This window comes from Culex quinquefasciatus, chromosome 2, assembly GCF_015732765.1.
Source record: "Culex quinquefasciatus strain JHB chromosome 2, VPISU_Cqui_1.0_pri_paternal, whole genome shotgun sequence".
In the NCBI taxonomy this organism is placed as follows: domain Eukaryota; kingdom Metazoa; phylum Arthropoda; class Insecta; order Diptera; family Culicidae; genus Culex; species Culex quinquefasciatus.
In genome coordinates this window covers 8201364-8273452 of record NC_051862.1, presented here as the reverse complement: position 1 = coordinate 8273452, position 72089 = coordinate 8201364, and the positions used below count along the sequence as shown (strand labels likewise).

Genomic DNA, 72089 nt, shown 5'->3' with positions numbered 1-72089 from the left:
CTCCCCGCTGGGTTTGGCGCTTGGAGAGCGCGATTAAGGCGATATTATCGTGCGAGCAATCTTATCGCGTGTGGGGAGGTGCCCTGGGGAGGGAATTGATGTGACATGAACCCATGTGGAGCCGCAATTTGTCAACGGGTGTGAAAATTGGAAGAATGTTTCCTGATTCGAGCAAATGGTTTATCTTTTTGACGTTTCACCTGAAATAGTCCTCCTCTTTCACCTTAACCAAAGTGACGTTGCGCGCAGCTGACAGTTGTCACCAATACATCCATATTTTCGACGCGTCGCTATCAGCGACTGCAAGGGGGGGGGACAGTTTAAACAAGAAGCAAACCTTTCCAAGAAACGTGATCGTAAGTCTTTCAAAATCATGCTCTGAATTAAAGTCCGCATGAATATGATGAATGGTCCCAAACTTCCTCAATTAATTCAATCGTACGACCGATCCCCAATGAATATTCAATCGGCCCCAACCATTGACAAACAACAACACAATTTGACTGTGAAATTGCCGCCACAAGATTTGAACTTTCATCCTTGTGCGGTTTCTGGTTTCCAAGGCCTGAAGATGTCGAAATCTGAACACGCGCTGAGATCAGGAAAAAAAACGCGACCAAGATAGTATAATTGTAAGGTAGCTACGCTGAGATTAATCAGCTCTCCCCCTCAATTACATTGTACTCGCTGCAATTAATTGATCAATCGCGGCTCGATCGATTCTCGTTTTTTTTTCGCTCTGCAGAACTTGTGCACGTTTTATTGCCGCAACCGCAAACCTCAAAAGTGAAATTCTATAGCCAATTTTACCTTCATTAGGAACACCTAATTGATCGCTTTATTGGCTCATAATTGACACAATAATAAAAACGGTGGTGGTGCAGGCAGGCAGGCACACTTGAATTTCCTAACAATTGTGATTGACGGTGTGTTGGTGAAAAAGAATAGAAACGCACACGCGAAACGAAAATTTGGAATGAAATTTGCACACTTACACACCCATCGAAGCGTGCCATGAGGCACGCAAAAACATGCCAAAAATCGTAAATCACGTCGCGCTTTTTTGTGTGTTTACAAAAATTTTGCAATAAAAGTAGTGCTTCACGATCACGAAACGAGTTGATTGGTTATTGTCGTCTAAAAGCCATATGTCAAATTTAATGGCTTGACAGCTTTTCGGGGGTGCGCCATAATGGCGTCTGCTATAAATGTGACGATTATGGCGCAACTGACAGGTGCGCTTGATCATGCGCGATCGAAATCTGTGCCGAAGCGATGTAAACAATTCGTTTTTTGTGACAGCGTGTGCCGCGTTTACTTGACTGCGGCGTCAAAACAAAGAATGCACACATTTTGGCGTAAGAAAAACAAAGTAAACAAACGTGCGGTGCGTGATTTTTCCGCAACTGGGTTCGATTCCCACCAGTTGTGGCGAATCGAAGCAGCCTTTGTTTTGTTGCACACACACACTCGGTAGCTAGTAACGAGAGTGTGCTTATGTCACACAGTTAACCGCAAGCAGAGTCCCTCAGTAGGCCATGCGCGCCACGACTCTGGCGAAGACGACAACGGCTCATGAATGAGCTGAAGGAATGGTCACGTAGCGTAGTAGCGTACTAGCAGGCCGTGCTGCAGCTGCCAGCTGCACCGGCAGGGCTTGCTGCGATTGGCACTGCACTGAAGTAGCAGATCTTCCAGGTTCATGGAATTCACGACAATCCTCAAGCAAGTACATGACCAGTTGTACGGAGTCATTTGAATGTAACATAGTAGGCTGGACACGTGTACGCATTCGTAAATCTTTTCATCAAACTTGTCACCACAATCACCGCCTCCAGCGCCACGGTTTCGATTAGTCATAAAAATTCTGAAATAACTCAACCGCGATATTTTTATCTCAATCTCGTTGGGGGAAGAGAACGGTTCTTGGGCCGTTCCGTCAATAACGTTCAATCATTGACCAATTAAGACACAACATCGACGACGAATTGTGCCAGGCCCCGATTCCACAGCGCCAATTAGCCGTTAAATGTGGTTTATGGCCGTTTTCGATTACGACCAATATAAAGTCTCGCGGGCCTTGTCCAAGCGCGCATCTGATTTTACATTGGTTACTTTGTCTGATTAGTCTGTGTCATCGGGCACCCACATAGAAAAATGGGCGGAAAACGGCCAGAAAGCGGGGACGTTTTGCCTAAAAGCGGGCCCGATTTTCAGCACGCTTTTTCCCCTCGTTGTGGCCCATTGCGTGCCAGAATGCAACATTTAGGCGGGCGTTACGCATTTTGGCCGAGCTGTTACGCCCGTCTGTGGCACGCTTCTGGGCACATTTTGACCACGATAACGGGCAAAAAAGCGATGGCGGAACGGGGCGCATTTTGGGGGTGCTTCTTCTTCTTATTTAGTATTTCCGGATCCAGTTTAGAGCGGTTAGGGTGATCAATACAAATAGGGTGACAAAAAAACAAAACAGATGAAAATATTTATTCAAAGAGTTTCTAAAATTACAATAAAAGCCACTTAACCTATTTAAAACTAGCCTGTATGAATAAAAGTTGAATTAATATATTTAACTTAATTTAAAATGGTCCTATTGGTTTAAATAACTGAATTTGATAAAATTAGTTTACTAAACTAACCAAAATAGTTTCAATAACTTTAAATTAGTAGTAATTATTAAAATTTAGTTGAATTTAGGTAAATTCTGATAAATTAAGGTTAATTTAGAATAATTGAGTTAAATGTCAAGTTTAGTTTAATTTAGTTAATTAAGTTAAATAAAGTTTAATTAAGTTATATCAGGTTAATTTAAGTTAAATGAAGTTAAATTAAGTTGAAGAAAATCAGATGAATTCATATATAAGTAAAAATAAGTTAAATTTAGTGAAATTTAGAAAAAAAATATATTTATTAAAATTTAGTTATGTTTCGATTAAAATTTGTTAAATACAGTAAAATTTGGTAAAATTTATTAAAATTTAGTAAAATTTAGTAAAGTTTAGTAAAATTTAGTAAAATTCAGTAAAAATTTAGTATAATTTAGTAAAATTTTCTAAAGTTTAGTAAAACTAAGTAAAAATTCAGTAAAATTTATTAAAATTTAGTAAAATTTAGTAAAATTTAGTAAAATTTAGCAAAATTAAGAAAAAAATAGTAAAATTTAGTAAAATTTAGTAAAAAAATTAGTATAATTTAGTGAAGTTTAGTAAAATTTAGTAAAGTTTAGTAAAATTTAGTAAAATTTTCTAAAGTTTAGTAAAACTAAGTAAAAATTCAGTAAAATTTAGAAAAATTTAGTAAAATTTAGTAAAATTTAGTAAAATTTAGCAAAACTAAGAAAAAATTAGTAAAATTTATTAAAATTTAGTAAAATTTAGTAAAAATTTAGCATAATTTAGCAAAATTTATTAAAATTTAGTAAAATTTAGAAATAAATAGTAAAATTAGGTAAAATTTAGTTAATCTAGTAAAATTAAATAAATATAAGTTAAATTAAGTTAAATTTAGTTACGTTTAGTAAAAGTTAGTAACATTTAGTAAAATTTAGTAAAATTGAGCAGACTTTACTTAAATTTAGTTGAATTTATTAAAATTTTGTTAAATTTAGTTAAATTTAGCAAACTTTAGATAAATTTAGTTAAATTTAGTTAAATTTAGTGAAATTTAGGGAAATTTAGTGAAATTTAGTTAAATTTAGTTAAGTTAAATTTAATAAAATTTAGTAAAATTTAGTTAAATTTAGTAAACTTTAGTTAAATTAAGTTAAATTAGGTTAAATTTAGTTCAATTTAGTCAAGTTTAGTAAAATTTAATAAAATTCCGTAAAATTCAGTAAAATTTAGTAAAATTTAGTAAAATTAACAAAAATCTAGTAAAATTTGGTGAAATTTAGTAAAATTTAGTAAAATTTAGTAAAATTTAGTAAAATTTAGTAAAATGTAGTAAAATTTAGTAAAATTTAGCAAAATTTAGTAAAATTTAGTTAAATTTAAAATAAAATAGTAAAATTTAGTAAAATTTGGTAAAATTTGGTAAAATTTAGTTAATCTAGTGAAATTTTGTAAAGTTCAGTAAAATTTAGTAAAATTTGTAAAATTTAGTGAAATTTAGCTATATTAAGTTAAATTTAGTTCAATAGTTCAGTTTAGTTAAATTTTGGTAAATTAAATTAAATTGATTTAAGTTAAGATCAGTTAAAATAAGTTTAATTCAGTTAAACTAAGATAAATTCTATTAAATTTAGTAAAATTTGGCTGAATAAGGTTAAATGTTTTTAAATTTTGTTCAATTAAGTTGAATTCAGTAAAATTTAGTTAAATAAAATAAAATTAAGTTAAATGTAGTTACAATAAGTTAAATTCAGCAAAATTTAGCTAAATAAAGTTAAACCAAGTAAATTTGAGTTAAATTAAGTTAAATCTAGAAAAAAATAGTTAAACTTAGTTAATATCAGTTACATTTAGTTTAATTTATTAAAATTTAGTTTATTTCAATTAAGTTTAGTAAGAATCAGTTGACTTTAAGTTTAGTAAAAATCAGTTGACTTTAAATTTAGTGAAATTTAGTTAAAATAAGTTAAATTTAGATAAATTAAATTAAATTTCACTAAATTAAACTAAATAAAGTTAAATTGGGTTTGCTAAGTAAAGTTGAATATAGTGAATTTAGTTAAATTAAGTTAAATAAAGATATGATTTTAAGATTGACATAAAATTTTGTAAAATTCAGTTAAAGTTAAATTCAGTTAAAGCTACAATTTAATTAAGTTTAATTGAATTTAAATGAATTTAGTAATTTTTTTGTAAAATTAAGTTCAATTAAAATACATTAAAAATAAAATTAGGTAAAATAAGGATGAATTCAGTTAAATTTAGTTAAGTTTGATTGATTTTAGAAAAATTTTTGTTAAATAGAGTTAAATTTAGTAAAATTAAGTTGATCACGATAGTTAAGATAAATTAATTTAAATTGAGATAAATTAAGTTAACTAAAGATTAATTGAAATCTATTAAGGTAAATTAAGTAAAATAAAGATAAATAAAGCAAAATTTAGTTCAGAATAGATTAATAAGGTTAAATTTTGTTAAATTGAGTTTAATTAAGTTATATAAAGATAAATGTAGCCAAATAAGGGTATTTCAGTAAAATAAAGATTAATTAATTGAAATAAAGCTTAATTTAAATAACCTAAGCTAAATTAAGCTATTTGAAGTCAAATTATGTTCAATAAACTAAGTTTATCTAAGTTTCTTTTTAAGCTAAATTTTAAGCAGTTTAACTTATTTTAACTTAATTCAACTTTATTTTACTTAATTTAAATAAATTTAATTCTATTTAAAAAAATAACTAAATTCAACAAAACTGAATCAAACTAAACTTAACTTAACTCTATTAAACTTAATTAAACGTAAATTAACGTTATTTAACGTAATTTGATGTAATTTAGCTTCATTCAACAGAACTTAACATAATATAACATAATGTAACTAAATTTAACATAAGTTAACAAAATTATGCTAAATTTAACTCAATTTAATTATGTTCAATCAATTTAAATTAAGTTAATTTATGTTAAACTTAGTTAAGTTTGATTGCATTTAGTTTAATTTAGTTTATTTTTTAAATAGAAGTAAATTTAGTTAAAATCTTTAAAATTAAGTAGAATTAATTTAAATAAAGATAAATTCTTATGAACAAAGTAAAATAAAGGTAATTAAGGTTGAATAAAAATAAATAAGGTTAAATAAATTTTGAAAAAAAATTGTTAAGTTAAATTTAGTTAAATATAGTTTAATTGATTCAAATAAAGTTAAATTTAGTCAAATGATGTTAGTTTTAGTTAAATAAAGTTAAATTAAGTTGAATTTAGTTAAATAAAGATAAATTTATTTGAATTAAGTTAAATTAAGCTGAATCAAGTTAAAATAAGTTGAATTAAGTTAAATAAATTTTTATTAAGTTAAATTCATTTAAATTAATTAAAATAAATTAGGTTTTATTAAGTTTAATTAGTTAAATTAAGTTGAATTAATAAAATTAAATTTAATTAAGTAAAATTAAGTTTAATTAAGTTAAACTAAGTAAAGTTAAATGAAGTTAAATTAATTTAAATTAAGTTAAATTAATATAAATAAAATTAAGTTAAATTATTTAAATTACGTAAATTAAGTTGAATGAAGTAAATTAATTAAAATTTAGCTAAAGCAAGTTAAATTCATTTAAATTAAATTAAATTCAGTTAAATTAAGTTAAATTAGTTAAATTGAGTTGAATTAAGTTAAATTTAATAAAATTAAGTTTGATTAAGTTAAATTAAAATAAATTAAGTTAAATGAAGTTGAATTAATTTAAATTAAGTTAAATTACTTAAAATTAAATTTTGTAAAATTATTTAAATTAAGTTATATTTCGTTAATTTAAATTAAGTTGAATTTACTTAAATTCAGCTAACCTATGTTGAGTTTGATTGGATTTAGTTCAATTCAGTTATTTTTTAGATAGAATTCAATTTATTAAAATTAAGTTGAATTACGTTAATTTAGTTAAATTAATTTAAATTAAGATACATAAAGAGACTTTAAAATAAACTATGTAAAATTAAAATTAATTAAGTTCAACAAAGATAAATTAGGTAAAATAAATTACTAGAAAAATAAATCAAGTTGAGTTAAATTAAGTTTGATTAAGTTGATTTAACTTAAATTAAGTTAAATCAAGTTTAATTAAATTAATTTAAGTTAAATTAAGTTAAAGATAAATTGAGTTGAATTAAGTTAAATTAAGTTAACTCAAGATAAATTAAGTAAAATGAAGTTGAATAAATAAGGTAAATTTAGTAAAATAAAGATAAATTAAGTAAAATTAAGTTCAGAATAGATTTATCAAATTAAATTTTGTGTAATTGAGTAAAATTTAGTATAATTAATTTAAATAAAGGTAAATTAAGCCAAATTAATGTAATTTAAGTTAAATAAAGATAAATTAAGTTAAATAAAGCATAACTTAAATAACCCAAGTTCAATTCAGTTATTTGAAGTTAAATTGTGTTCAACTACCTAAGTCTATCTGAGTTTCTTTATTTTTGGATAAATTTAAGGTAATTCAACTTCATTTAACTTAATTCAACGTAATTCAACTTAATTTTGCTAAATTCAATTAAATTTAATTCTATGTAACAAAATTAACTAAATATAACTAGACTTGAATAACGTTAACACAAGTTAATTTTAGTTAAGCTTAGTTATGTTTGATTAAATTTAGTTTAATTTGGTCATTTTATTTTTAAACAGAATTAAATTTAGTTAGATTTGGTAAAAATAACTTGAATTACGTTAATTAAGTTAAATTATTTTAAACTAAGATAAATAAAGATAAATTAAAATAAACTAAGTAAAATTAAGGTAAATCAGGTTCAACAAAGATAAATTAGGTAAAATAATTTTTGAAAAAAATCTTTTAAATTAAGTTAAATTTAGTTAAATAGAGTTCCATTGAGTTGAATTGAGCTAAATTTAGTTATATATTGATAAACTAAGTTAAATTTTGATAAACTTGTTTTAAGCATGAGCATGAGAGACCACCCAGAATTTTTATAAACTTGTATTAAGTTAAATTAAGTTTAATAACGTTGAATTAAGTCAAATAATGTTGAATTTCGTTAAATTTAGTTGAATTAAGTTAAGTTAAGATTCTGGTGAAATTTAGATAAATTTTGTAGAGTTAAGTTAAATTAAAATAAATTAAAATTAAGTTTAATTAGATCAAATCAAGTTAAGCTTTGTTGAATTTGGTAGAATTCAGTTAGTTTATATTGAATTGTGTTTAATTTAGTTAAATTTAGTAATGTTAAGTTGAATTATGTTGAACTAAGTTAAAATTAATTAAGTTTAATATAATATTAGTAAATTTGACTGAGTTTACTTAATTTTTGTAGAATTTAGTTTAATTTTGTAAAATTAAGTTACATTAAAATAAATTTAATCAAGTTAAATTAGGTAGTTGACTTTCATTGAAATTAGTTATTTTTGGTAAATTGTATTGAATTTCGTTAAATTTAGTAAAATTTAGTTAAGTTTAATTGAAATCAGTTTCAACAAGTCAAAATAAGTAAACATGAGTTTAAAAAATAAGCTTAAATTGAGTATTAATTAGTTTTTGAATTTCAAATTAGTTAAAATAAGTTTAATCCATTGATGATATTAGGTCAATTTAGTTAAAATAAGCTAAAATAGCTCAAAATAAGGGAATAGAACTTAAATCTAAGCAAATTTTAGTTTTAATTACTTAACTATGCCAAAAATTGGTTTTAATAAGTAAGATTCAGTTAAATGAAGTAAAGTTTAGGAACATTTATTAAAATTTTTTGCAATTTACTTAAAACGAGTTAAATTCAGTTTAAATTGATTAAAACTATAAATATTTCAAATATTGCACAGATAAGTACAAATTAGTTCAAGTTTGTAAATCTTTGCAAGAACAAGTTAAAAATTAGTTAAAATTCAGTATAATATTAGAAAAAAATAATAACATATAATTAGTTGAATTTAGTTACACTAATTCAATTTAAATTAATTATGGTTGATGAAAACAAAGAAAATTTAGTATAATTGGATTCAATTTTTTTACTACAATTTAATTCAATTTCGGTAAATATAGTTTAAATTTGTCAAATCAATTTTGGTAAATTAAGCAAAATTTAGTTGAAAGTAGTAAAATTTAGGTAAAATTGCATTTAGGCAATTTTTATAACTTTAAGTTGTAAAAATAGCGAGGAACGGAACACAGGTAAGAATCCATCGAAAAAGGATTGTTTTGAGATGAAATTCAAACTAAATAAATAAAAATGAACTTTGAATTGTTACAGAAAAGCTGCTTACAACGCTAATCAAATGAGTTTACAACTGACGAAACTCTTGCCGAAGCGACCTCGGCCGGCCCCGTCGGCGTGGCGTCCCTGAAGTAGTGAAAGGTTGAATCTGCTGCAACGAGATGGACTGCTTGGTCGCGGTTGATCCGCCGGGAAACAATGTGTTGGCCACAGACTGCTGCAGTTGCCACTGAATCAACTTCCGCTGGAAGATCTTGTTGCTTCGAGTCAGTTTGGTCTTGCGAAGGCGAGGTTCCCGCAGGGATTCCTTCAGCGATTTCGTGGCCTCCGGGCTGGTCGCTTCCACGGTAGTCGCCTCAAGTGCAAAACAGCCGGCCCCGGTTGCGTGACGTCACTGAAGTTGCTAGAGGTTGAATCTGCTGCAGCGAGTTGGACTGCTCGGTCGTAGTTGATCTCCCGGGGAACAATGAGTTGGCCACAGACTGCTACGGTGGCAGCGCAGAGAATTGTTTTTCTCCGGCGACCGTTTGGCTCAGCACCGACATACTGCGCAGGATGTTGGGGCAGGACGGACTGAACAAACTGCTGGACGGCCGGATTGGTATCTTGCGCTGCAGCGAGTTGACCAGCTCGACGGCGGTTGATCCGTCGGGGAACATTGAGTTGGCCGAGGCGACGGCGCGGAGAATCAGTTCGCTCTTGCAGCCTAGAAAAACTGCCTGCCGGATTGACAGTGGCCGGTTCGACGACCTGAGGTAGCGCGTTCAGCATGATACGGATTGGGCGCCAATATTGCCGGGAGTTGGGTCAGGCCACGGTGGCCGTTTTGGTCGTCGGAGAAGCTGTGCGCCGCTTGGAAGAGGTGGCGGAGGAGCAAGCTGCCAACTCGTCCCGGTGTTCCACAGGCTGGAAAATCATCATATCTGTTGCCGGGGAAAGAAGCGCGTCATGTAATTATGTGTAATGTGATTAATCAATATGAAAACTTACCTTCAATTTCGCAAGCAAATCGATTACAGTTAAACCTCGTATAAGAGCGCCTCGCATATGCAACTTTGCATATACGAGTCATTCCACCTGATTCGGTTTTGTCGCAAGAGTTGCATATGCGAGGTACAGGGCTTATGGGATTTTGGCTATATGGGAGACATGGGCTATATTTTTATAAAAAAATCAACTAAACTATACAAATTTATAGTGTTTTGGAATCGTTACGAAGTCAGCTTTACAGCTACACCAAATTTACATGGTTTACGATGTTCTAGATCATCCGAAACTTCGTCAAGTTAAGGCCTATGTGTTCAACGCCGTACAAGTATGAGGTAGGCGATTTGACTGTGGTTTTTGACCAAAGATCATATCCGGATAGCCTCAGGGAGGTTCAGGGACTAGTCTACCGATATGTGGTGATGTTCTGGGTCTTCTGTAGAGTCCCGGGAGGTACGTCCGATGGGTCTACCGCCGTAACACGGCAGAGGTCGGTAGTTTTAAACTTCAGATCATATCCGGATAGCCTCAGGGAGGTTCAGGGACTAGTCTACCGATATGTGGTGATGTTCTGGGTCTTCTGTAGAGTCCCGGGAGGTACGACCGATGGGTCTACCGCCGTAACACGGCAGAGGTCGGTGTTTTTTGACCTCAGATCATATCCAGATAGCCTCAGGGAGGTTCAGGGACTAGTCTACCGATATGTGGTGATGTTCTGGGTCTTCTGTAGAGTCCCGGGAGGTACGACCGATGGGTCTACCGCCGTAACACGGCAGAGGTCGGTGTTTTTTGACCTCAGATCATATCCGGATAGCCTCAGGGAGGTTCAGGGACTAGTCTACCGATATGTGGAAATGTTCTGGGTAAATCGAAAAAAAGCGCACTAACTTTTTTATAAACACGTTTGGAAAAACAAACAAAAATGTTTGACAGCTTGGGCGTTACGATAACTGAGGCAGTGTGCGTGCTGGCGAGTGCGAGTGGTATTTGTGTGAGTGAGCAACACAAAAATTTAAATTTTTAAGGTGTGTGTCTTTGCTTAAGCGTCTTAACTGGCACTGGCGAAGCACGACAATCGCCCGCTCCCCCCCCAAAAGTTAAAGTGGGCACTTGACATTTCGAACCCAAGCGTCGAGCTGTTTCCTTGTTGATGTCGGTTCTACAAGCTGGAATCTTTCGCATTTCTTAGGGGGTTGGCTACCAACAGAATATTCTTCATGAAATAAGGGACAATCACCCTGCTCCTGCGTCACCGATGTGACCAATCCGGTCCCGCCGTAATGTCAGGTAACGCGTTCGTTTTCGTTCGCGTTGCCACTCCGACCAACCGGTCCAGTCGGTCCGGTTCGCGTGAAGAGATTTTTCTGTCAGGCTCAAAGATATGAGACAACAGTGCACCATCAACGAGACGTCAACTGTAGCTCGTTAGGGTGGTTCACAAAGATTGAAATTCTTCATCCTATCAAGTAACAAAACAAACCACTTTTCAGCCACCCTATTTAAATTTGATATATTGTAACAAAGAGAGCTGCCTGTCCGAGGCGTGGTCCAAAATGGTCGCTGGTGTTAATAGATGCACATTTTACAGCACCACACTGACTGATGACTGACACACTGTTTGACAGGTGGGTTTGGTTTTGGAGCTACTGTTTTTTTCGGGGAACCCGTTTTTTTTCTTTGGAAAGGTCTATCGATTTGATTGATGTTGATTGTGGAGCTTAAGTGGTTCAGAGGTTTGATCATTTGTTACACACTTGATTACCTTTAGCCTAAAGCTTTATTTTTAGGGAATGTTATAAAATAACCAGATTTTTCTTGTGGTTTGGTTGAGCGTTTTAGCAGAATGCATTACTGTGAATACAAAGAGACGAGTTGTTCCTTTTAATTCCGCTATATATTTTTAATATCTTGACAGATACGTATTTCGTCTACTACTTGCAGACTTCATCAGTGTTCTGTTCTCGACTGAAGGTTCATCGCTGGTGTATCCGTATTTGTAGTTACTGTAGGTACTACCTCCTCGTTCTTCTTTTGTGCCTGTATAGGTAACAGCTTAAACAGCCACGTTGAGCCGTTACCTGAATCCTTGTTGAGTAAACGTTTGTTGCCTGCCTTGAAGATTTCCAAACTTTCGGAGACAGCCAGCTTCGATGGGTTTGTGATGTGTCTTAAGATGACCGCGTCGCTAGTTGTGATGTTATGTTTTTCCTCGATGATGTGTTCGGTTACTGCTGACTTGAAATGGGGGACAAATCCTTTCCGTATTTCCTCCTTGGCAATTCTGACATATGAGATTTTTCTAATTTTTTCTTGATATTAGGCCGTTGCAAATATTTTTCAAAGTTTATGTCGCCCCCCCTTCCAAATTTGTTCCGAAAAATCAGGGGGCTAAAAAATATTTTTTCAAAAAAAATATCAAAATTTCAATGGAAATAGAAGTCTAATCAACTGAGAACAATCTAAATCGCCTTTTTCTACATTGATAATCATATTTAACATGTTTGGACTCGTTTAAAAATATTTTGAACTTTTATGAAATTAAAATGTACAGCACCGCAAAAACTCTTTTTTCTCGCCAAAATAAAATTTTCGACAGTACTTAGAAATTTTGGAAATCAATGATTGTAAAACAACTGGACAGGTGTATGATGCATTTTAAACCGCTTTTTTCATTCAAATGTTGACACCGCCCCCCCCTCCCCCCCCTCCCCCCCGACTTTAATCAGAGTCGAGAGACATAAACTTAAAAAAAATATTTGCAACGGCCTTATTTATCAAAAATAAAATTGCAGTACTTTTTAATTCTTCTCATTATTTTTTTTTATTATGAATCTTGAACCAGCTTTTTATTTAGATAAATTTAGATTATTAATTGCTTTATTGTGTTTCTTGAATTTCTTTATGAAAAAATGTTTTCTGATTTTGTTTGAAAATTAAGTATTTTTTTGGATATGTTGTTTTGGTTTCACGAAACTGAAGTTTTATTAGAGGGTAAATTTGCGTGATGAATTTAGACTTATTCTAAGCCCGGTTATTATCATTTTCTTAACAGTTATTGTCCCTCGGGCCTGGTCGAGAACGAAAAGCATATTTTTTAAACAAGAAAGATCACAAATTGCTTTACCACTTGAATCTTAAAAAATGTTAAATAATTCTAAAAAATCATGTCTTTTTTATTCTGTGGTCTCAAAAATAAAATCAAAATTAGTAATAAGTCTTAGAAAAGCCATATTTTTTATATCAATTTTGCATGTTTTTTCCTGATCCTTTATTTGGAAAAATTTTGAAGGGAGCAAAAACTTCAAATAAAATTTGAATTGGCTATATTGGGATCTGAGCAGAATTTAAATCCAATCAATTTATTTTAATTGCTGAAATTTAGTATTTCAAAAACCCCGAAGGTGTTTTTATTGGTCTAATTGATCTTATTTTTAGTGCATTTTTTGCTGTTTTCAATGCAGTTGAGACCGAGAATTTTTTTTAAATTTTCAATATTTCAAACTTTTGCAACGAATGAAAACATAATTGAATAATTAATAAATCATGGCTTCTCTTTCATTTTATGTCGAATTGGACCTTAAAAAAATTACAGATGTTTTAAAATGTTTGGAATAAAATTTAAATTAATAATATAAATCTTAAAAAATGCTACGTCATTTCTGGTTGGCGCTCAATCAAATAAAATAAAACTTTTTTTAAAGTTTTGCAAAAAATTTTGATATTTTTTGGACTCCCTTTTGACCCCAGTCTGTGTTGAAAAAGCAATATATACCCAAGTAACCATCCAGCACTAAAAGTAATCATAAATAGACTGTAAACCAGCATTCAACAGCTAATCTGCAGTAAAACAGCTAATGTGAGAGCAAATCAGCATTAAAACAACTGCTCTAGCATTAGCTGAAATGCAGCTGATTTCATGCAGCTGCTAGCAACACTGCTTCATTTTTTTCCCATTTTACTGGCAACACAGTTGAGAAGTGAAAGAGAAAGAATGATGAAAATCAAAACAAAATATTTCTAGCTCGCTCATCCCTCTTCCAAACCAATCAGCAGAGCAAAAAACGGCATTCGGTCGCAGTCAAAGTCGCAGTTAAGATTTGATATTTGTCCTGATAAAAAATATGTTCATGCTGTTTAATTGCGGTGTAGCTGAAATTTTCTCGAAGGAAGTCAGTTTGGTATCCAACGCAAACGGCAATTGCCGATGTTTACTTATGGATTCCCCCGTGGGAATACGGTTCTTCATTGAGAAATGAGCGTGCTGTTCCGGGGTTGCAAACACATTAGAATAGGTCTAGACCGGAGCGGCCGAAGACCGTTGATAAATCTGTCTGAAACCGTCGTTTGGCTTTTTATTTATGATTAATTACCTAGCTCGAAAGAAGTTACACATTCCAGTACAAAATGCAACTTTTATAAGTTGTAAGTTTATATACTACTGAAACTGCGCCCGGATGCCACCGCTTATTTAGGCGTGACGGCAAAGCTGCATGATTCAACTAAAGAAACACATCAACAACCCGTTCCTGGCATCAAGTCTCCAACACCAAGCATTTCGTCAAATAAATTGTCCCCTTCCCCTTCTCAGCAATTTCCTCCCATCAAGCTGTATCGGTAAAGAAGTAAACAAACCCGAAAATAGAACTGGGGAAGGAGGACGCGAGCGAAAGAGATAACAACATTTTTGCATCTCATTTTTTTATTTGACGTTTTGCAGGGCCGGATCAAGAACAGTAGGGGCCCAGCTCTAAAACAGAAATATAAAGTCCAAAATCAGCTGCAAACCAGCTGTAAAAGCGCATTTCATGCAATTTCCAAAACATTTCAGCTGTTATTGATTGCATGTAAAGCGCTCTTAGTGCTGAACAATTACTACTTTTAGTGCTGATTGGTTACTTGGGTAGTATTTTCAAATATCAAAAAATGTTATTCCCAAGTTATTTCCGTCTGCTCGGAAAATTGGCATTTACCTAACATTATTAAGCATATTGGTATGTTTCTCCCTTACCTTAAAAATCGGCCCAGTCAATTGGGGGGCAAAACATATTTAAAAAAAAATAAAATTTGAAATGCATTTTCCTGCGTTGAAAATTAATTTTAAGCATGTATGCCCTTGTTAAAAAAAAATCTTGTGACATTACGATGAACTTTACCGAAAAAAAAGTTTTGATTTCGCGAAAAAAACATTTTCCATGCATTTTAAAACCCATTTTTATCAATTGAAGAAAAATATTGTAAAATGCATTTACATCTGTACAGTTGATATGCAATCATCAGTTTTCAAATAATCTAAGCTAGGACAAAAACTTTGTGCAGTTCTGTGCAACTTTTTTTCACAAAAATCAAAATATTTTCAAATTAATTGATTACCAACGCAGGAAAACGCATTTTAAATAGTTTTCAGTGAATTTCACGTCTATTACGCTTAAAATTATGATGTTTCTTGGAAAAATAATATTAAACCCTAATTTTCGAGCCAATATTGAAGGGAAGATAACATAAACATTGAATAGTATTTGAAATGGCCTAATTATTTTAAAAAAAGAAAATATAAAAAAAATCTTAAAATTTTATGCATATCCCAAGTAACCAATCAGCACTAAAAGTAGTAATTGTTCAGCACTAAGAGCGCTTTACATGCAATCAATAACAGCTGAAATGTTTTGGAAATTGCATGAAATGCGCTTTTACAGCTGGTTTGCAGCTGATTTTGGACTTTATATTTCTGTTTTAGAGCTGGGCCCCTACTGTTCTTGATCCGGCCCTGCAAAACGTCAAATAAAAAATGAGATGCAAAAATGTTGTTATCTCTTTCGCTCGCGTCCTCCTTCCCCAGTTCTATTTTCGGGTTTGTTTACTTCTTTACCGATACAGCTTGATGGGAGGAAATTGCTGAGAAGGGGAAGGGGACAATTTATTTGACGAAATGCTTGGTGTTGGAGACTTGATGCCAGGAACGGGTTGTTGATGTGTTTCTTTAGTTGAATCATGCAGCTTTGCCGTCACGCCTAAATAAGCGGTGGCATCCGGGCGCAGTTTCAGTAGTATATAAACTTACAACTTATAAAAGTTGCATTTTGTACTGGAATGTGTAACTTCTTTCGAGCTAGGTAATTAATCATAAATAAAAAGCCAAACGACGGTTTCAGACAGATTTATCAACGGTCTTCGGCCGCTCCGGTCTAGACCTATTCTAATGTGTTTGCAACCCCGGAACAGCACGCTCATTTCTCAATGAAGAACCGTATTCCCACGGGGGAATCCATAAGTAAACATCGGCAATTGCCGTTTGCGTTGGATACCAAACTGACTTCCTTCGAGAAAAATTTCAGCTACACCGCAATTAAACAGCATGAACATATTTTTTATCAGGACAAATATCAAATCTTAACTGCGACTTTGACTGCGACCGAATGCCGTTTTTTGCTCTGCTGATTGGTTTGGAAGAGGGATGAGCGAGCTAGAAATATTTTGTTTTGATTTTCATCATTCTTTCTCTTTCACTTCTCAACTGTGTTGCCAGTAAAATGGGAAAAAATGAAGCAGTGTTGCTAGCAGCTGCATGAAATCAGCTGCATTTCAGCTAATGCTAGAGCAGTTGTTTTAATGCTGATTTGCTCTCACATTAGCTGTTTTACTGCAGATTAGCTGTTGAATGCTGGTTTACAGTCTATTTATGATTACTTTTAGTGCTGGATGGTTACTTGGGTAGGCCAATATCATTTTATGTTATATATAACAAGATTTGTTATTGGATTGTTATTGTAATAACAGACTAATAACATTTTTAGTTATTTTTCGAGCAAATCTATGTTATTATTTTTTGTTATTTTAACAACTAATCCGATCATCCCAATAACAGTTGGAGGTATCCTTCCATAACAAAAAATGTTATTCCAAAGTTGTTTTGGCTTTCAACCAATATCAGACCAATAACAAATTTTGTTATAATAGCATAAACTGTGATTAAACCCTTATGCAAAAATGTTTTTTTCATGAAGATTTCATAACACTTTCTGTTATTTTATCAGTATTTGTTATTGAAATGGCATGAATTTTGTTATTATCGCCTGCCCGGGTTCATTTAAAGTTGTTGTCTCTTGTTCCTTCAAATTTTTCGCAAAAAAAAATTTGGGAGCAAAACATAGTTAATAGCTTATTATTTCCAATTATTCAATAACATTTTCGAAAAAAAAATTGAGGGATTTTAATTAATTTTGAATTTATTTTAAATCCTTATTTTTGCATTTTTTATAAAGTGGGACACTTTTATAATAATAACAAAATTTCAATTATAACAAAGATCACAGATTCGAAAAAGAACAACATAACACTTGAGGAATGAAAATCATTAATTTATTTATTTATAATTTAGAAAATTTTTACACTATATTGAGGCCTATGCACTTATTTCCCCCTTAAAAATCGGCCGGACAAATCAGAGGGCTAGCAATTTATTTGTCAATTAATTTCAAAATTTCAATGGAAATAGAGGTCTAATCAACTGAAAAGAACTAAATTTTGGCATCGTTTAAAAATATCGTACACAAACCGTAGAAATTATTTTTGTCGCAAAAAGAATTGTCGAATATTTTTAAAACTAATGATTGCAAAGCAACTTTATTGGTGTAAAACACATTTTAATTCAAATGTTGAAATAATGTCTTGTAATTTCAACTTTTATTCTTTTCATTTGATTGCCCTTCTATCAATTTTTTGAAAAATAAGTTAGAAATTTAAAATTGAGTTTGCCTTATGAGTACAGTTTTAGTATATTTTCTAACAGGAGCGTTTGGTACGGTATGTCAACGCATCCCTCCTCCTCTGTAGATTCTGTGAAATGTGATCCGTTCACAGAATCCTCTCTGCGGTAAACACTATGCAGTAGGGCTAGCCGCTTTAATCTGTGTAATACATTATCATTACAGTTGTATATAAATTAATTCTATAGGCAATTTTTTTTATTTATTTTTTTATTAGAAAATCTCAAAACCTCCTTGAATAATAATGGCAATTTATAAAAAAAAAACTAAACATTATTTTTCTGCCCAACAAAACCTGCAATCTCGTCAAAAACCACACTGCCTTTTGTTGTTCCAAGACAAACACAAGAAGCTGCCCAATGAAAGAGAGTCCGGTTCTTCTCCTTTGCCACCCCTCCACCTCCCCGATGGGTCATCCACCGATGATGCGTTGATGGTCGACAGGTAAGTTTGCGCGTGTGTGTGATTTCACAAGCCTCGATTCGGCCAATGGCCAACAATGCTGCTGTCTCCGCTCCGTCCGTTCGTCCGGACAAGGCCCCGAAGAAGCTTGGTGCAACAGGTCGTCACTTTAGCCACTTTCAAGGTTAACTGGCCGTCGCCGTCGCGCAACTCTCTTCTTCTTCCACACTCTGGTGGTGGTGGCGGTTTCTCCTAACCGTCATAATTTCAAACTTCTTATTTGTCAGAGTCGTTTGGAGGGACGTCACGCAACCGGTCGTCAATTTGTATTTTTTGACCGGAGATGGACTTTTATTGGGGTAGGGGTTGGTCGATTTTGAAACTAAATTGCAATTTCCAGAATCAGTCGAAAAAAAATTTAGTAAATTTCTATTAAGCCATTAAAACATTGACTTTAACAAATTTGTGAAACTTTGTTCCGAAAATTCAGTCATCACTGTAATTTGTCCGAGCACGCCAGAGCGTCGAACATTTGTTTTGCGCAAGTTTATTTTCGATTTCTTTCGTCATTGTGCTTTTTGCCCGATTTCTTCTGTCTACTGATTGGTTTATTGCACTACTGACCCAAAGCGGTTTGATTAGAAACAGCAGAGAAGACCATTTTGGGAGTTTTAGTTGAATAATCGTGATGATTGAAATAAATTTACTGAGGTTTTTTTTTTATTAATAATATATCTTGAAATCGACAATTTTCTTAAACAAAATTATTATTTTTTAATTGAAAAATAATTATTTAAATAATTCTTCAGCTAATTACTCCACGTACCTCCTAAATCGAGCATTATTAATCACAACAGTTACGAAACGAATAAATCATAGCAGATAAGCTCGTTTAATCTCAAACCATTTTTTCAGCTTCAAACAAAAAAAGTGCACTGTCATATTCCTTAACCACAACGAAACAAGGTGATAAGATAACCCAAACAAAAAAGGTAAAAAAAACCTCACACACACGTGGAGTTGAATAACACACCCCTGACATGTTTGCCATACTCTATATTTTTCTTCGCGTGACACATGCAATGACAACAATGTTGGTTATGTAATTTTAAGTTTTTACCTCTTCATTCTTGGCTGGGTTGGTTTGTCTAAAATTACGCATCCATTATGGCACGTTCTTTAATTTTAAATTGACGCGACCAACTTTAAAAAAAAAGTTAGCAAAAGTGGCTTGTGGGGATGCTCAAATTGTAATTTTCTTGGAGTTATTGACGTGAAACTGCCAATCTGTCAGCGTGCCATAATGGTGCACGTGCCATAAAATCAAAGCCTGCTTGACATCCCGGGCTCCACCCACCAATACCGAGAAGGTGAAATGGGTCAAAAACCTGGTAGATAAACGCAAAAACGTGGCGTTGACGAGCAAACGAAAGAAAAAGAATTGAAAATTTGTATTTATTTTCGTCAAATGTTTGCACATTTGGCACGTTTCAGAACAATTGACAAACTTTGTTTTATTTTGTAAGTGTTTCTGTTTGTTAGCTTGGGGAGTAAAACAATAAATTTTTATTAGTGCAGTTGGTTGCTTTGCAGCAACGCACGTAAAATGGGACGGTTTGTTTTGGTTTTACAGTTGTTACAAAAGTGGCTTAATAAAATCATTGTTTTCTAGCTTGAAATTGCGTTTTATTTCCAATTGATTCAGAACACAATTAAAACAAACAAAATCGGAAGACTATTCCAAGGCCTGCTAGATGACAGATTCCATTCCCATAACCTCAAACCAGAGTCTCGGCCCGAAACTTCAAACACGAACAAAAGCAGCGAACCGAAGATTGGCAATGACGTTTTGGAATTTTGACAGTTTGGAACGCATGAATTACCCCATTATCGGTTTCCCGCATGGGTGATATGGAAATTGTTGCACATGGCTGAAGTTGGGAATTTTGGATCTTATTTTAATTTATGCTAAATTTCAAAATTTAAACACGAATCTACAGCGAAACGATGTGAAAACTAAAGATACAATAAAGTCACAATGATTTCATGTGCAATCTTGATCAGAATCGCAATAAAAGAGGTTTAAATTAAAAAATAATAATAAAACAAATTTTGGTCTAGAATTTAACGAAACTTTGTCTGCTTTGTAAGACTTAATGTTATTGCACAATGGTTAGAGAATATTTTACAAAAAAGTAAATTTTTCCGTTCGTCCACAAACAATCTCATGTTTGTAAACAAACGACGCCATATTGCCAATGTTGTTCGGTAGCTCATATCAGGCCATCGCCGGGGCCCTGCCTCAAACAATTTCCCCCCCAGAAACAATGCACTTCCTGTTGGTCAGTCTAAAAATATCGACTGTTTGCATCCAAGCGAGCGTTGTTTACAATTTTTCCATCCGTCGTCGACTCGTTAGAAGAAAGAAGCTGCAGGAGATCAACTAAATAATACACTATAGCTGCATTTTCTAGCTGTATACAAACAAAATCCCGTTTTTACGTGCTGACGCCGGGTCTTTTGTCCGACTGCGCTGCGATTGGTTTAAAAATAGTCGTCCACACCGTGCGTCTCCATTCGCTTTCGTCTCCCACCAAGAAGCTGCGGTTGGCACGCGTTGTGAATGAACGTGAATTTTCGGATCTGCCGGTGGAGGTCTCTGGCCGTGGCCAACACGGTCGTGCGAGCACGTGCACGAACCGTTCTCGCTGTACGTCGGAGGAAGAACGACGCGTCCATGACATTGCAGCCGGTGCACGGGCGCGGTGAATTTGAAGGGAATTTTATTATGTTTTAAACAGATAATAAGCGATAAATAAATTAATTGTACAAATTTGTATTTTGTATCAATACTTATTTCACCAAACACTAACAAGCTAACAATTGATTTTCCACTATTTTTCATCTTGAAAAGCATTGGAACAAAGAATTTTTATTTTTTTAGAAAATTGTTGGTTTGGTGATTTGACTTGCTTTATGTGAATTGGGTACAGGGATGCCAGATACACAGATTTGTCTGTGTTTCACAGACATTTGAGCTCGTGTCAGACATTTTTTGAGGTGCACAGACTTTTTAAAAACTTCATTAAATTATTATTTTGTAAAAATATCAATCGAAAATTATTTCGTTAGTCTTCAAATGCTTAAAAACACATTTTTTGATGGATTTCTATGACTGTAAATTGATATATTTGAATTTTAGACAAAGGCACAGACATACACAGACTTTTTCACAGACATTTTAAAAAATCATGTGGCATCCCTGATTGGGTACTAAAGCCCTAAGTCAATTTTTATGTACAACGGTAAAAAACACGATTAAAAACCATTTCGGATCACTTTTTTTCATTTTAATGCAACATTTTTTTTGACAAGACAACATTTTTTCGATGGATCAACTATGGTCCCCTTTCAACGAGCTGTCAAGTAGGAGCTTTTCTGTCAAGAAGGACCGCGAACTTAATTTTTCAAAATTGATTTAAAAATCCATTTTAAACTCTTTGTGGTCGTACAAAGGGTCATTGTAATCAGAAAAATAACCATTATCGCTGTAAACAATAATATCAGCAATCTAAGCTTCATTTAGGACCCAATTTGCCAAAATCAAAATTGGACCATTTTTGAGGTGAACTTGGCCATGTTTTGACCTGGGTGCTGAATAGTCGTCCGCAAAGCGGCCTCAATTTAGTACTGTCAAAGCGGAACCAATTTACTGTTCGCAAAATGCTCCCAAGAAATAGCAAGTATTGTAATCGATCATTAATTTATTTTGTCCGGAATAAAAAGAAGTTGATGGCGTCAAACTTTTGAAACATTTAAAAGTGTCATTTGGATGCTCTTACGATTGACTAAATTCCACCCACTTCTGACGCAATTTTTCGTCACGTGGAAAACAAAAAATGCCTCTTTTGGCTGCCCCTCGTTTAGTCTATAAACAAAACACGCGCGAAGTACTTAATTTTGTCAGCGAAAAGTCTAACATCAACAGATCCAAAATGCTTCAAAACAAGTCACTTCAGCAGCAAAAGAAATGTCACGCTTGAGCTTGAACATAGCCTTTTACTTTGTTTATGTTTACAGCTGTAGTGCAGTTGTATTAGTGAGGAGTAGTTGGGAGCATTCGAAAATAACGTTACGCATTCTGTCTTTTCAGCACCCAGGTTTTGAGCATTCGAAAATAACGTTACGCATTCTGTCTTTTCAGCACCCAGGTTTTTCTTTTGCTGCTGAAGTGACTTGTTTTGAAGCATTTTGGATCTGTTGATTGTAGTGTTTTTTGGTCGCATTTTCTTTTTAATTTTTAATTTTCAGAAACCGTTCAAAATACATCCGTTCGTTCTATGCTCAAACACCAGACTGATCTCGTTCAACACGAACGCTTACAACCCGATTTCTCTTTTCTCTCACACACGCTCGCTAGTTTCTGCTGTCATCTCACTCATTTTCTCTTTTTATGGCGTTCTGATCAAATTAACCCTCGCTTTACCATTAATTTATTTTATTGTTTAAAAGATGATTATTCATTTCACATATTTTATTTTATTATTATTTATATTTGCCCTATCCATTCCCTACATCCTCTCCTACCTCTACTCTCTATATTTTAATTATATGTAATATCACTTGAAGCATTTATACAAAAAGGTTAATATTTGAATTAGCATAGTGTAACCATTTATATTATTTAATAAAAAAAAAATTACATGTACAAATCAGCTAAGAAAGTTGCGGTTTTCTTTATTTGCATAGTTGGAGACACAATCTAAAAAAAAAAAAAATTTAAACTTTGTTGTAAAACATCTTGTTGGCAAGTCTTTAGAACTGTCCTGTACAGTGGAAGTGAACGAAAAATGATATACTAAGTTTTGAAAAACAAAAAAATGTCCTCTTGAACGACTTGCAAGAATAAACTTCTGTTTTTTTCAAGACCTATACTTTTAACTATCACAAAAAATTTGCTTAGTGGCTTATACAATTAATCCATTCTTTTTAGCAAAAATATACATTGTAATCCGAAATATTCACTAATTTAATTTTTTTATCACGGTTCCATATCATGATTTTTCATCGTAACAAGAACATATCTATCGCAAAAGATGTTACTTAAGCATTAGTTAAATTTTTAAGCCATTTGAATGATATTTTTCATAAAATACATTGTAATTGCCTCATACGAGTTACTTAAAGACCGCTCTAATGTCGTCATAACTATAAATACTAAAACTTAATCAATTATTGCTTCTCTCTATCAAGCAAACTTCTTTAATCTCACCACGTTAAGCCTTAATGAAAAACAATTGATAGTGCTCCCAGAAATATTGGAAATTTTAGCTCTCACCAAACTTCTCAGAGTTAGCAAAATCACAGAAAGACCATACGAACACTACATAAATAAAGATGGTCAGTCCTAGGTCCAAAGTTGGTATCCTTGGCAAGCTTCTATTAGGCCGATGCAAATATTTAAAAAAGTTTTTGTCCCTCGGCCCTGGCCTGCATTGATAAGACCATACGAACACTACATAAATAAAGATGGTCAGTCCTAGGTCCAAAGTTGGTATCCTTGGCAAGCTTCTATTAGGCCGATGCAAATATTTAAAAAAGTTTTTGTCCCTCGGCCCTGGCCGAGGTCAAGGGGGGGGGGCAAAAAATAAAAAAAATATAAAAATTTCTATAACAAGCCATAGTCTTCACATTTAAATGAAAAAAGTGTTTTAAAATGCATTTTACACTAGTTCAGTTGTTTTGCAATCATTAGTTTTCAAAAAATCTAAGATCTGACAAAAACAAAAAAAATATGGAAAAAAAAGATTTTGCATCGAAAATTTTCAAAAAATCTTAAGATTTTTTAATAAACCCAAACATGCTAAAAATGATTTTAAACGCAGGAGAATGTATTTTAATTTGATTTAAGCTGGTTGCACTTGAATTTTCATTGAAATTTTTAAGTTTATTGTAAAAATATTTTTTTTGCCCCCTGATTTTTCGGGCCAATTTTGAAGGGGGGGGGGGGTGACAAAAACTTTTAAAAATATTAGTACCAGCCTTATTGAAAAAAAAAACAATGAGTTTCAACATAGCCTGCGATAAGTTCTGTCTTTAAAAACGGTTTGAATTTCAACCAAAAGGTGAGGTGTTAAACATATAAATCATCAATCCTTGCTAAGAAATCGCACCTTTCTTGCACTTCTAGAGACAAAAATAGGGAATAGGAAGAAAACCGTTGAAAAGTAGGCACTCGCGGCTCAAGCTCAAGAAAAACATTCCAAAACCATGAACCAAAGATGGTTGTAACAAAATCTCGGATAACAATTAAAATTTCTTCAGCCTTCTTTAAGGAACATCGCTGTTTTGCCAGTCTCAAATTCCTCTTAAAGATATCAGCGTAAAATAAAAAATGCAAATGCATAATGCAAAAAATCAAGGGGGCTACTCCAAATCAAAACATGAATTCCTCTTCCTCCCAGGGAGATCGACATTTCAGCTACCTCTCGAGGAATCTACCCTCTCGGGGGTCTACTGCTCCTCCCAGGGAGATTGACATTTTCAATTTCCTCTCAAGGAATCTATCCTCTCGGGGACTACTACTCCTCTCAGGGAGATCGACTTTTCAGTTTCCTCTCAAGGAACCTACTCTCTCTGGGGACTACTATTCCTCTCAGGGAGATCGACTTTTCAGTTTCCTCTCAAGGAATCTGCCCTCTCGGGGGACTTCTACTCCTCCCAGGGAGATCGACATGTTCAATTTCCTCTCAAGGAATCTGCCCTCTCGAGGGACTACTACTCCTCCCAGGGAGATCGACATTTTGAATTTCCTCTCAAGGAATCTAACCTCTCGGGGACTACTACTCCTCTCAGGGAGATCGACTTTTCAGTTTCCCCTCAAGGAATCTGCCCTCTCGGGGAACTACTACTCCTCCCAGGGAGATCGAGATAATCAAAAAAAAACTTGAACTTCCTCTCAGGGAAAATGACAGTTTCACCTCCAAAATCGACGAAACATCCTACTCCGTATCTATTTCGCTCCTATTGGTGAATTCAATCAATTCCTCTTGAGAAGGCTCAATAAAACAATCCACGGCACCAACACACGTCTCCTCCCTGGCCCTGGCACAAGTTACGACTTGTCCACTGGACGGCATTCCGGAAAACACAATCGACTCCAACAAAATGGCCGCCTTCAAGCAAACAAACTGGATTATGCCGAACCGCACTGCACCAACACACGAGTTCCCCCAATCTTCGCGCTGGGACAAGTCACGACTTGTTCACCGAACAGCACTCTTGAAAACCACAATCGACGCCAACAAAATGGCCGCCTCCAAGCCAACTAACCGGATTAAGCAAAATCTCATCTTTAACAAACATTAACTTCAACTTATAACTTAAACAAACGCGTACAGTTCAACGTATGTACCGACATGCGCCATTGTAGTGTTTTTGGTCGCATTTTCTTTTTAATTTTTAATTTTCAGAAACCGTTCAAAATACATCCGTTCGTTCTATGCTCAAACACCAGACTGATCTCGTTCAACACGAACGCTTACAACCCGATTTCTCTTTTCTCTCACACACGCTCGCTAGTTTCTGCTGTCATCTCACTCATTTTCTCTTTTTATGGCGTTCTGATCAAATTAACCCTCGCTTTACCATTAATTTATTTTATTGTTTAAAAGATGATTATTCATTTCACATATTTTATTTTATTATTATTTATATTTGCCCTATCCATTCCCTACATTGATGTTAGACTTTTCGCTGACAAAATTAAGTACTTCGCGCGTGTTTTGTTTATAGACTAAACGAGGGGCAGCCAAAAGAGGCATTTTTTGTTTTCCACGTGACGAAAAATTGCGTCAGAAGTGGGTGGAATTTAGTCAATCGTAAGAGCATCCAAATGACACTTTTAAATGTTTCAAAAGTTTGACGCCATCAACTTCTTTTTATTCCGGACAAAATAAATTAATGATCGATTACAATACTTGCTATTTCTTGGGAGCATTTTGCGAACAGTAAATTGGTTCCGCTTTGACAGTTCTAAATTGAGGCCGCTTTGCGGACGACTATTCAGCACCCAGGTTTTGACTACCTCGGCTATATATAAAGTCAATGGAAGTATTAATATATGATGATTTTTGACTTAGCGAAATATTTTCACGGGGATCATAATTCCAAAACACAAAATTTCACGGATTATTCACAGACGTAGAAAATGTCAAAATAACCTGAAAATGTTCTGTTAAAATTACAAAAAGCATTCATTATACATTATTTTATGTTATTTATTAATCAACCATAAATTTTCTTAATCAGATTATAACGTGATATTAAAAGAAAATCTTTTCGTTTTTTTTTTCGTTTGTTTAAAAAACATAAGATTGTTCTTAACATGACATTATCTACCAAATAAAGCCTAAAAGGTTTCTCTGATTCTATTTTATCTATTTTAAAGTTTATTGAATTAAAAATTAAAACAAAATTTACAGACGTGCCTTGCCAAAATTAATATTTTTATTTGAATTATCTTCTCCGCATTCAAAAATATCATTTCAAAATTAGGAAACATAAGTTTAATTTAACAAATAATTTGACTAACAAATCTTAAAAATTAATTTTCAGAAAGCTCAGAACAGATCAGAAAATTTCCGTTTCGGGACCCAAAAAAATGTACTCTGAAAAGGTCTGACTTTTTTCGATAAAATAATATTATGAAGCACAATGCATTTAATATTGAATAAATAAAGTATGAATCTAATAATTTACTGAGAATTCTTTCATTGAAGACAAATTATAGAAAATTGTGATTACATGGAATGAAAATAAGATTTAATTTGGAATTAGAAAGTTGAAATATCAAAATTAACATTTTTAGTAGAAAACTTAACAATTTTTAAATAAACATGATGAAAAGGTGTATAAAACTCAACAAACAAAAAGCAAAATTCTTAGAAATTGTATTACATGAGTGAGTCATTACATTGATTTAAAAAAAGTGGAATATAACGAAATTTCACGAAAATTTGCAAATTTTATTAATCTCACGCTGTCTCCAAAATCGTGAAAATTCACTAACTCTGAATAATTACGTTCGAATAGAAATAAAAACATAACAAGACAAATGAAAAAAAATATATTAAAGAAGAAAAAATCATAATGAAGAAAAAAAAATATAAACAATTTTTTGTCTTATGAATTTTGAGCTCATAGGTAACAATACGACACTTTAATTTGTGATCATAAAACGTTTCAAAAACTTTGAAAATCGTCCGAAATATGAATTGATCGTGATTTTTTACTCATTTAGGAAGTTTTTGTTGAAAATAAACAATAATATAAAGTTTTTTAGTTGAAATATAAAAAAAAATACGAAACTCTAAAAAACTATTTATTCATGAATTTATTGATATTTTGAAAAAATTTGACAGAAGCATGACTTTTACATTGTATTTTGCATTTTGGGATACTTTGTGTTAAAAATAATTAGCCTGGAAATTATAAATTTAGTTTTTTATAGTGTCAAAATTACTAAAATAATCTTATTTTCAATAGCCTCATAGTAGGGGAGAGTGGGGAGACTTGATCCTCTTTTTTTGTATCGCACATAGCTCTCTTAATTTCTCACAAAACTATAAACTTTTTGCATGAATTGAAAGCTTAAACATTGCACTATGTTTGGCTAATAAGTGTATTTAATCAGATGAACTCTTCGAATCATGCCAAGCGTTTTAAAAAAAAATTAAACCGGCATTTTAAAAAGGTTAGGGGTTACTTGATCTCCCATTCAAAATTTTGAAGAATCTTATGCAAAATGTTTCTTATTCGTCCAAACTATTGATTTTCTATAAATTACAGCAATTTCACATATAACCTGTACGTTTTTGTTCAAAATGTAGCAAGTTTAGTTTGTAAAATATTTAAAAACTTAAAATATTCTTATTTAGACCAAAATTGAGCATGTTTACAAAAGCTGGTAATTTTTGTTTACAAAACTTTTGAAAAATTGTTCAAACTGCAGCAAGTCATGTACAACTATACTAAAGGAAACCATGTACGAAAAACCAAACCAGTTTATTAAGCTTAAGGCTGATTCCAGTGACTGTAAAAATGCACGCATCAAATCTCCATAAACGCCCTTTTTTAAACAATTGAAAATACGTAAGGGTTTTGTAGTTGATAAGTTTATCAAACAATTTATGTATAAAAAATATTTTTTTTAATTAAATTTTAAGTGTTTTATATACAATAGGGTGGGTACGGATTTTGAAAAGTTCTCAGATCAAGTTCTGGTGTGGTTCCCCTTGTAGGGCATACCCATTGGGACTCTCACGCCAAATTTCAGCTCATTTGGTTGAAAACTGGCTTGTCTCAGTTTACATGGGATTTACTATGGGAAATTTTGAATTTTCGTTCAATCGCTCCTACAGACTTAAGGAAAACATGTAGAAACTTCTAGGATGGCCAGAAATGAGCGGAATCGTCTGGAGAACAACTTTCCCTAAGAGGCCAGATCGATTCGGTTAACCCCCATCGAGCTCAACGGTAATACATCCGGGGTTTTCGGAACCAACGGTTTTCCCCAGAAAAGCATCAAACTTTCCTTAGCATGCTATGAATGTTTGATGAACACCGCGACGCCACATGTCAAACAGCTGCCACGTGATTGTAAAATTTGCACCATAACAGTTTTTTTTTCTTATTTGGAGGTTCAGAATACAGTTAAATAGTATCAGGATCACCATAAATGATAATTCTATAGTTCAAAAAGTAATAAAAAGTTATTCTTTATAGGCGATGCTAATCCACGTGGTAGCTGTTTGACATGTGGCGTCGCGGTGTTCATCAAACATTCATAGCATGCTAAGGAAAGTTTGATGCTTTTCTGGGGAAAACCGTTGGTTCCGAAAACCCCGGATGTATTGCCGTTGAGCTCAATGGGGGTTGACCGAATCGATCTGGTTTCTTAGGGAAAGTTGTTCTCCAGACGATTCCGCTCATTTCTGGCCATCCTAGAAGTTTCTACATGTTTTCCTTAAGCCTGTAGGAGCGATTGAACGAAAATTCAAAATTTCCCATAGTAAATCCCATGTAAACTTGAACTCGCTTGAGACAAGCCAGTTTTTAACCAAATGAGCTGAAATTTGGCGTAAGAGTCCCTACGGGTATGCCCTACAAGGGGAACCACACCAGAACTTGATCTGAGAACTTTTCAAAATCCGTACCCACCCTAATATACATACCAAAACAGAGAAAAAAGATCTCTTGGAGGTTTTTTGCAGCACTTTTTAGAAAAATGTGTATAACTCAATCCAAACAATTTTTAATTTTTTTTCTTTGTATTTTACAATGAGTTCGAGTCAATTCGCACAACTTTCTTGAACAAAGTTATTTTTTACCCACATGCTGACGAGATACAGGTTAGGGATCAAGTATGAATTCCCCACTCTCCCCTATATGAAAAGGCTAAAATAGAAATGCATGCAAAAAACTAAACCAAGCGTCTCCATGGTTTCATGGAGACGCATAGTTGATTTACACAATAAAAAAATCAAATTAATTTTTCAACGAAGATCTTCCAAGGGCCCACCGTGCTCATTCCTTCATCTAATTGAGGTAAAAATCCATCCCGCAACGAGTGGTGGTGCGAGGACGGAAATGTCGTATAAATATTCGCCTCGCGTCGGCGGCGGCTGCAACCAACGGACAGATGAGAGACGCGTCCATTCCGAGATCCGGAGTGGCCACGACGGTGGCGGCGGTCTCGGTCGATCTTGAACGCAATCCGAAACCGTATTATGGTTTTGTATCCGCGGTTTACTTATTCGGCAGTCTCGGGGAAATCCGACGATGGAAACACAGTAAAAACATTTTTTTTATGCGATGCAAAAAATACAGTAAATTTTTGTGTTTTAAAACGTTTATTTTCATGAATTCTTAAATTTATTTTATTTTGTTGCTGTGTCCCAGCATCATCATCTTTGTTTATTTACACAAAAATAAGAAACGAAAACCCAACGCCTGCCGCCACCCGCGCTAAAAATAATTCACAAAAATGAAAACACAGTCATGTTTTGAATTTATTTGATGCTATTTTGAGTGCAATTTGGCCCGTGAATGTTCTCACTTTTCGACGACCGGCGGCGGCGGCACAGGATATGTGTTTATTAATGTGAGCCGCCGACGCCGCGCCTTCTTCGAAATTTTGCTTACTTCTTGTGATGTTTTGTAAACATTTTCCGGGCGGCTCGACGTCGACGTCGTCGTTCATTCACACTATTTTCTTGCTTGGCTCGCGAAAAAACGCTAGCACGCGGCTCGTTAGCACGGAAATCGCAGTAGACTATGCTGCGGCAAGCAGACTGGGGGCGGTCCCGTTGAGCATAATTTTGGCATTTGGTTTCCTCTCAGATATTCAGCAGCATAAAGTAAAGGACCACACGCAGTCACGGGGCTGACTATGTTTGCAGAGCCTTCTTAGATCTTGGATGTATTTATGAAGAATCAGCGAAATTTGAGAAAAACTTCGCAAAAAAATCAAGCTTTGCATTTCAATATGAGTTTTTCCTATGCAGAAATTTTTTTGTTCGTTCATGAAGAAACTTATGCCACAAAAAGAGTTATCCTACAGTTGATTAAAACCAAATTACTTTAGAGTTTATTTACAGAATTTCCAATCAGGTTTCTTTTCTGTTTTTTTTTTCAGTAAAATTCTATTCTTTTGGATGCAAATAATGTTAGTTGAAGGAAGGATAAGAGAGGAAAAAGGGTCTTTAAAACTTAATCGCAATGTGGTTTCATGTTAGATTCAATTTCAAATTAATCAATTTTGATGTATTTCAAATTATTGTTTCCCCCTTATTTCGTTTTCCCCATACAATCAGAGAGAAACAATATTATTCCGATTAAAAATCCTTCAAAAACTTAACAAATTATTTTTTGCATGTTGAATAAAATCGTAAACTTACGTCCTTTTTGATTTTTATGATTTTGCTGCCTCAGAAGCCGCGTAATCCGTGAATGTTGCCCTTGGCATTGAAATTTGGTAAATACCGTGAAATGCCGTGAAATTGCCAAATTGCTCCTCATTGTATTCTAACATTGGTTTTTTCATTCAAACATTCTGCACGATTTTTAGCAGTCATTTTAGGTCTGATTTTTGAATACAGTCCAGACTTGATTTTCCGAAGGCCTTGGCAAAATTTCACTTCGGATAATCGAATCAAGAAAAAAAAATTGTTGTCTTATTTTTGATTATTGAGCTTTAGTGTGACCCTTAAACTACGCAAAATTGATTTAGAATTTTTAAATCCAAAATGGCGATGATGATTGTTTATTAAATCATAATTTTCTTCAATTGTTATTTAAAAGATAAAAAGTTCTTCGCAACATTAATTCAAGTCAAAAATGATTATGAATGCAGGAAAAAGCATTTTTAATTAATAATTTTTGTTGATTTTACTTTTTTCCATTGCAACGGGCATAAAAAGAAAAACATCGAAAAGCATTAAACTATAAATATTCATTAAATTTAGATTGATTTGGATCATTTCACCTATAAAAAAAATTCAGACGTCAGAAATGAATTTTGATGCAATAAATATGTTGAAGAATTCACAACTTTCGGTAGAAAAATAACTGTCAAACATTGCTTCATTTTTTGATAATTTGCCTTTAAATGTTTTAATGAGTTCTTTTTCGATAGTACTAAGTTATAAAATAAAAAGTTTTCGCCTTTTGTATGATTTTTGTTTTATTATATGTAAACAACAATGTTTTTTTTTTCGATTCAATTCAATTGAAATTTCAACCAATTTTCATCTTTTAAAATAATTAAAAAGAGAACTCTTAAAATTTATTATAAGAAAATTTTAGGGTTGGAAGATTGTTTTTGAAAATGAAATTTTTAGGGGTCAACTTTGACTGTGTTTTTTACTAACATTTTCTATATTTTAAGTAAAAAGAAGTATGCAGTAATTTTTGTAGTGTCCCACTTTACAATTTTAATGGTAATAGATTCTATAACAGAAAATGTAAAAACAATAAAAAAGTTTGAAAAAGTGACTGTAAATCATGATGGTGGTAGTGTAAGCCAAAAACTACCAAAAACAAACATAAACTAAACAAGATAAAAGCAAATTTAAATACTGATAATAAAACAAGGAAAACATAAAACAGGAGAAGTATAGTTTTTCGTAGAACAAAAGTTGCTCAAAATGAATCTCTAAACACGGGAAAAATAAAAATATCGGAAAAAATTGGGCAGTAGAGGGTTAATACATTTATAAAATATATAACATAAACAGCAGAGCAGTTCTCTCAGATTTCGGTCATTCGATTTTTTTTTGTGTTTTTTAATCCGATTGAAACTTTTTTGGTGCCTTCGGTATGCCCAAAGATGCCATTTTGCATCATTATAGTTTGTCCATATAATTTTCCATACAAATTTGACAGCTGGCCATACAACAATGATATATGAAAATTCAGAAATCTGTATCTTTTGAAGGAATTATTTGATCGATTTGGTGTCTTTGGCAAAGTTGTAGGTATGGATACGGACTACACTGGTTAAAAATGATACACGGTAAAAAAAAATTTGGTGATTTTTTATTTAACTTTTTGTCACTAAAACTTGATTTGCAATACTGATTTTTTCAAAAATTGAAAAATCGGTCGCAAAAATTTTTTGATGTAAAATCAAATTTGCAATCAAAAGGTACTTCAGTGAAAATTTGATAAAGTGCACCGTTTTCAAGTTAAATCCATTTTTAAGTGACTTTTTTGGAAATAGTCGCAGTTTTTCATTTTTAAAAATTAGTGCACATGTTTGTCCAATTTTGAAAAAAATATTTTTGAAAAGCTGAGAAAATTCTCTATATTTTGCTTTTTAGAACTTTGTTGATACGACCCTTAGTTGCTGAGATATTGCCATGCAAAGGTTTAAAAACAGGAAAATTGATGTTTTCTAAGTTTCACCCAAACAACCCACCATTTTCTAATGTCAATATCTCAGCAACTAATGGTCCGATTTTCAATGTTAAAATATGAAAAATTCGTGAAATTTTCCGATCTCTTCGAAAAAAATACTTTCAAAATTTTTAAACCAAGACTAACATTTCAAAAGGGCCAAAAACTCAATATTACGCCCTTTTAAAATGTTAGTCTTGATTAAAAAAATTTTAAAGTAAGGGTCGTTTCAACAAAAATCTAAAAAGCAAAATATAGAAAAAAGACCGATTTCGTAAAGAATTGCTCAGTAATTGACAAACTAAAATTTTGAAAGAAGAAATAAAAAATATGTCAGCTTTATTAATTTATTCATCAAACCAAACAAACTTACCGTTTCAGAACCCTTCAATAAAGGCGCGCAATAAATCACCACTATTTTCCAGGAAAACCATCAGCACAAAAACCAGCAAACGATCGCAAAAGTGACCGATATTCAACTCACACACACATCGCGAACTTCACATGGGAACGGGCAGACCATATCAGTGAAATCGGAGACACAACAGTAGGCGAATTTCGAAGCGATTAAGTTAAACAAAAAAACGAGCTGGTTGATTTGATTTTTGATGCTTTTTTTATTACTTTGTATTCTTCAGTTTATATTTCAGTTTTCTCAGCGGTAATTCAACGCCTGCTGCTGCTGCTGCTTTTTGCTTCACAGTTTTGATAAGACACAGAAAAAATAATAATATTTAATAATCGTACATTTTAAAGGTTAATAAGTGTAGTTGGTTGATTTTTTCTTCTCTTCCGTTTAAATAAGAAAACAAATATAATATAATATGTATAATATAATAAGGTTTGTGTGGGTGTGTGTTTGTTGTTTTTTTTTTGTTTCTCTTCTTCCCTACTTCAACGTGTTTAAATGTACACAAAACGAAACAAAAAAAAATGATAATAGTTGGGAGTAGGTAAACAATAAATCAGGATTGCAAAATAGATGGCCCCTTCGATGGTTTGCTTGGTTGCGTTTGTTTTTGTCTTGATTTTTTAATTACTTTATATTTTGCGCTAATTTATAATATATAGTTACGGAGTATAGAGTAAATGATACGTTTTTTTCCACTTCTTTCATTTATGCGTTTGTTTACAGGTTGGTGAATCTATGAGTGAGTGTTTTGTGTTTAATTGTTTAATTGTTTGCTCAAAAAATAAGTTTTTAAATATCAGGTGTGTGTATTTTTATGCTGTTTTTTTCGCTACGGTGAATGATCGCTTTTGTCATAAATAATTAAATAGGATACACGATAAGAAAATAAATGTAATATTTAGTTATTTTAAACTCACATAAAAATGTACGTCTTTTTTCTTTCATCTCGTTCAGACTGTTTCGCGACGATTTCGCATATTTTGGGGAAAGGGGCAAAAAATAGGAAATTTCATTCAAATCGAGTCGCGCAAAAGAAGTAAGATTTTCTTTCCGTGCTTTTAAGAGCAAAGGTTGCTTTGTTGGAAGACTTGATTTCGTTGATTCGTTCTTTCTCCTTTTGTTGTTTGGGTTGGTTAAGGGGAAGTGCGCTTGCTTGCGTTGATTAAAAAGTTGTGTTTTATTTTTTATTTTTTGCTAAAATTATGTTTTTTTCTGCGTTCTGTAAAGTGATAAGGAAGGGGTAATTAAGGTAACTAGGCAAGTACGCGAAGCGGGGGGTGGGAGTTTTGCGACGTTGTCTTAACGTTTACGTATAATTTAAATAAGTTAAGCGAATATTCATTTATTTTAAAACACAGAACAAAAAAATGCAATAAATAAGTAGAAAAAAGGGGGTGAGAGATCTTTAATCTTGCTTATTGCCGTGAAACGGCTGCACAGCGCAGGGGGGAATCGGAGATTAACACACAAGACGCAGTAGGCTATGACTATCTGAGGGGGCACCAAGGACTTGTAGGGGTGATTAATTAGGGCGCGCAGAGCCTACTTGGTTTTTTCAGTTATTTTCTTTTAGCACTTTGGGAAAAATATACACAAAAGCGGGTTTTTTATGCTTGACATTCAGGAAGACTGACGTTTATTCAAGTTTATTTCTAACATACAAAAATCACAAAATATGGTTATAAATTAAAAGACAGAAGAACGGGGGGCGTGGCTTGCGCCGCACTTTCGGCGACTCGATTTGAAATTTTCAAGGGGAAATTTTTTAACCTTAAGAGGGGGGGGGAAGCACTGTAAATCTCTACCTTAGTAGCAATCATAATATATAGTAATATGTTTTTTCTCAGCCTAACCCTAATGGAAGATTTAATGAGTGTTTTGCATTTCGTTCTCTTTTTACACACAATTACACAAATATATATCCGTTTTACTCGATTTTTCTCTCTCTCTTACAATCTAACCTCACAAGGAAAATTAAAGCAAATATCCTGGCGAGCGCCACGAATTTCCGAATTTCCGCACAGCGCAAACTTGGGAAAGCGCGCGCGCACGCGCGTGCACAGCTTACTTTGATTGTCTTTTACAAAAGTCGTCGCCGCCGTCATCTCATCGGCGCGCGCACGCAGTAACACAGATGGCAGTAGTAGGCTTAGCTAAAAACTATAATCACAATTAGAAAGAAGAAAAAAAAAAGTTTTTCGTTTTTAAATTGAAAACTTTTTCCGCGCGCGCTCGCGCGCTATTTTCCGTTTGCGTTTTAGAGTGCGGAAATTCGTGGATGCGACTCGCCGTTTAAATCGTTTAAAACTTGTTTTATATTTTTGTTTTGTTTGTTTCTCTATACACAGTTCTGTTTTTGTTTTCATTTTCGCAATAATCATTAAATGTATAAAAGTTGGAAGTATCGTTGGAAGAATCATATCACCTTACAAAGCTAGAGGATTTTGTTTCACCCTTTTTTAAGCAATTTCAAATGTACAAAAACTCATCAAAGTAGGCTCCTTCCTCTCGCGCTCCCGCGCGCGATGCGCTTGAAAATGAAGTTGACTCGAATGCTAAAACCTGTACATGACTCGTAGTAGGCGCGGGGGAGATGAGCGGGGGGGTGCGCGACCAGAGCCTACTTGGATTGAGCTCTCAGATAAGGCACTTTCTGGTGTTGACCAAATCGTTTTCGCAATTTTAATATAAACAAGGTAATTTTTGCTTTCTGCACGTGTGTTTGCGCGTGCGTGTGTGTAATTAAGCGATTTATGACTTTTTATGCTTTTCAAATATTATAAATTACTACAAAGTATACAAAGAATATAACCTTCAGTTTCGTTTCTTTTTTTGCTTCAGCTCGTTTGAGTTTTTTTTCTGTCGGTGTTTTTCCAAGAAACAAAAAATAGTAGCAAGAGTGGAAAAAATAAATAAAATAAATTAAAAATAATAAAGTATAGTTGTTGCTTGATATCATACTAATAATTAAGGAAGATAAACACAAAGGAGAATATTGGTTGGTTGGTTTTATGCGTGTGTGTGTGTGTTTGTGGGTTTGTGTATTTGTGTACGTCTGCGTATGAAATCAAAATTCGTCATCGTCCCTCTCTCTCTCACATCACTGGAAGCTCGCTAACATTTCATATTTCGCTATCCTCTCTCTCTCTTCTTCTCTCTTTCTTGCTTCATCAAAGTTTAGTTTTGATTGTTTGTTGTTTTGCTTTAAATAAACGTTAATTTTAATATAAAAATAAATAATTAAATAAATGTTGGTTACTTTTTCTCCTCCTAGTTTGTGTTTTTTCTTTCTTTTCTGTCCGTGTTTCGTTTTGTATGTATTTTTGTGTTTGTTTTGCTTGCTTTAGGGGAGGGCGGGGTGCGTGTTTTTTTCTGCTTGCTTCATAGATACAAAAAATAATAATAAGAATAAATACAGTGTGTGTGTGTGCTAATTTTACGACTTACGCGCATTCGCTTCTACAAGGGAGGGGGTGCAACTTTTTCTATTTTTCTTTCGGTTTTTTTTCTCTCTCTTTCTTTAAAGGTAAATGTGTGTTTGTGTGTATAAATATGCGCTTTTAGACTTGCTTGCTTGCGTTTTTTCCCCACGCCCAGAAACACCGAAAACACTTCCACCCTAAATCATTAGATTGGTGAACGCGTCCACCGTTGAGCTGAGCCGGTTAAACACCGGAAGTCGGGCCTCACCCAGATCCTGCTGCTGCTGCTGCTTGAGCACCAGCGACGGCGACGACGGCGGAGGAGTGGCCATCGGCGACACCTGCTGGTGGTGCTGGTGGTCAATCGGACTGGCCGGAGGCGAAGCCGGAAAATTGAACGCACTCTGCTGCTGCTGCTGCTGCTGGTTCGACGACGACGTCGGTGGGAATGTGGGACTGCCCTGCTCGGGGAAGAAGCTGGCCATCGACGTGGTCGGCGACAGCGACAGCGATCCGATCGGCGACGAGCCGCGGTCCGAACCGGTCGACATGGACAGGGCCGGACTCAGCGGCAGCTGGTGTTGCTGTTGCTGCTGCTGCTGCTGACGTTGCTGAATTAGCGCGGCCGAGTGCTGAAGTTGAGCGACAGCAGCGGCGGCAGCTGCCGCCGCCTGGGACTGACTTTGGCCACTTGCGGCGGCTGCCGCAAGCTGGGCGTGGTACGCCGCCACCGAGCGGTTGTGGTTCCGGGCCTCCTCGGCGTTGTGCACAAAGTGGCAGCGAGGGCCGTACGGGCAGAAGCCGACGCTGTGGAACGTGCGGCACAGCTCGGTCTTGTACTTTGGATGACGCTGGAGGTTGCGCAGTTCCTGCATGCCATGCGCAAACTGGCACTTGTCGCCGTACTTGCACTCACCGGCCTCCTCGAACGGTCGGCACAGCTCGGTTTTGTATCTGGGATTGGGGAGAAGGGGAGAAATGCACGTTGAAGATATTTCAAGGATTTTACTTTTCTGAATTGGTATTTTTGTTTAGTCGGTTCAGGTCTCAACGTCTTAGTTTACAGTCGAACTAAACCTACTTCAAGCAAAATAATGTAAAAGGGCTGAAGCCGAAGTGTAAACAAAGAGTCTATCCTGCTCACGTCAGTTGTTGTTCTCATTAGGAACGAGCAGGATAGACTCTTTGTTTACACTTCGGCTTCGGCCCTATTACAATGTTTTGCTAGACTTCTAAATCTCTTTATCTACATTACCCTCTGAAGCCCATGGTAGAACCTGTGATTCTATAATTTTTGGGATGATGTCGAAAATAAGGGGGTATTTTGATTTTTCTTCAAATAACTATGATTTTGAACTACACTTCATCATCAACTCAAAAAAAGAGAGGGAAATTGCATATGGGCCGCTCCAACAACTTTAAGCTTGATAATAAAATGTTGATGTCAATTTTCCATTTTTTTTTAAATTAAGTGAAAAATGGATTTAACGATAAATTGGTTTGGTTTGGTTGAAAATAAGGGTGGTTCACGATTATTGAGCAGTTCTCTAGGATTTCGGTCATTCGATTTTTTTTGAATTTTTTAATCCGACTGAAACTTTTTTGGTGCCTTCGGTATGCCCAAAGAAGCCATTTTGCATCATTAGTTTGTCCATATTATTTTCCATACAAATTTGGCAGCTGTCCATACAAAAATGATGTATGATAATTCAAAAATCTGTATCTTTTGAAGGAATTTTTTGATCGATTTGGTGTCTTCGGCAAAGTTGTAGGTATGGATACGGACTACACTCGAAAAAAATAATACACGGTAAAAAAAATTTGGTGATTTTTTTATTTAACTTTTTAACACTAAAACTTGATTTGCAAAAAAACACTATTTTTATTTTTTTATTTTTGATATGTTTTAGAGGACATAAAATGCCAACTTTTCAGAAATTTCCAGGTTGTGCAAAAAATCATTGACCGAGTTATGAATTTTTTAATCAATACTGATTTTTTCAAAAAATCTAAATTTTGGTCGCAAAAATTTTACAACTTCATTTTTCGATGTAAAATTGAATTTGCAATCAAAAAGTACTTTAGTGAAATTTTGATAAAGTGCACCGTTTTCAAGTTATAGCCATTCTTATGTATCTTTTTCAAAATAGTCGCAGTTTTTCATTTTTTTTTAATTAGTGCACATGTTTGCCCACTTTTGAAAAAAATATTTTTGAAAAGCTGAGAATATTTTGCTTCATCGGACTTTGTTGATACGACCTTTAGTTGCTGAGATATTGCCATGCAAAGGTTTAAAAACAGGAAAATTGATGTTTTCTAAGTCTCACCCAAACAGCCCACCATTTTTCAATGTCGATATCTCAGCAACTAATGGTCCGATTTTCAATGTTAAAATGTGAAACATTTGTGAAATTTTCCGATCTTTTCGAAAACAATATTTTCAAAATTTTCAAATCAAGACTAACATTTCAAAAAGGCCAAACATTGAATATTACGCCCTTTTAAAATGTTAGTCTTGATTTGAAAATTTCGAAAATATTTTTTTGAAAAGATCGGAAAATTTCACAAATGTTTCATATTTTAACATTGAATATCGGACCATTAGTTGCTGAGATATCGACATTAAAAAATGGTGGGCTGTTTGGGTGAGACTTAGAAAACATCAATTTTCCTGTTTTTAAACCTTTGCATTGCAATATCTCAGCAACTAAAGGTCGTATCAACAAAGTCCGATGAAGCAAAATATAGAGAATTTTCTCAGCTTTTCAGAAATATTTTTATCAAAAGTGGACAAACATGTGCACTAATTTTAAAAAATGAAAAACTGCGACTATTTCGAAAAAAGTTACATAAAAATGGCTATAACTTGAAAACGGTGCACTTTATCAAAATTTCACTAAAGTACTTTTTGATTGCAAATTCAATTTTACATCGAAAAATGAAGTTGAAAAATTTTTGCGACCAAAATTTAGATTTTTTGAAAAAAATCAGTATTGATTAAAAAATTCATAACTCGGTCAATGATTTTTTGCACAACCTGGAAATTTCGGAAAAGTTGGCATTTTATGTCCTCTAAAACATATCAAAAAATAAAAAATTAAAAATAGTGTTTTTTGCAAATCAAGTTTTAGTGTTAAAAGTTAAATAAAAAATCACCAAATTTTTTTTACCGTGTATTATTTTTTTCGAGTGTAGTCCGTATCCATACCTACAACTTTGCCGAAGACACCAAATCGATCAAAAAATTCCTTCAAAAGATACAGATTTTTGAATTATCATACATCATTTTTGTATGGACAGCTGCCAAATTTGTATGGAAAATTATATGGACAAACTAATGATGCAAAATGGCTTCTTTGGGCATACCGAAGGCACCAAAAAAGTTTCAGTCGGATTAAAAAATACAAATATTAAAATTGAAGAAAAAAGACCGATTTCGTAGAGAATTGCTCTATTGTGATTTTGACAATTTAACTTTTCAGGAATATTTTGGGATTTGTTTTTTGTTTTCAAGAAAGTTGTTGGGCTTGCCAATCCAAGCAACTTTGTCGAAGACACCAATATTTTATCACGTGTTCAACGCCTTCTACGACCAAATATAGAAAAAAAGCATCTGAGCAAACATCCAAAAATGAGGCAATTTCGTAATAACCCTGAACCAGGGTACAAGGTCAAAATTTGCAAAATCTGGCAAAGAATCGATCAAAAATCTGGAAAAATCTGGCAGACGAAAATCTTTTTTTCAAATTTGGATATTTTGTTTGACTGCAGCTTTCAATGAAAAATCAAATTTTAAATTGAAATGTACTGTAAAGAAATGTTAATAATGTGCACCGTTTGCAATACTAGAAGGCCCAGTGAAAAAACTATGATTTAACTAAAAATTTATCAACTCCTCGTCAGAGTGTCCTGATGCCAACAAAGAGCTGTCACTGTCCCTGCGAAATATGTTGGCTTGACATCGCGATGTAAGTCTAAAAAACTGCTATAAGCCGCATGATGAACAACTTATATGAGAAAGAGAAAACAAATATCTGATGGAAACAAACCAACTTTTGTAGCACCCCGTGGTTTGAATGTTTTGATAAATTTTCGACTAGCAAACCTTATGGCCATTTAATGGATTTTAACCAAAAAAATGCATTTTTCAATATTTTAAATAGTGTCCATCTCCAAAAATATTTTTTTACGAAGAGTTCACAAAAAACCTCAACTGCTAATAAAAATAATTGCAACGGCTTGAGTAAAATTTAGAAATTGATTATTGTATGGTAAGTCTTTATTCCTAAACTGATTTTACCAAAAATATTACATTTCAAATAGTGCCATGTACATAGGCTTTGCGTGAAAATGGCACTTTTTGGAAAGTTAACGTCGAAATAATATAGTATTTTTTGTATTGTCCCAGACTATGCCCCTACGCATTTTTTTACAATTAAAATGATAATGGTGCCATTTTATAGCAAAAAAAAACAAAAAAAAAATCAAACCATCCACATTAACGACCCCCGGGTCTTTTGTGGTCTCTATTGCAAGTTTCTGCTCGAACCTAGGAGTCCGAAGGCTTGAATGGGGAGAGCATCCAAACCTCTTTCTACTCCAAGGAACCTTCCACCCCAGTGTTTGAACTGACGACCTTTGGATTGCGAGTCCAACCGCCGCCAGCGATTCCACCGGAGCAGTTTGGTTTGGTGTGTTGTTTGTACTTATGGCATGGAGACGACTCCTACACCTGAAATGACTTAACGGCCTAACAACCAAGGCCGGGACCGACATTTTACTTCCTCATCCGATGGAAGGTTGGAGCAGATGGGAATCGAACCCAGAATCATCCGCTTACAAAGCGGACAGCGTAACCATTCGGCCACGCACTGCCACACATTTTATAGCAGAAAATGTGAAAAAACAAGCAAAAAATTGAAAAAAGTGACTGTAAAAACATGCAAAAATAGATAGACGAAATGTAATGATAGGAGGTGGTAGAATAGGCTACATACTACCAAAAACAAACATAAACTTAATAAGTTACATGTAAATTAAAACAAGAAAAACATAAAACAAGAGAAGTAAAATTTTCGTAAAACAAAAGATGCTTAAAATGACCTCCTAAACACGGGAAAAATAAAAAATCTCGAAAATAAAATTTGGGCAGTAGAGGGTCAAAGTAAACTCGTTGGTAAGCAAAACAGCAAGTTTATTTTAAGCACCAAAATATTTCGTTAAAACTCAGATTTTTTGATTTTTGATTGCTCGTTAGGCCATTGCAAATTTTATTTCAAGTTTTTGCCCAGGGAGTTAAATAATAAATTTTACATTTCATTGAAAAAACATGTAAAATTGATTATAAACTGTTCAGAATACTGGTAACGGTTATTTACGTATTTTTAATTAGACAAAGATTTTTTAATGTTGAATTTGGGTAGACGAAAAAGTGTTTGAAAATTTTGATAGTAGTATTACTGTTATAATATTTCTAGGGGGTTAATGCATGCAATAATCATGTTCAATAAATAAAAAACGTTACTTAATCCACCCTTAGGTGGTTGGTGCCTTCCTCACATTTGAAGGGTAATGCTATCCAAAATAGACACAATAGGGTGTACCCCTAAATGTTTTATCAATTTGACTCATTGTTCATACCATCAGATTGGGTAGTAAGATCTTCATATTTCAGGGCACTTACGCATGATATATTTGGACGACGTTTTCATCAAAGTATCTGAGATCTGGCCTCCAAAAAGTGTACAGTAACAGTAGTAACACTTAAGTGCTTATAACTTATGATAGGGTTGTCAGATCTTCATTGTTTTGAACGCGTTAGATAGGTCTTTTGATTAACTATCCAATGACAGGTCGCATAATAGATCCGGACATCGTTTTCATCCAAATATCTGAGATCCGGCCTCCAAAAAATGCATAAATTACACTTAAGTGCCTATAACTTTTGATAGGGTTGTCAAATCTTCATTGTATTGATCGCGTTGGAAAGGTTTTTTGATTACCTATCCAACGACAGGTCGCATGATAGATCCGGACAACGTTTTTATTATGATATTCGAGATCCGGCTTCCAAAAAGTACATAAATAACACTTAAGTGCTAATAACTTTTAATAGGGTTGTCAGATCTTCAATGTTTTGGAAAGGTCTTTTAAATACCTTTCTAAAAATGTATAACATGCCGAGGTTTCTTACAAAAACCACCCTTTTTACAATCTTCCGGACTTTTGTTAAAATCGTTTTTTTAGCATAACTTTTGAAGTACTTAACCAAACTGCATAATTTTTAATAGCGACTTATGGGACCCCAATACGGATCGAATGACGCCAAAACGGACAAAATCGGTTCAGCCAATGTCGAGATAATCGAGTGACAATTTTTTGATCAACATCCCACCACACACACAGACATTTGCTCAGAATTTGATTCTGAGTCGATAGGTATACATGAAGGTGGGTCTAGGAGGTCTAATTGAGAAGTTCAATTTTTGAGTGATTTTATAGCCTTTCCTCAGTAAGGTGAGGAAGGCAAAAAACTGTTTCCAATTGTTATTTAATTTTAAGTCACAACTAAAGAAGTATGAAAAGTAAGCATTGTAAATAAATTTAAGCAACTTTTATTTTCATATTTCATCAGGAAAATATTAAGCAAGGTTATGGTTGTCCCCTCGTCATTTTTCCATAAGCCCAATTAGCGCTATGTTCTTAGTTCAGTAACCGAACAATTACTATAGTACGTTTGACTTGTGCTGAAAAATGCATTTCTGACACAAGTCGAACAAACATTTTTTACAATTCCGGAAAACACTCTTTTGATTGGATTTTTCAGTGAAATGTTTGTTTACCCACTTAAATATAACACTTTCCGCCATGATAAGTTTTAAACTTTCAAGACAATATCAAAAAGTAGATTTTTTTTAACTCTGTTGCTGTTATTTTTGGCAATAAAAGTAGGGCGTTCGTCATTTGATAATCAGAGACAATGTTAATAGTTTCACAACAGACTTATATTTTTTTTACGTAGTTCGATTGTTGAAAAATCGGTATGGTTTAAATCGGTAAACTATCTGTTAAAATAAACAAAATTTTACCGAATTTCTGTTGTACGATGAACTTTGATTTTTCGAAATTAGATTATGAAGAATTTTGGACAGATATTACCGAATTCGGTAATAAAATTTGATGTGTTGTATATTTCAAAATTTCTGGACCATTTTTTTTTTCATTTAACATAACTGGAAAAGGTTTAAAAAAGCCAACAACCAAAAATACATATTTCAGCCTTATTGTTCCATTTTTTTTTAAAGGCAATAACTAAACAAACATGATCCAAAATACTTAAAAAAAAAATATAATGAAAAAGTTTAAAATTCAAAAACATTTTTTGTTTCTCTCTTTGATTTTCGTAAAAAGTCTTTTGTCAAATTTGTCCAACGCAATCCGATACCCCAAAACAACCCAAAACTTCAACTCACCTCGACGTATTGACCTGCTGCGGCAGCGGCTCCGACTGCGTTCGCTCGAGCTTCCGGTGGCCACCACCGCCGCCACCACCCCCACTCGCTCCGTTGCTCCCACTCCCATTGCCGGACTGCGCCAGCACGGCCGCACTGGCCGCCGTCGACATCCGCAGCAGCTCAATCAGCGACTCCATCGTGGCCGCCGACGCGGAATTGGACGAGGAGTTCGACGTCGTCACCGGGTGGGACGTGGTCCGCGTGAGAGCATTGTGGATCAGAAGCTGACGAGCGGTGTGCTGCTGCTGCTGGGGGTGGGACGAGGAGTGGTGCTGCTGGTGGGACTGATGGTGTTGACTGTGGTGGTGCTGCTGCGACGGATGTTGCTGCTGCTGCTGGTGGGTAAAGGTTTGCTGCAGCAGAATCTGCTGGCTGTGGTGATGGCTGGTGCTACTGGAGCTGGTGCTGGATGCATTGCTGCTGTTGCTGCTGCTGCTGTTTGTGCTGTTCGAAATCATCTGCGCTGTGCTTCTGGAGTTTGTTTGATTCTGGAAGAAGTGAGGCAAGAAAAAGGACAACAGTTAGACAACAATGTATGGGTAATTCATGGAACAGAGGTGAGTGAATTGAATATGGAATTCCCCAGAACGAACAGACCGATTTGGAAGTCAATGGAATCGACCTCTTCGAGGATGGACAGACCAGGTCATACGATCCTCCCTGCCCCAACCTTCCCACCCCATCCAACCCTCGTTATCTTATCGTGCTACAACGGAATTATTCTTCCGACGATCATTAAAAGCTCAGCCAGCAAGACGACTCCTCACCAAACTAGCCGGGACGGGCGGAACCGTTATCAACGCAGTAGGCCTGTTATTGTTTTGACTCTCTCAGCTGATAACCTTATCAGCTCGCTCGCCCTCTTCCGAGAGTAACGTGTCACTCAATCACACACACAGAAACAAACGAATTCTTACCGGAATTTCCATCGCGAAGCATCCACGAATTTCTTCACCAAAAATTTAAATCACTAAAAAATAAACCTTCGAAAAGCCAGAAAAAACCACGACCGTTTCACGGAAAATTTTGACGAAAAGTGACAGTCACCGTTGGTTGTTGCGCGTCATGGGTTGCTTTTGTTTTGGGGCCGCTTCTTTGTGCAGGATCGTGTCGTGTTGTGTGGGAAAGAACGGAACTTTTTTTTGTTACGTGCACCAAAGCAAACTAAACTGAACCGAAACGTAAACAAATTGTAGCGGTGGAGGAGGAAGAGAACAAAAGAAACGGTGACGTCACGGAATTTGAGTTGGAGACAAGTGTGGAACGAGGGGAGAGTCGATGGAGATCAAAACTTTGTTTTAAATAATTTATTGAATTAATTTTACGTTTCAAATTAAATTTAAAAGCAATATTTATGAGCATTCGAAATTTAAAAAAATATCCAAAGATTTGATCAGTGAGAAAATAATCAAGCTTCGGGGATTTTTTTTTCAATAAAAACTTAAATATCTTTTTTTAGATTATTGTGTTTTTAAACCGCATTTAAAAACACCTAAAAGCAAAAAAAAAATGAAAATTTAGTTTAATGAGCGAATTAAAAAAAAACGAATTTTAGAAATGTTACAGTTTTTTTTTGTTTTCAAAACTAGCTAAGTAGCTTCTGTGGTCATAGAACTTTAAAATTCCGGTTGATGCAAACGAAATTTAACACTTTTATCTTTTTCATCTATCCGTGAACCACCCTAACATCTAGACTTTTTTTTATTAGGTCCTATAAACATATGAAACACAATAGCTTATAGGACCTTTTAAAAAAACTCTAGATTTTAAATATAATTTTTTGTACAGCAAGTATAATGTAGAGGTTTTATTATCTAATAACCATGTAATAATTATTTTTATGCAAAAACACGGCACCATTTAAAAGTCTTCAAACAGAAAAAAAAATAGAAAAAGAAATATTTTTGAGGATTTTTAAACGTTTTGAAGTGAAATAAGAAATGATCATTAATGTATTATAAAGCTTTTTATGGGCGCTTTCATCATATATTCAAAAACAAAGTTTATGTCAACTCCTCGCTCTAGCAAGTAAAATATTCCTTCAAAAAACTTCAAAATTGCAGTGCAAAAATAAGTGCAATGTACTGAAAACTATTATTATTCAAAAACTTTAAAATAGATAAGGTAGGTAAGGTACAATTTTTATTCAAAGTTTTTGTCCTTCGGCCCTGGTCGGTGGAAAAAATATTAAAAGTCAAACATAATTCTCAATAATAAATATTTATAAGAAAAATAATATTAAATGTTTTGTACGTCATAACTATAACAGATATACCTTTGCAAAAATACAAAATATCAATAAATTCATGAAACAACGTTGAATAGAATCCACGGCTTTTTCCGATACGTTGTCCCAAAATATGAAAATATATATTTGATATATTTGATTAAAAATGCAGAAATAAAATTTATTAAAATCAATTCCAGCCAATTGTACAAGGTTTTCAATGTAACTTTAATTTTTGAAATTATCAATTTAAAATAACATTTAGACATTTTAGGACAAAGACCGCTAACAGACAGATCATATGATTTAACAGTATGTTGATGTATTTGGAGAAATTTTTCTAACTATAACCATGTTTTAAGAATTTTGTGACAGTTGTTTGTTAACTTTTTTAAACTCAACTATCAATATGAAGTTTTGTCATTTTTTTTATCACGTTCAGAGCAAATAAGCTTTTCAAGCTAACAAGTTTTTATCCTCTTCTCCTTTTCATGTTCTAAAATAATATTTTAGGACACTTTAAAAAATGCATTTTTTTACACAATTACAAAAATTAAAAATTGTTTTTTAATTAAAAAGTAATCTTCTGCATATGATTATTAAATACATTTCAGAAATCGACGGTAACATTTCAAAAGGCATCATGTACATTTTGACACTTTCTGAGTTATTGCATATTCTGAAAGTACTCCTAATAAGCTACCTCTCCACCAAAAATGAGCAAAAGTTACTTCAGTAAAGTCTGTTTAATCATGATTTTAAATAAAGTAACATAAACAAAATCTCTGCCATCAGCAGTCCCTGTTTATATAGCCCTGTCAACCTGTCAAATAAAAGACTACATGAACCTCGTGACGAAAAAAAAAGCAACATGAACAAAGCGCCATGTACATTCGGCGAAGAAAAACGAATCATAACAAAGCGCCCCCTCAATGACAGCAGGGTGATATCGACGTTTGTGATTTCAAAAGAAGTTATGTTTGTTTTTTCTCAAATAAAATTACGGAACTAATGTTTTATTGAATTTGGATGATCAAGTATCAATAAAACCAACGTTTTCATCGTTTGTTATCATTAGAACATCTTATTTTGCTTTTATATTAAAATGGGAATTGAAAATGGATGCTCAACATTCAAATGCGTTTTTCTCAAAAAGGATGGTGTGTACATGATGCTTTTTGAAATGTTGGCATCGAAATACTCCAAACAATCAGATGTCGAACAAATTATCAAGAAGCTAAAAAATGCTTTAAATGTAGAAGCATTCACAGTTGAAAACTACCGTAAACTGGGGTCAATCGGGACACATGGGGCGAATTGGGTCAGCAGTTTTAACCATGTTGGAGCACAATATTTTGATTTTTCTGGTTGGTTTCGGATAGAACAGACTCAGGCCAACAAAATGTGTACATCCATTTCCAAATTTAAAAGCTTTAAGTGGTCTAAAAACTGCTGTCCCTATTCAGACTGTAGTCCCGATTCACCCCAGATTACGGTATTCAAATTTATTTTCACTGCAGTGATTTAATTTTTTATACTTTTGGGTATATTAAACATATTTTGAAGTGTGGGTAAAATTAATAAGTACAAAACTGCAAAATGTACTTTATCGCAAATAAAAAAACTTTTCGATTTTTGAGATTTGTTATAAACAAAAGGTTACATCTAAACTATGAATTGAAGTAATTGAAACATCAAAATTATTGTGTTCCCCCTTTCCACCTTGATCTGAACCATTTTAAAAAAATCTAAGGTCTTTTAAAAATCTTCCATTTTGTGTCAACAAAACTTGATAGAAGCAAAATTATTACAAAAGGCTTGAAAATCTACGTTTAATGTTCAAGATTGTGTATCATGTTTCTTCAAAATTGATGTTCGGCCGATGCAAATATTTTTCAAAGTTTTTGTCCCTCGGCTCTGGCTGGGGTCGAGGGGGGGGGGGGCAAAAAAATAAAAAAATACAAATATTGAAATAACAAGCCATAGTTTCTACATTTGCATGGAAAAAGTGTTTTAAAATGCATTTTACACTGGTTCTGTTGTTTTGCAATCATTAGTTTTCAAAAAAATTAAGATTTGACGAAAACAAAAATTTTAGCGAAATTTTTTTTTTGCGATTATAAACATCGACAATTTTCAAAAAATCAAAGGATTTTTAAATCAACCCAAACATGCTAAAAATGATTCTAAACGCAGGGGAGTGCATTCTCAGTTGATTTCAGCTAATTTCACTTCAATTTCCATTGAAATTCTGAAGATTTTTGAAAAAATGTTTTTTTTGCCCCCTGATTTTTCGGACCAACTTTGAAGGGGGGGGGGGTAATTATGTAATTATGTAAAAGAGAGATTTATCATATAATAATATATACAAGAGATTGAAAAAATAATAATAAAATTTTGATTTGAAATCAAGCGTGACAACAGAAATGTTTTGAAAAAATCTAATAATCTTAAATTGTAAAAAGATGATAAAAATTTGGTAATCAAAATCGGACAAAACGGCCTTATTTGAAAATAAGTCTTGAACATGAACTGAAAGTCTTAAATATAGGACTTAATATCAAGGAAAATCGAAATAAAATCTATGACCTCTGAGGTTTGGCAATGATATAATCCACGATGTCCTCATCTCAAAAGTGTGAAACAATTTCCAAAAAAGCCATACCGCATCAATCACACCGATTTTCCCCAATCAACCCACCATCTCGCACCATTATCGTGACCTTCACCGCTTACACAGTCCATTACTCCAAAACAAACAAAAAAACCGCTTAAAATCCAACAGATCATCCGATAACCGGCGGGGCGTGTAAAACCACTTTTCCAATGATCAAATTGCGCGCCCGCGTCTTATCTAGGTCACCACCGCCGCGGTGATCGTAATCTCGCGTGGCCAAGCTCAGCCAGCCGTTGGCCCACATTTTTCCACCGGTGAACCCCGCCACAACAAATCGATCATAACTCATGCCGAAAAATCGCGTGAAGCTGCGCTGCGCGGCCACTCTCACTCTCCGGTCGGGTTGTTGTGCCACTTTCCGAGAGTGCGAGTGAGGTTATGTCATATTCCGGTCCGCCTAAAAAAAAACGTAAACACTCCCCTTGCCCGTCAACAACCTTGCTGAAGGCCGACGGTGGCCACAGCGCGCTGGGCCAGCTGCTGCTGCTGTGAAGTGTGGTGAAAGTGTCCTAGTTTCCGAGCTCTTCGAGCCCTCTCCGCGCCGGGCCAGAAATTGTATAATCGCACTCGGCGAGAGGCCGGGCCTTTTCGTATGGAGACCCTGCGGCGGGTGAGAGGTGGGTAACCGGTTCCGCGAAGACCTCGTTTTCCGGAGTTAAACGGTTGTTTGTGGTAGTTGTTTGGGGAGGTAGAGTAGCACGGGTCGTATAATTATACAAGTTGGTGGCGCTAGTGTTGTGCGGCGCGGTGAGGTGATGATGGACGTGAGATAATCGCGAACGCATCGCGTTTTTATCGCGCGCGGGAAAAACCTGAATCATTTGGGCGAAGGGGGAGGTGTATGGTGGACACTCCTCTCTTCCAAGGCCTTTGCGAGCGCACCACATTGGCGATCGGAGGTTATGTAAGACCCGGGGACAGGTGAGAGATGGTCGCGTCCTCCATAAAGAGGTCGTCAAAGTTGAAGGGGGGATGAGCCGGCTTAGTTTGGTCGTGTGCCACACTAGGTGTCACGTGGTCCGACAACTCCAAACCTGATTGCGCCGAACGGGTGAGATCATCTCTCTGGAGAGCTGTGTAGTGACGCCATCTCGGAGTTGTTGACGGGTTGGCACTTTGGCCTATATGGCGCGAGTTACGTAAAAAAGACGCTGAGAGGCGCTACTGTACTGCACGTGAGAGTTTGCCGGTGCAACAATAGCGCAGCGTTGAGAGAAACTTGCAATTGTTCGCATAACTCGTCCGCGCGAGAAGAATGCTCCCGATCGTTATCAGGAAATTGCGATGCTTTGCACTTCATTAACCTGCAAACATGCGGTCGGTATGTGGAAGGCACGTGGATCGTCGCTCACTCGATAAGCGGTCCCGGTTAACCTTTTGAACGTCGAAATGTCACCCCGGGATGACGCCATCTTGCCTTTTAATGCCAAATCGTGATCGTTTTCAAGCATTTCACTCTCAAAGTTGCGACGATCGCAAAAAGTTGTACGTTCCCCCATTCCAAAGTTTCCAAACCATCAAATCTAAAAAGACCCGGCTCGTACCAAGCCGCGCTCGTCATGTATGGCTAGCATTAATTACTAAGCCCGCCTTCCACTTCTGGAGCTCCGCCGGCAATGGGTAGAATTTCCTGATCACACTCTACAGCCGGGTCGCGCCAATCGATGAATGAAAAGCAAAAGTTAGTCGCGCTCTGAGTCAACACAATTGTGTAATTAAAATAAATAAATACGATTCACCCCTTCCACACACTCTCGTTATGGGTTGGGACATGCTGGGATACATTCGATACCAGCATGACAAGATTTGAGCGGGGAAAAACGAGGCGGTTAACCGAGACAATTGTGAGATTTGTTTTTGCTGGTGACTTGTGGAATAGATTTGTCGGTTGTGGGATGAATCTTCTTGTTTGAGAGTTTTCATTCAAATTTGATTTAATTCACAACAAAATATTGAAAAGTACAATTTTCACGGAAGTTCTAAGTGCAAACCACAATCCTCGCACTTTAAGCTGAAACCGACAATACTAATTAGAACGATCGTTATCACCATCGACGCACCCCTCGCTCGCGCGCAGTTTTGACAGCTGATCAACCCGCATGGAAAATTCCATCCCAGTCGAGCAAAAGTTCGATTGATTAGAACCGATTCGATCCAATGTCGGTTTCAACCGGTTTTGGAATCTAATGGCATTCTAAATGCGATTTACTCGTCAAATTTGGAAATGCGAATTGTTTCTAACCAAAAAAATATGATTTCTGCACGTGCCCCGCCAAAACATGTCCACGAGGTGCGTAACCCCCCCCTAATTATGACACAAACCGCATGGACGCTGCGTGGCCTATTAGCGAAGATTCCCGGTGCTTGAACATGACGACGGTTGGCCAACGGCAATTAGCCGTGTCACGCAACAGCGACGATTGAGACACCTCGTCTTCGTCGTCGTCTATTGTCCCGCAGCAGCAGCAGCTCTGAAATTATTCCTACTGGCCGTTTCGAGCAGACTTTATTGTTATTACCACTATTTAAGCTAATACTCGGTTCGCCAACTTGCCGCGGCATTGTATCCCTAGTTCGGCTCTGTTACACGAGCAGTTCCATATTGAAAGCGAAATTTTTTGGTCAAGCCGGATTGTTGTTTTGTTTTTGCTGCGTGGCCGCGCCGTACGCAGCGTTCGTAATTAAGCGGTTCCCACTCGTCAACCTGAGACTTAGATTGACACGCAGCACCCCCGTTGATGACCATCTGGTTGCGGAGGTCACGCGGCGCAAGGTGGTCTTGATAACAAGGTAAGTCGCGTACGCGCGTGGGCTCTTAAGCCAAAGGATTGGACCGCACACAATGCAAGCATGGCTTGCCGTAATCACGTTTTCTTCAAAGTTTCAGCGCGGCCTTTGTTCCAAATTCCACATGCCGAAACCGCGCATAATTGTTAGCACTCTTGGCAGTTTCAAGTGTGTTGCTGGCAGAAGCAGCTGAAAAGTTACGCCACCTCGCGGTTCGCGAGGGGCACTGGGGTGTACGGTGAGTTGCGCGGGGCGTATGTGACCTTGGAGAAAACGCGCTCCGGCGCGTACACTGTACGCCCCAAAAAGTGTGTCTGTTTTTGCCATATTCCTCGCGTCGTTTCTTCGCGTCAACCGCGTTGGGGCTGTCTTTTTTTTTGGGCAATAGTCCCTCGTCGTCGTCGTAGACGACGACTGGCGTGTAGTTGTGAGTGGTGCCGCGGAGTTAATTTCTTTGTTTCGCCCCTCTCGCGCCATTAAGGCAAACTACTCACACTGACGACGCCCCTCTTTGTGCTTCCTCGTCGTAGGTCGCGGCGCAGCTTGTTTATTTCTTAGTTGCAAAACCATCCGCGAGGGGCGTTAGCGTGTGCAACGAGACCAGGCTCTTTCTTCCGCGGCGCGGCTTGTTCCGGGTGTTGTAAATCACCGCAAACTATTTTCACGATGCCGGAGTCTGCCCTGAAGGACGTCGCTTCGACGACTAGGCGGACCCAACAAACTGACAGCATCGGCGCGCGTCCAATATGGCGACAGCGTGACTCGTGAGAGCAGCAAAGATCAATGCACTCGACTCGTACCTTCTCCGACGATCGTCAGCGGCTCGGTTTGTGTATGATAATTATTTACTCTTTGTGAGTGACTGACGCGCTTGTTGTGTGTCCGAACTGACCGTTCTATAAATAGACGCCTACACACAGCTGGGGCTTTCTTGTCCACCATGTGCGTGTGTGTCGTGTGATGGACAATACCGTTTTTACAACGCGACTCACAGCTTCGAATGCAATTAAGCTTCATTTAGCCTTAATTTCGTCATCTCTGGCCGCTCGGAAAGTCCGCCTTATCGCGAGACTCGGGCTGCTATAAATTTCCATTTGCCTACCCCCAAGAAGCGTTATCGCTGCGCTCGCACACACAACCATGCCCCCATGTCCATTGTTATTAGTCATATCATTAGTGGCTTGCCGGTTTCTAATCAGCGTTTCATTTGTGTTTCCACGTGATGAACCAGCCAGCGAGCGATTGTCACGTAAGCACCACTTTCCCTGGGGTGACAGCCACCGCCAACACCACTTGAGCACAAGCGCTCCGTATAATGATCATGTTTGAACAAACTGGAGCCCAGAACAATGAAACGCGGAAGTACACACAGACCGTGTGACGACTATGAGTAAGCGTGTGCATTTCCGATAAAATGCTGACCACACTGCGCTGATAAGAATGGCCTGAATGCGTGGTGGTTTTGCTCTTATCGTACGGTTACAAAGGTCACCCCCGTTGCATGCTGTCAGTTTGACGAAACTGAATTCGACCGGCGAGATGCTCGATTTCATCGACTGGGTATCGAAACGTCAAAGGTCATCGACTGCTTGGTTTGAACCGATTTCAACCAGAAATTCACTCACTTTTATCGACTGGGTGTGTAACGTCAAAAAGGCTCCTTCCCACATTGAAATATGTCGAGCGGGCGAGCGACTTTTCCCCGAACCGGTTCCAGCCTGAAATCAATTGGAAACTCGAAACGTCACGACGTTAACGAGACACATTCGCGAAATCGAAAGCAGCTTCGCTCATCATTAGCGAACTCGTCGTGACACCTTTGTCTTTCACTCGACGTGAATTCAATGGAAAACACTCTCACCCGCGCGATCGACCTTCCAGAACGCTGCGGCAGAACCGGGGCCCCGGAAATGCCAGTTTGTCTTGCGCGTCGTCTGCAAACTTTCACACAACATCCCACGCTAAGTCGAGTCGGGGTTTTGAAAACAAAAACACAGCGCAATTGCGCAAACACTCCACACTCCTCAGGCGGAAAATTACTTCACTTTCCGCGTCAAGGTTTGTGTTCGTGAGCGCATTTTTCCGAGTTGGCTGGAAAGAAAGGGCGGTTTGTACGCGGCCACGTAACCGGCGTGGTACCGGGGCGGATTAGAGTGTATGCAAATCTGTCGCGGCCAGGAACTGGGCAAGAAATGAAGCTCGTTTGTAGAAGAAAAATAAAGCAGCATTAAATTTAATTAAGTCGAAGGAAGGGGAATGCAGGCGGATGTGCGTGCAGAAATATTATATTGTTAGCAAGCAGGGGTGGGCGGTCATTGGCAGGGAGGTTCTACGGGGCCGCGCCTCAACGAGACAGAGAGTAATAATGTCGATAACTTATGGCAAGTTTGGTTGTACATGTGTGAAATGGCGCGAACGCGCGCACGCTACAATCACGATGACGACGTCGTCGTCGACGACGACGAAGGCAAAAGTATCAATAAACAAAATCAATTCAAAAGAGACTTAAGTGAATTAAGTTTCCACATCCCGGCACGGCCACGGGGCCCCGTTGTCACCGTACCACAGCTCTCCGAGCTGTCAGATATTGAACGACGCTCGAAGAAGTGGTACTCGCGTTATGTAAAGACTCGAACGAGACACAAACGCACACTCACTTGGAGTGGATGAGTAAGGATTTTCTGCGGTTGTGTGGACTTTCGCATCCGTGTTTTTTTTTAAACCGGTGACTGTCCGAAAAACGTTATGCAATCAGACGCCCAAGTGCGGCCGTTCAGGCCGCAGAACTTGACCACACCTTGCCGGCTGCACACATTATCGACTTGTCAAGACCGTCATTCTGCTAATAGTTGCGCTAGTGGCTTTTATCGCATCTTCCAAGAGTCGCTACGAAGGCTGGAAAAAAGTCAAAACGAACGAAAGGCGAAGCGGTTCAGCTCAAGGAAAAAGAAGTCCAACGCACAGAGAACCATCTATTACTTAACTCTCGAGAGGAGAGCCGGCCGCGTCGGCAAACGAGCTATGAAAGCCGTCCATTTATAATGCCACACATCGCAATCATTCATGTTCGTCTTGGCCATCTCCGCTTTGTTCGATCCTCTTCGGAACTTGTTGTCAGCGCGCAGCAGCAAAGTAGGTCAAAGCGGTGCCCTAAACTTGTGTCCCCTAAAATTAGGACGCAATCGATGACATGCCGTCCAAGGAAGCAGGTTTCACTTTCGACCGGCAAGGTTGCCCCGGGGGCGCTACTCCAAGCCGGTTTGTCAGATTACGCATGTTTCGTGCGTAAAATTTGGTGGGTCAAACTAGAAAGGTTGTTTGTTTTGAAATGGGGGTCGGCGAACGTGTTTTTGGAGACCTGGTGACCCAAAGCGGTTCGATTCGGTTCGAACCGGGTCTCGATTACGTGACTTTTTCCAGATTGGTTGAAATTTTCCACTGTGGGTTGAGACGTCAGAGCAAGTGAACCGGTTCGCTGTTCCCACATCGCAAAAAGGCGAGGTGACTGAACCTTTTAGAAAAATCGCGAAAATCGAATCGGTTATTCTCAACTAAATTGAAATTTTCGGTAATTCCCAGCAATAAAAACGAAAACAACCAACAATTTTCGGCAGGAAATTTCCCAACCCCTCCGTCGTCAATCGTCAATCATAGTGCACACAGAGTCAGGTGAAAATGCGGAGTTCGTCAGCGGCGGAAACCAATCTAGAATCACTTGAGCGTTGCCCAGCGAAGCTTGAAGCAAGAAGTACGAAGAAAAACACACCGAAATACGTGCTTTCTGACTGTGTATGAGTGAGCTCGGGGGCTGGTGTTGGTGTCTGATTTATGTTTTATGGACGGATAGCACGCGAAAAACACGCCAACAGGTTGGCGGAAGGGGGCAGCGAAAGAACAATTAATTTATGCAATTTCTACTTCCTTTCGGAACGCCGAGTGGAGAGGTTGAGGTGGAGTAATTAAACTCTTACTTTTTATTGAAGATCTAGCGCGGAATTCTTTCGCAAAACAACAAGCCGAGCAGTCAACCATTACCGCGCGGTAATTTTCTGCGATGGTCGACTTTTGCTGGAGCTATTCAAGACACTGGGTCGATGTGGCAGCAGTGTGGCCGCCGAAAATTGAGCCCAAAGAGAACATACCGAGATTTAATGGCACACGTTTATGGCCTCCACACAACACACACATCGGAGCCTCAGAGCCGGTGGAGACTGGGTCGGGCTTCGGAAATTGCATAATGGTCAGATTGGGAGCGCGCGAAATAGTGAAACTGAATAATAAAGCGCAAAAAAAAAGCACGCAGCAAACCCCAGCAGAGATGATGGCTTTATAATGAGTACTCTCGCGAGCTAAGAAATGGTTGGAAGAAGTGTAAGGCTGGAGAGCGTGAAAAATGGCGGCTTGAATCTAGGCCTATTATCTAATCGCGGAATCGAGGCAGTTCGATCGCGGCGAGGCCTTGGCGCAGTGAAAGTTGCGCAACGGCCTGCAGACTGCAAAACTGGCCGTTCTTGTTCCACTGGCCAAATTTGGCCAGGTCACCGCGACTCGTGTGCAGCGTAACATTTGACCCAGCTACTTGAAACCTGAGTTTCCTGCACTCTCGACAGACACCTGTTTTCGAAAGAAAGGAAAACTCTACCCTCCCTATTTCCATAAATCACCGCTTTGTCATTTGACACTGCCGGTCTTTCAGAACCCATGTTCCAGAGGAAGAACATGTGCGTTTCGGAATTTCGATGATCGTTATTGCCCCGGGTTGCTACTTGGGGTGAACGGGACACATCGTGGGAACGTTAACGCCCCTGTTTGTGTCAGCGAGTTTGTTCCCCCTCCGATAGATAACCAAAAATCCCGAGGGTTCAAGAGCCAAGCCCGTATCGACAAACGCCCGCATCGCGGGAGAAAGCCCGCGAACTATTTCAAGGTTTGCGCGCGCGCGCCCTAGGGGGTACGTAATCATGAAGGTCGTAGCGTTCGAAATGCGGGTCGTCTCGCCGGAAGTCGCGGGGTGGAAATTCCTTGACTTTCTGACCCCTTCGCGTCCATACAAAGTGTGGTGGTGGTGGGAAAATTACGCAATTTGTTTCGACGGCCGCGCGGTTTGTTCTGAGTCATCGCCGCGCCACGTTTTTTTGAAATTCACCTTGTTTTTACAGCCGGTCCGGCGAGGGGTGGCCGTTCCGGGAAGAGAAAAGCGCGGCAGCGGGTGCTAAAATGGCACAAAAAGCCACCACTGCTGCGCCGCTAACTAATGATAATGAATGTGTGTGACTGGCGGAATGTATTTTAATCGTATACACAGCGCGCCCCGAGCGAGCGCCCGTCAAACAACCCGCGCGAGTGGCGACTTGGCGATTAGAACGGTTCTAGTCGGTGACCGGGGTGTCAAAACTTCCGCAAACGGCTGTCTACCAGACAGACTTTAGTTCTGGTAAACAAACAAAGCAGTTTGATTTCGAATCGGATTTTTGCCAGATTTCAGTTGGAATTTCTCGACTGGGTGCCCAATCAAAACAAACGAACCGGTTCGGCGCTCCCACACCGCAATTTGGCTAGCGCCCGGTTCAAGGTCACTTTCTTCGAACTGACAGCATCGCCCAGCATCAATTATCGTGAAAACGGCACCAATTGCGGTCGGTAACAAATTACCGCACGGCGCATTTCACTTTCATTTTGCACACTGCTGGAAAACCGGGCGGACTCCGCCGTGGGTAATTTGACAGCTGGAGCAACATGCTACATAACCTCCCTTTCGGCGTGGACAGAGTTGGGTTGGCTGGACCCGAGCAATAATCATCTGTGCCGAGCCATTAAAGTAATAAATGAGTGTGAATTTAAATAAACGCTTGTGTGCGCGCCCGCGCCCGCTTGCGGAATACATGGTCTTAACTGGTTGGCGCCAAATGGTCGCCATGTCCCCGTCGTCGTCGACTCCCTGCCCGATCTGCCAAGCCCCAGTCAATGTGATTTGCAGCGTTTTCGAATAAAAAGCAATTAATAATAAAAAAGTACACCCAGCGTCGAAGCGTTGGACAGTTCCGGGTACATCTGGGTACGTCCGAGAGTGGTCCGCGAGGAGGTCGGGCGCGGGGACGTGATTTTGAACAAGACTCAATTTCTTCTCATTTAATTCAATTCTCGAACTGGGTCCGGGGCCGGGTTCTCGGCGCAACCCCAGACTCGGAGATTTTTCTTCATCACTTGTCTTCATCAAGCTCAATTGCAGCTAGTTGAGCGGAGTCTTTGGACGACGCGTAGCGTCGAGCTTGACGTCACGCTGAGAACTTCTAGCCGCCGCCGAGAGGTGACAACGTCCGTTTAATGCGTTCCGAAGCACTGATTGAGATCAAGAATTTTCCGAACCGCTCCATTCCTGGCGGTAGACGCAGAGACATAGTTGTCGTTACTTGTGGAGTGCGGTTTGCTTCGGCTCCGTATCAAATGACGCGTAATGCGAAACCTGCACGAACTGGTTTTGGCGTTGCTCTCTGCCCAGGCCGTCCGGAAGGGAGCTCCGTAATGGCCAACAGAAAGAGAAAACCTGTTATTAGTCAATATCTCGAAAACCGAGAAGCACTACTTGCGCTGCGGTGGCGGTAGCTCCTCGGCGTGTTATAATTAAGTCATACAACCAACACACAGCTCCTCCGGAGGAGGGATGCTGTCAGTTTGGGTGTGCGCACACAGGACTCGCGTCGAGATTGCGGAGATTCCTATCGGGTGTCGGCTGGCGACGCCGCTTCGATGAGGTAAGCGCCTCACGCCAAGTCCTGGTTCGAGACTCAGTGAAAGTTATTTATTTATATGAAAAAAACCGAAGCAAAACTGCCAGCAACTCTTTGGTTGGTTCGCGGTTGGCTGCAGAAGCCCACACTTGTCACCACTTCAACCATTGCAGAGCACAACCGCGCATTGTGCGAGTTTTTATTTGTGCTTTTCCTGGTTTTGGGTTCGTACAGAGGCGAAAAAAATGAATAACAAGAGAAATTATGCAAATTTTGCATGACAGCCATAACCGCAGCTGGTGGCGGAACGCGACCGCGGTTTGGCTGACATTTTCGGGGGAAGTGTACAGAAATGGAGCTTGCGCAAACTTTGCACCCATCGCTGGCGATGTTTGCACTTTTGAGTGATTGCATAAGATGTAAAGGTGCTTGGAAGCCATATACCAAGTCACACTAAATGATTGGAATTACGTACAGTTAGTTCACACTCACTGTTATCGAAGAATTCCTCGCAGTGCGTTCAGGTCAACTAGCTGTTACTTTGCGCTAAGCGTTCTAATTAAGTCTCGAAAATTAACACTGGTGTAATGAATTTCACACAGCATGCAATCTCTATCAGAGAACAGTTCCAGAGTTTTTTTTGAATAGGACCAATAAGCTATTGTCTTTCATATGTTTATAGGACCTAATCAAAAAAAACTCGAGAGTTGAAGTCAAAATTCTGTCAGATGGAATCATGTCAGCATTAGTCAAAATGTTCTGACTGGGTTCTCGCAAAAAGTGACAGCTACCCACATCGAACTTGAACCGGTTCTACCGAGAATCCGTTCAGAATTCAGGTAGAATTTCAACCAAAGAGCTAAATGCCGCACCAAGAACGAGAACCAGAACTTCCATTCCGATCAACAGGTTGCAATTCAAGTTCTGCCCATGCGCAGTTTCCCAAGTCCCAAGAACCCGTCCCCTGCGGGGACTTGAACGCGCCCAGCATCCCAACCCGAAATAACACTTACCTTCAGTGTAAAATCACCAAAGTCGTAGAACGCCCCGGTGTGCATTATCGCGGTAGACATTCTCCGGGATCTTCGTTCGTTCGTTCTGCCTGCAGGTTTCTGTTCTTCTTCGGGTACAATTTCTTCCGTTGACGCAGCTTCTAGTTTTGCTCGATCAGCCGTTTCACCGAAAAAACTACAAATTTCGAGCTTCTTCTTGGGCTCGTTTTGCTTCCCGGAACTTGCACTGGTTTTTCCGAACGAAAATTTTCACGTTCACATGCGCACTTTGACTCTTCTTCTTTTCGCAGAGGATTTCCTTTGCTTTCGCCTTGGTGTTATCAGAAAATGCACTATTTTTGCCTTGCTGCAAAGAATGATTTTCTCTCACTGCACTTGCACTTTTGGCTTATTTTCTTTCCGATTTTCCTTGGAACTTTTCCGACTTTTCAACAAACCACTCTTCTTCTTTTTCTGCAAAGAGAAAAAAGAAAAGAAATCAGAAAACTCACTCGATGTTGGCTAGTTTGTTTTTTTTCACAGCACAGATTGCTTCTTTCGACGGTTGTTCTGACAAGAACTTTTTGACGGGGTTTTGATCAAAAAAGTAGAACAAACTCTTACTTGCGAGACTTCTGGTTTGCTGAACCGTTTCGACGAATTGCTTAAAAAACGGCGACGAATGTACACAGGTAGCGAAATTCCGTTTCGATCGACGACCGCACGACTCTTTTTAAAACCGGGAAACGCGCGAATTCGGCTCGACTTCTGGCAGAATTCTGAACGCTTGCCGCGCGAATCGGTTACGATTGTTTCTGTTTGCGTTTGCTTTGGGGAGCCCCGACTGTTGGCCAAAATCCAGTCAGACTGGGACTTAGAACTTGGCTTGAACTTCAGTTGTTGTGTTTGCTAACAAAATTTCAACGTTTTTGACTATACTGATGATGATCTGATGCGGGAGTGCGAAATTGGCTACCTCTACTCTGTACGCCGCTCGTTTCAAAACTGAACTGACTTTGCCTGGAACGGCGTGTCGATATGCCAAAACGGAGTCCGACCGTCGGCCTGCCCGTCGTCGGCGAGGGGTTTTCCGTGAGAGAGCGAGAGAAGAGAGCCGAAGCCGAACGAGGCCCGAAGAGAAACCCGAGCAAGATGCTTGATCAAAACAAAATTTAAATTGAAAATCAAGAATTTTGTTATTCTGTTGAGTTTGTTATTCATTATTCATAAATAATGTAAAAAAGTAGTTTTGTTCATAAAATAATAAAAAAATACGTTATATTTTTGAACAAATTTTGAAAAATATTCAATGCATTAAATTCTAACAAAAAGCAACCCAAAATCCACCAAAAAGTCCAGTAAAAAACCAAATAAATTTCGCACAACCAAAATGTTCTAAAGACGGCCAACTTCGATCCTCTCCCCGATTTCTGATCTAGTGCGTGGAGAGGGGGTAAATCGAGAGAGCGAGAACTTTTCCCCTTCGGCGCATGTTGATCGTGACATGTTTTTGCCGTTTTTGTTTTTTTCTCCACCCGTTTCTCTCTCTTTCTTCTGCGCGACGGCGGCGGCGCTTATGTTTGCGCTGTTCTGTGTTTTGATTGTTTTTGGGTTAGCGCGGGGTGAGTGAGGGAGGAGGAGAGGAGAGAATACGGGAGTGAGAGAGGTATGATGTGAGATTATGCTAGGGTTTACGAAACCAGTGCTTATGTGGTTCTTATGTATTTGAGAGCGTAACAAACGTCACACAGGAATAATTTTAAATTTTTGAATGAGGGCTTTGAAAAAAATAAATAAAGAAGATAAAATTTAAAATTTATTAAGAATTAAATTAAAAAATATAGAAAAAAATACTAAATAATAAATACTAAAAATAATAAAGACTAAAATACTAAATAATAATAAAATAAAATATTCTTTTGAAACCGAATACATTCCTAAGGTTTGTATAGGGCTTCAAAAAATCGAATCATGAATAAAAAAATGTTTTCGTACTTTTTTTATTATCTTATTTTTAAGATTAAATTTGAATTAAGCGACCCCATTTTAGCAAAATTCTAGAGTAGTTTTGGTCATTTTTGTAATTTTGTTCATTTTGGTCTTTTTGATATTTTTTTGTCATTTTGGTAATTTTGATATTTTTTGTCATTTTGGTAATTTTGGTCATTTTGGTCATTTTGGTCATTTTGTTCATTTTGTTCATTTTGGTCATTTTGGTCATTTTTGTCATTTTGGTCATTTTTGTCATTTTGGTCATTTTGGTCATTTTAGTCATTTTGGTCATTTTGGTTATTTGGTCATTTTGGTCGTTTTGGTAATTTTTGTCATTTTGGGAATTTTTGTCATTTTGGTAATTTTGGTCATTTTGATATTTTTTGTCATTTTGGTCATTTTAGTCATTTTGGTCATTTTGGTCATTTTGGTCATTTTGGTCATTTTGGTCATTTTGGTCATTTTGGTCATTTTGGTCATTTTGGTCATTTTGGTCATTTTGGTCATTTTGGTCATTTTGGTCATTTTGGTCATTTCGGTCATTTCGGTCATTTTGGTCATTTTGGTCATTGTGGTCATTGTGGTCATTTTGGTCATTATAGTCATTTTGGTCATTTTGGCCATTTTGGTCATTTTGGTCATTTTGGTCATTTTGGTCATTTTGGTCATTTTGGTCATTTTAGTCATTTTGGTCATTTTGGTTATTTGGTCATTTTGGTCATTTTGGTCATTTTGGTCATTTTGGTCATTTTGGTCATTTCGGTCATTTCGGTCATTTTGGTCATTTTGGTCATTTTGGTCATTTTGGTCATTTCGGTCATTTCGGTCATTTTGGTCATTTTGGTCATTGTGGTCATTGTGGTCATTTTGGTCATTATAGTCATTTTGGTCATTTTGGCCATTTTGGTCATTTTGGTCAATTTGGTCATTTTGATCATTTTGGTCATTTAGGAATTGTGTGTCTTTTGGTGATTTTTGTAATGGTTGATCATTTTGGTAATTTTGGTTGTTTATGTATTTTGTGTCTTTTGATCATTTAGGTATTTTGTGTCTTTTGGTGAAAAATATTAAATTTAATGGAAATATATTCTTTTCTCATTTTTAATTTTCACTTTTTTCAATATTTATCATCAAAACAACAAATTACCAATTACATTTTAAAAATTACCTTCAATTTTCATGAAAACAATTGAACTTCTCTCAAAAGTTGTTGTGATATATTGAATATATACAGTGAACTCCAAATAAAGTGTTATACTGTTTATTATTAGTTAATTATGGTCTTTTTGAAATTATAACTTCTGAAAATATTCTTCGGATTGGATTTTTTACCCTGGTTAGCATTACGATTACATCTGAATTTTTGTGAATATTATAAAAGTCATTTATTTCTGTGTACACTATTTGCTATGTTTTCTCGTTATCACTTCGGTAAAAGGTGATTTATAATTTATACAACCTTGAAAACAGCAAATTAGTAATCTGTTCATTTTCAAAATAAATATCATAGCATTGGTTTGAACAATCCATGAAAATAACCATTTTAATGGTGAAACGGGGATCTTGATTATTTTTGATCATTTATTCCAAAATTATTTAATTATTGAACCTTTTTAAAACTTCAATGTTTTTGAACTAGATTTTCAATCAAAAACTCTTGAATTGCTATTTCAAAAATTAATTTTCGAGACTTTTATTCACCAATTGAGTTACCTTTTATCACAAAATTTTGATTTTTAAATCTCAATAATTTTGAAACTTAAACCCATCAAGACGAAGCTCAAACGTCGCAGTAAAAAAACTTATCTAAAGTCCGAAAATTCAAAATCGTGACTGTTTTTTGTTATCTTTTTCTGAAATAAAAAAAAAACACGAAAACACACATTCGTCCCTCGAGTCCGCAAAGAGCGCTCGCTGTGTAAACACGCAAAGGAAAGGTACACACACTGAGCGCATTTATTTTTCGTTTTCTTCAACTTACAGAAAAATATACCTACGAAAAAAAAAACTTATTTGCATAACCACACATAATACGTCGAAAATCCCTCTTTTTCGGCATCTCTTCGTCCTGGGATTGCGTTTGTCGCCGAGTTCGATTTCATGTTAGACATTCGTCGTCACACAATTTATGTAAGAAGAAGGATCATCACGAAGTCGTCCAGCATATTTACCGAGAGAATATAACAACACACACAAGAAAACGGTGCCGAAAGTGTGTTTGAAACGATAAACTTTGAAGGAGAGAAGAAAAAAAACTTCAACGCAGCAAGAAAGGAACCTTTTTTCTTCTTTTTTTCCACTTTTTCGCTTCATGTACACCAACAGAAAATATATAAAATAAGATTTTTTTTTCTTCGCTTAAGGGATCCTCTCAATGGAACCCCTTTTCGATCCTCAGAAAAGTTCCAATCTGAATTTTCAGAACCACAACCAGTGTGCCAGAATCATTTATGTACCTCCTAACGAAAAAAAGGCTCTTTAGGTTATGTGTAAGAAGAAAATTAAAACGAGAAAAAAATAGTAAGAAAATCGGGGGAAGTAAACAGAAAAGGATTCTCTCTACCTGCCCCGGCCCGGACCCTCGGAGGATGAAAAAAGTGATGTTTTATATTTTGGCTTCTTTTTTCCGCCTTTACTGTACCACCACTCTACTCGCTGTAGGATTGTTTTTAAGGTTTCGATTTTTTTTTGCTTTTGATTTTTTTTTCGTTCGTCCCAAACGGTTTCGGACCCTTGCCGAGTGGCAGCGTAAATCAGCGTAAATGTTGTAGGAGATGAGCTTGCGTAGAGAAGTTTTTTTTTTCTGGATTCGAAGAAGTCCGTTGGAAGGGTGTATTTTTGTTTCTCGAATATATGTCTTTGATCTAATGTTCAAGGAAATTTAGGATGCTCACAATATGTTTTATTTGTTAAAAAAAGGAAGATTATTTGAATTCCGCTAAATATTTATTATTACTTTAAGAAACATAGAGAAAATAAAAAAATACGAAAACAATTGTTTTTGATCGTGATTCGATTATCCAAACCTTCGAATAATCGAACTTCGGATAATCGAATTTCCGATAATCGAGTCTTGACTGTATTCTAATTTGTTAATCCATCGATATAAACAATAAAAGAGAATCACAATCAAAATCGACTCAATTTGTAGACTTGATTACAAGGGTGTGTTTTCAAGTTTATTTAAACAAGTTGTTTTTGGGAGGTAATTTTGCTTGACTTTACACAGATGTTGTCTTAGGAAATTTATTTTGTTAGCAAAGTTTTCTGAAAATATCTCCAACACAACTTTTAAAACTGGATTAAGTTTCGTTTCGTATTAGTTAGGTATTTTGGTCTCTGACCAAGGATCCGCATTTTTAGCATTTTTCAGCCATAAAAAGGTTTAAAAATACTGTGAACCAAACCTATTTTTTAATCTTAAGAATTTTGCTGATCTCTAGTTTTCCTGATAATGGGATTGTATGTTTGAAGCTGAGCTTTTTTACATTAAAATTGTTTATCCATGGCACCTCTGAAAATATTTAATATATTTTATTTTATTCCTTTGAGTTATGTTAAGTTTTTTATGCGTATGGGGCTTGTTCCAAATTTTCAGTTTTCTGGACTTCGAAAACTTTTAATCTGCTTGTAAAATCAACAAAAAAGTGCATTTTATTTCATTTTAAATCTGAATTTCTCGTCATTTTGTAAAACAATATATTTTAAGAGTTCTATTCGGAATTTTAAAAGGAATTAACAATAGCTTTGTAATGTTTTAAGAGTTTTTTTTTTCCTATAAACATATGATACACAATAGCTTATAGGACTTTAAAAAAAAAACTCTGGAAATTTAAAAATATAAATTAGAATCTCAAAAAGTTTTCTCCGAGAAGTTTTTAAATACATTTATTTTGTCACAATAGAATGCAAGTAAAATCAACAAAAAAAGCATTTTATTTAATTTTAAATCAGAATTTCTCGTCATTTTGTAAATATATGTATATTTTAAGAGTTCTATTAGCCATGTAATGTTTTTAGGTCCTTTTGATGTAAAAATCTAGAGTTTTTTTTCCTATAAACATATGATACTCTAGAAATTTAAAAATATGAATTAGAATCTCAAAAAGTTGTCTCCTAGGAGTATTTAAATACATTTATTTTGTCACAATAGACAAATTAAATTAAATTTTTGTGACTCAAATTTTGTTAAATTTTTGTGATCTGTAGTTTGTCAGATAATTATTTTCTGCTGAATGCAACAAAATTTCATATATTTTTAGTTTGATGCACTTGAAGGACGTGTAGATGAACAATCTTAAGCATTTTTGATATTGGTTTTTCGTAAGTAGGTCGAATACCGATGTAAAAAGGACTTTGTTTACCATTGGCTCTTACGGCTTTTTGAAAACTAATCCGAGATTAAGTGATTAATTTTTGTATTTTACCAATTATTCTGTTTGTATTATATTATTTAAAAAAAACTTGAAATTTCTTTGTGAAAAAATGATTACTTATTGTAAATTACATTATTATTTTTAAATGGCATGAACTCCAAAATGCCAAAGTTTGAAAAACATCTTTATTGGATTTGTTTACTGTTTTGCTATAGTTGAACAATTCCCCCAGAAATTATTTTATTTCAAACTTTGTTCACATTTACGTCACAAGCCCTTTGTTATGAGTATGTATGAATGTTTTGGTTTTAAAGTCATTAGATGTGCTTTGGCTAAAAAAACCTAGGGACCATCCATAAACCACGTGGACACTTTTTTGGGAATCTCGAACCCCCCCCCCCCTTCGTGGACAATTGTCCATACAAAAAAAATCTTTTTTGTATGGAGCGTGGACAATCGCCATCGGTGAACCTCGTTGGATAAATGTACGACTCGTGCTGAAAAAATCCTCTTTTTGCAAACTTGTTGCATAAACTACTATTATCTTTTTATTTTATTTCGCTAAATGTAAGCAGAAATTATGTATGTGTGTAAAAACTCAAAAATATTTTATTAAAAAAAAATCTTTTTTCTTTTAGTACCTAGTTTTTACATGAACATTATTCAGAGAACTTGTCTAGTATTTCTTTCAGATACATCATTCATATCCCAATTATTTTGCAATGAACTGCGATTAGGAATTCATAATGTTTAAAAAAATGCAAAGCTCACAGAACTATTTTATCTTAAAATTCTTTTACTTAGATTTTAAGGAATTACTTGCGTTTGAAACATTTTGATACAGAAAGAAAATTTCTCTTCAAAAAATGTAGAAACTGAAATGTCAACAATGAGAAAAAATCTCTTTATTTTTATAGCATTTTTATGTGTTTTTCATAAGTTTCTCATGTTCAACAAAATGCGAAAACTAAAAAAAATATTTTTTTGAATTGCTCATATTTCAATGCTTTAAAGAATGCAAAAAAAAACTAAAAAATAAATAAAATAAAACTCACAGAAATAAATAATCATCATCATCTTCAATATTTCAAAAAACTGGTAATATTTGAAATAATGCCAAATCTTATAGAAATTATTTTTTGGATTTTTTTTTACTAAAACTGCTAACAGCTCAAGCTCGAGAGATCATCCTTATCTGCTCATGTTTGAAAAAAAAAACACATATTTTTACTCAAACCGATTTGTTTTCAAAGAACTGATCATGTTCAAATAAATTTAACAACAAATAAAAATTATTGTTTTAAAAACCAATTTATTTTTTAAGAGCTGGTTTTGTTAAAAAGAATGCAAAAACAAATTTTAATTTATTTTTTGAAAAAAAAGTAACATTATTTATTAATTAATGCTTAGTTCGTGAGAATGTAAAAAAACAGTTCATTTTTTTACAAATTCGATTAATTTCAATTAGGCCGATGCAAATATTTTTCAAACTTTATGTCGCCCCCCCTTCAAAATTTGTCCGAAAAATCAGGGGGCAATTTTTTTTTTTCAAGAAACTTCAAAATTTCAATGAAAACAGAACTGAACTGAAAACAATCTAAAATGCATTTTTCTGCATTGATAATCATATTTAGCATGTTTGGGTTGGATTTAAAATATTTTGAATTTTTATAAAATTCCAATGCACAAAACTATTCATACTTAGATGTTTTGGAAACTAATGATTGCAAATCAACTGGACAGGTGTATAATGCATTTAAAAACACCTTTTTCATTGAAATGTTGAAACCATGGCTCGTAAATTAAATTTTTAAACTTTTTTATTTTAATGATGATTTAATTTTTAAGTCCAGTTTTATTTCTCAGAACTATGAATGAAAATTGCAAACCTCTTAATCAATATGCCTGAAAAGTCACGGTGTTATGTTTTGTTTTCTGTTTTATTGTATAAAAAATAATAAATACCTTCTATTGGTGAATTTGCATAATAATATAATTTTGTCATATATTGGCATTCTAAAAGGTACACTAAACAGCCTAACACTTAATGTTTGAAGTTTATAGAATGCCACTTCTCAAGTCATAAAAAGAACACTCCACTAAAAGAACACAACTCAAAAATAAAAAGTGCAAAGAACACTTCATGTTCGCACATAATATCTCCCTTTTTTCTGCTAAACCGCAAAACCCATTTCAGTCCCCGAAAGGCCCTCTCGTCGCAAGCAAGCAAAAAAAAGAACATTCAGCCATATAATTTTTGGCTATATTTTTCATTCTTTTGGTCCCCGACTTATTTTTCCTTCTTTTCGCTGCCAATTTGGATGCTGTTTTCGCCCCCTTCTTCCTGAAGAGGGAGTCCGGAGCGGAGGATCGGGGGGCCTCTTTCTTGCATCATCAGATCTCGGACCAGTTTTCGGGTTTATTATGTATGGTTGGTTGGGTCGTTCTGCAGTCGGAAAGAGGGGACGACCAAACCAGAAACCACCAACCACCAAGGAAGGGGGAAATTTTGGAACTTATAATGAAGTCGACCCAACCCGACGACGGCGACGACGATGGCGAAAAAAGGCAATCTTCTCAATTATTAGGGTCCTAGAGAGGAAGAATGAAGGGTTGGTTCGGAGGGCCCTCCTTCTCATAGGTTATTCATCGGGTGTTTTTTTTTGGTTGAGAGAGCGATCGTTAAATTAAATGTGCAAACTTTATTCATGAATTCGGGGTTCTTAACTTTTGGAATTGCTTGAAATAAGATCGTAAATTATAAGGGCGTAGTTTCATTTCAACTATGCTCAAACGCATTCAAGGGAAATAATGTTAATTTCTAAACATAAAAGCTAGTTCTACTCAGACTTACTTGTTTATATGAGTATTATCTTTTCATGTGAAAGTTTCTCATAATGCTTAAGGCAGGATCAAATTGAATTACTGCTAAAATTTTGCAAATCATCTAAAAAAATCTCATCATCTACCATTAATGAAATGAGAAAAAAAATCACATTTTCAATATGTTGTATAGCAATTTGCAGCTTTTCATGAAAATGCAAATATTTTTTTCAAAATTTATGTCGCCTCTCTTCAACATTGGCTCGTAAAACCATGGGGCAAAAATATATTTATTCAAAAAAATTCAAAGCGTTGTAATAAATGACTTGCAGTCAACTAAAAACATAATTTTAAACCTTTTCCTTTGTTGATAATAATGACCAGCATGATTCAACTAGATTAAAAATATTTTGAATGTTTATGAAAAGTCGTTATAAAAAAAAATCCTTGATACATTGATTTACAAAAGTTATTTTCTCACAAAATAAAATAAAAATAGATTTTTTTTAAACTAAATAAAGACAACTGTTCTGGTGCATAATTCATTTTACTGCAAATTATTAATTAAAAGTTTTGAAATAATGGCTGATTATTATTATTCATTTTAATTTTTTCTGTCTCTCTCCTTCAGCCAGAATCCTAGGACATAAAGTTTAAAATATTTTTACTTAAAAAAATAAAAAAATGAAATTTATTCCAAAAATGACATTATTCATTCAGTGATAATTGATTTGATTTATTTCTCGTAAAATAGAGAATAGAGAATTATTCTCTTTTGAGAATAGAGAAACTCTCTCGACAAAGAATCTTTCATAATTGATCAGCGCGTCGCAATTTTGTTTTCAATGTTTATATCACGCTCGCAAAATCAAGAATTATTTATTCATTAGCATCAAAATTTATAAAAAGAATTGATTAGATCTCACAATCGACTGAAAATTCATTAAAATACATTCTCCATCTTTGTTAGAACTCGCTTATAAAACCTTCTCTCTGATAAAACTTTGATAAACAAAAGTGCAACAAGCGGGCCCGTTCAAATATTACGTAATACATTAAGAGGAGAGGAGAGGGAGATGTCCAACTTTGTTACACTCTTGGGATTTAAATTTTAATTGATATTGGAGGATGTGTTAAGAAGGGAAGGGGAAAGTCTGACTGGTAAAAATCTGTCACTTAATATTTGAAAGGACCCTTGGCCAGATTAAAGGATAGGAACGTCAAAAAATATTTTTATCGGCCTTAATGGAAAATGATTAGAAGCCTTAAACCCTTTTCTTGATTTTTTTTTAATGAATTTTTGATAGATTTTTTGATTGAATCACTCCTATATTTATCTATATTTATCAATATAAATTATTCTGGAGTTGTTTTTAGATATTTTTTGAATAAAAATATTTTTGGAAAATAAATGTATGTCTGCATTCTTACTCAAGCAAACAAATTCGATCTTTGAGGTTTAAATTTGTAATTTCTCCATCTTTTCGTTAAAAACTCGATCAACGGAAGTAAAGGCTTATTTTCGATTCCAATAGAATTATACCATTTTATTTCTTTTATGTTTTTTACAATTCTTACTAAAAAAATATTTCACGTGTAATTTAATCTTTTATTTTGATGTGGATGGAATATTTCTCAAATGTCTTGATGAGCTTGTGTTTATTTTCCAAAAGTTGAAAAAAAAAAACATTTTTAAACCACAACGAAAACAGACAGCTTTTAAGCCCTCCATTTGTCACTGGCGGCTGATGTGTGCGGTATCATTTCACGGGTCAGCTTTTTAAATTAATTTCGAAATCCCAAAAGCCTCCGCCACGCGGTCACTAATCTCGTTAGTTCGGGCCCGTCTAGCCTTAATAGAAATAGCAACAAACATCTATCTCAAAAGTGACCATAAAGACTCTCTCTCGCCCAAGAACCTTGACAACACACTAATCGTCTCATCTTTTGTTTGGCTCGTCAGAGACAAGTGGACTTTGACGTTGGTTTCAAATGATCTGATTAAGATGTAGAACGATTTTAAAGTTTTCTTGTCTGTTCCACTACCCTTACCTTAAGTTGTGGCTATCCTTCGCCAATCCGCCCAAAAACCGAGCGATGGATTCGCTTATGCATAAAAACATGAGCGATATAATTTAGTTCTTTTTTTTCCCCCTTTCTTTCGGTCTAACTTTAGCCAAAAAGGCCTCCGTCTGGCCATATATCTATTGCTGATGGCATAGTGTAGTGTAGCTCGCCACCAAAATTTATTGGCAATCAGTCCGCGCTCGGTCAGACTAGTTTTCGCGCTTCAGAAGATCTGTGAATGCGCACACAAAGAAATCGACCAAAGTGGTCACTAAATCACTCATATTTTCCCCCTGATGTTTACCTCATTTGTGAATTAGCATGACGATGGCGATGTGGACTCCCGCGAAATGACCGCGCGACTAGACCACCGCGACCCTTCTTATGGGACCCACAATGGACTCTCCGCGCAGATGAAATACGATACCGGTGGTAACGAAACAATTAGGACCGCCGCAGCAGCGGTTATACTTGGTTAGTTTTGAAAGCGTGCTCTTTCAGGTAGTGTAGAATTGATTAAACGTTGGCGAATCGTCGTGGCTAATTCAGGTCATGTTTTGTGGCTCGTTGCAGCTAGAAGTGGTTTTAGGGAGGGGTCATTGCTGGGGTCGTAATTAACTCAAACGCATAGGTTGCTCAATAGCTTGGGCAAAAATAGAATTAAAAGTGTGGATATTTATGAGAAAATTAATTTCAGAAATTCAACACATTTTCCAGATAACGAGACGCTCAACTAATACGAGACGCAAAATTTTTTAAAATATTAAGCGCCTTCGACACGCCTCAGAACTAAACGATGAAAGACTGTTAGACCCTGAAAGAATACATGTCACTAAATTACTACCCAACGAGACACTTTATCACTGCCAGGCACTTTTATTCAATGGGACGCTCAGGTTCTTCGAGACGCTCAAAGACTACGATACGTCAAAGGACTTTGAGACGCTTAAAGACCGTGAGACGCTAAAAGACAACAAGACAGACATTTTTTGTTCCATGTGAAGGCACTACTAGACGCTTAAAAACCTATGAGACGCTAAAATACTATTCCATTACGAACCACTAGAAGCTTTCGAGACGCTGAAAGCCTACAAACGTGACTATGAGACGCTCAAACAAGACTGAAAATTTCTGT

At 36.0% G+C, this 72089-nt stretch overlaps 1 protein-coding gene across 2 annotated transcripts; it reads right to left on the bottom strand.

Moving 5' to 3' along the window:
• Positions 1-33534: 33534 nt before the first annotated feature.
• LOC6052729 (protein TIS11) lies at positions 33535-60721 on the bottom strand. 2 transcript variants are annotated; one of them, XM_038252994.1, is made up of 4 exons: positions 60321-60721; positions 59718-60170; positions 44244-44773; positions 33535-37725 (listed from the first exon to the last, which is right to left on the bottom strand). In XM_038252994.1, the coding sequence occupies exons 2-4, from the start codon at positions 59775-59777 to the stop codon at positions 36969-36971; spliced, it is 1347 nt and encodes a 448-aa protein (XP_038108922.1). In that variant the 5' UTR covers positions 59778-60170; positions 60321-60721; the 3' UTR covers positions 33535-36968. The 2 variants fall into 2 exon arrangements, with proteins under 2 accessions (XP_038108922.1, XP_038108923.1); XM_038252995.1 differs by lacking the exons at positions 59718-60170; positions 60321-60721 and adding an exon at positions 45203-45298.
• Between the last annotated feature and the right edge of the window lie 11368 nt (positions 60722-72089).

Excerpts from the sequence above, each read along its gene's own strand:
- LOC6052729 (XM_038252994.1), bottom strand. The coding sequence starts at position 59,777 with ATGTCTACCGCGATAATGCACACCGGGGCGTTCTACGACTTTGGTGAT. Across the intron at positions 44,774-59,717 it reads TTGGTGATTTTACACTGAAG|AATCAAACAAACTCCAGAAG; the intron begins GTAAGTGTTATT and ends CACTTCTTCCAG. Across the intron at positions 37,726-44,243 it reads CAGCAGGTCAATACGTCGAG|ATACAAAACCGAGCTGTGCC; the intron begins GTGAGTTGAAGT and ends CCCCAATCCCAG.